The sequence below is a fragment of the Schistocerca cancellata genome, chromosome 2, assembly GCF_023864275.1.
Source record: "Schistocerca cancellata isolate TAMUIC-IGC-003103 chromosome 2, iqSchCanc2.1, whole genome shotgun sequence".
NCBI lineage: Eukaryota > Metazoa > Arthropoda > Insecta > Orthoptera > Acrididae > Schistocerca > Schistocerca cancellata.
In genome coordinates, this window is record NC_064627.1 from 309,751,152 (window position 1) to 309,823,240 (window position 72,089).

Here is a 72,089-nt window from a genome sequence, read left to right on the forward strand (position 1 = left end):
TGCGTACCGAGCAAAAAACTTCTAGGAATGAATAGCGATTTTCAACAGAAATGGCGCGAACACACAGTGATAGAAACCTATTCAGCTCGCCGCTCTTTTCATAAATCCCAATTCAACTGTGAGCACTCGATATATTCCAAAACGATTGCTTCACATGAAAATTGATTTTTATAGCTTAACCCAAAAATCTACGTAATACATATCGATTCCGATGTAACGTAAGACACGTTCGACCAACACATAAAACTGCTTCAAATTATTCGTTCTCTTCCATATCTCTTCACTTGTTTTTCACACTGTCAGTTTTCTTCGTGTGTTTCAGCTTTGCGTATTTGGTTTATCTTTTAGAAACTATCCTTAGCTTTAATAAAACGTACTGGTAGTGGGAACCGCACCCTCACTGCAGTGACAGAAAAGAATTTGTGGCGGACAGCTCCCTTTAAGTTACGGCACAAAATGGGTCTCTTCGGATGTACACAGATAGTCCTCGATCATTCCGGTGAATGTGTAGATGCTGTGTCGCCGGCCGCGGTGGCCGAGTGGTTCTAGGCGCTCCAGTCCGGAATCGCGCGACTGCTACGGTCACAGGTTCGAATCCTGCCTCGAGCATGGAAGTGTGTGATGTCCTTATTTTAGTTAGGTTTAAGTAGTTCTAAGTTCTAGGGGACTGATGACCTCATATGTTAAGTCCCATAGTGCTCAGAGCCATTTGAACCATACTGTATCACAGTCATTATATTTGCACCACATTAAGCCAGAAGAAAACCAGAGTACCGTTAATACAATTGAACGTTGCTTAAATCAAAATTATATCTGCTTTCAAGGGAGCTATAATTATAAGCTAGCCGTTGATCTGGAAATTTCCTCACATTATCCACTTTGCTTTAAAAAATGTCCACAGATGAGTGAGACATTGATTTTGTTAAGACTGGACCACTGGGAACATATGTTTTGTATTGGTACAGACATGGCGATGATATTCTCTGTATTGGGAAAGATTGTACTGACAAAGAGTTCAGTACGAAGTTAGGAGACTGCACCATTAATTTCCTAGACATCAATTTATAGATAGAAAATACGCTGACGGAAAACATTGCAACACCAAGAAGGAGTTGTGCAACATAAACGAAAGTTGTGAGGAATGTTTCTACATCTGAAACATGTGGACTATTCATATTTATCGACAGTCGAATAAGGCTTTTAAATACACGCTGCAACGGTCGTGAGTGTTAGTTACCTTAGAGATTGGACGTGGTCGGTTGACACTAGTCAAGAATGCCTTTAAGGCGACCAAGAACCCGTTATAGACACCTCACTGACTTTGAACGAGGTAGTGTAATAGGGCTACGAGAAGATACTGCTATACTGCAGAAAGACTTGGCGGGAATGCAGCCACTGTACATGATTGCTAGCATCGGTGGTCACGAGAATGTGTTGTCGGGAGGAGACAGGGCTCCAGACGGCAACTCGGCGCTACCGAGATGGAAGACCATCGTGTTAGGCGTATGGCTCTGGCGCATAACAACTGCATCTGCAGCAGCAACACGGGCAGCAGTTGGCACGACAGTGACACAAAGAACTTTTTAAAATCGATTACTTCAAGGACAGCTCCGAGATAGACGCCCTGTAGCGTGCATTCTCCTGACCCCAAACCATCACCATTTGCAGTTGCAGTGGTGTCGAGCGAGAGATCATTGGAGGGCATGGTGGAAGTCTGTTGTGTTTTCTGATGAAAGTTGGTTCTGCCTCGGTGCCACTGATGGCCGTGTGTTGGGTAGAAGGAGGCCAGTTGAGAGCCCGCAGCCAATCTACACTCCTGGAAATGGAAAAAAGAACACATTGACACCGGTGTGTCAGACCCACCATACTTGCTCCGGACACTGCGAGAGGGCTGTACAAGCAATGATCACACGCACGGCACAGCGGACACACCAGGAACCGCGGTGTTGGCCGTCGAATGGCGCTAGCTGCGCAGCATTTGTGCACAGCCGCCGTCAGTGTCAGCCAGTTTGCCGTGGCATACGGAGCTCCATCGCAGTCTTTAACACTGGTAGCATGCCGCGACAGCGTGGACGTGAACCGTATGTGCAGTTGACGGACTTTGAGCGAGGGCGTATAGAGGGCATGCGGGAGGCCGGGTGGACGTACCGCCGAATTGCTCAACACGTGGGGCGTGAGGTCTCCACAGTACATCGATGTTGTCGCCAGTAGTCGGCGGAAGGTGCACGTGCCCGTCGACCTGGGACCGGACCGCAGCGACGCACGGATGCACGCCAAGACCGTAGGATCCTACGCAGTGCCGTAGGGGACCGCACCGCCACTTCCCAGCAAATTAGGGACACTGTTGCTCCTGGGGTATCGGCGAGGACCATTCGCAACCGTCTCCATGAAGCTGGGCTACGGTCCCGCACACCGTTACGCCGTCTTCCGCTCACGCCCCAACATCGTGCAGCCCGCCTCCAGTGGTGTCGCGACAGGCGTGAATGGAGGGACGAATGGAGACGTGTCGTCTTCAACGATGAGAGTCGCTTCTGCCTTGGTGCCAATTATGGTCGTATGCGTGTTTGGCGCCGTGCAGGTGAGCGCCACAATCAGGACTGCATACGACAGAGGCACACAGGGCCAACACCCGGCATCATGGTGTGGGGAGCGATCTCCTACACTGGCCGTACACCACTGGTGATCGTCGAGGGGACACTGAATAGTGCACGGTACATCCAAACCGTCATCGAACCCATCGTTCTACCATTCCTAGACCGGCAAGGGAACTTGCTGTTCCAACAGGACAATGCACGTCCGCATGTATCCCGTGCCACCCAACGTGCTCTAGAAGGTGTAAGTCAACTACCCTGGCCAGCAAGATCTCCGGATCTGTCCCCCATTGAGCATGTTTGGGACTGGATGAAGCGTCGTCTCACGCGGTCTGCACGTCCAGCACGAACGCCTGTCCAACTGAGGCGCCAGGTGGAAATGGCATGGCAAGCCGTTCCACAGGACTACATCCAGCATCTCTACGATCGTCTCCATGGGAGAATAGCAGCCTGCATTGCTGCGAAAGGTGGATATACACTGTACTAGTGCCGACATTGTGCATGCTCTGTTGCCTGTGTCTATGTGCCTGTGGTTCTGTCAGTGTGATCATGTGATGTATCTGACCCCAGGAATGCGTCAATAAAGTTTCCCCTTCCTGGGACAATGAATTCACGGTGTTCTTATTTCAATTTCCAGGAGTGTATTTGTGTGCTAGACACTCTGGCCCCACACGTGGAGTTATGGTCTAGGAAGCGATTTCGTATGACAGCAAGAACACTCTCGTGGTTATCTGATGAACCTTGACTGCAAATATGTATGTCAGTCTGATTATTCGACCCGTTGTGCTGCCATTCATGCACAGCATTCCGGGGGGTGCTTTCCAACACGATGACGGTCACCCACGTATCGTTGTAGTAGTCCAACGTGCTCTACAGAGTGTCGACGTGTCACCTCGACCGGCTAAATTACCAGATCTGTCTCCAATCGAGCACATCATCGGACGACAGCTCCAGCGTCATCCACAAGCAGAATTAACCGTCGCTGTATTGGGCGACCAAGTGCAACAGAACAGGCATGGAACTCCATCTCACTAATTGACATCCGGCACCTGTACGACACAGTGCATGCACGTTTGCGTGCCTGCATTCAGCGTTCTGGCAGTTACACTGCTTATTACTGTAGCAGCATTGCACATTTCCAGTGGCTTATCTTACGCTTGCAGTGTTAGTCACTTAAATATGTTACCCATGCAAATCTATTTCCGAAACGTCAATACTATACACAAACTTATTTTTGGTGCTCCGAATTTCTTCCGTCAGTGTAGCAACCATAATCTTAGAATCTATGGGAAAGAACCGTTTAGTGACACATTCATCCCAGCTTCCTCTAAGCATCAAACAGTTTACAAAACATGCAGCATTCCATATCTCCCTCTCCTTTCTAGTCCCACACCACAAAAACTCTGTGACAAGGAAATAACTTTAATAAAAATAGTTGTTACAATCCCCCTCCTCCCTCAGGCGCTTCTTATGAGTCGTCCCGCCTTCTGGGCGCTGCGTCCTAGGTCTTCTCGTTCAGGAGGGTCTGCCGGTACCGCTCTCATTATTCTTCCCTGCTCCCGCGAAGTCGGTACACTCTGGGAAAGCCGGCCGGAGTGGCCGTGCGGTTCTAGGCGCTACAGTCTGGATCCGAGCGACCGCTTCGGTCGCAGGTTCGAGTCCTGCCTCGGGCATGGATGCGTGTGATGTCCTTAGGTTAGTTACGTTTACTTAGTTCTAAGTTCTAGGTGACTGATGACCTCAGAAATTAAGTCGCATAGTGCTCAGAGCCATTTGAACCATTTGAACCACTCTCGGAAATATCCTTTTTCCTCTTAATCTGGGTGATCGCGCGATAATTTTATATGTTATGTATCATAGACTATACATAATATTACTTCTAATTTCTATTATCTCTTTTAGCAGAAAAAAATGTGTTGTATGCTAAAGAGTATTAGTGAATCTTTCAGCGACCTTTTTAGAGCATCAAATACATGACATAATGGTAACCGTAATCAGAATGTCAAATGATCCCAGCATCTAAACAGACTTGTTTTATGTAAGGAAATAAGTAAGATTGGGGTTTCCAACATTATTATAAACGTGGCATCAGCGTGATTTGTGGGCGGAAACAGGCGATGTTCTTTAAAAGAAGTTGTGGCATTTTTCTTGTATGATCACATAGATTAACACAGTATTTTGTGAAGAAACCGAGAGTACTATTGAGTGGAAGAGTGTGAGACAGAGTTCTCTGACCTGAGGTGACCAAAAAAGTAAGAGGAGAGACAAAATGAAAAGAAAGAAAGAAGTGTTTCTCTTCACTTATATGTCGATTATCGCCAATCCAGAGAGTAACATGGTGCGGCTACGTTACCAGGAGGCGCAGTGGCCGAGGGATGAGATAGGCTGGAAGGCCAGTGATGGGCACGAAGCAGCGGCTATCAAAAATAACATATTATTTTCATCTTATGCATCGTTTCTATGGCTTGTGGAGGTGTTCACGCTGCTGCCTCACAGGCGTGGGCCGCTAGTCGGTCAGCCGGCTGCTAGTGCCCATCTAGCCGGCGCGCTGCTTTGCCGACTCCTAAGCTTGGCGCCGGGTCCGCGGTTTGTCGCGTGAGCCACAGCACCTAGGTCAGCGACGCGTACTGAAATCTTGCCGAGGGAGACGCTCTTCGATAAATGACGACATTCGGATGGCTAAGGCGAGCAGAACGCGATGCGCACACTGCGTTGTCGGAAGGTGGCTGCTGTGTCCCTGAACCTGGTAGCGGTGCTACACCGTGTATAAGCGTTACATTATACACTACTGGCCATTAAAATAGCTACACCAAGAAGAAATGCAGATGATAAACGGGTATTCGTTGGACAAATATATTATACTAGAACTGACATATGATTACATTTTCACGCAAATTAGGTGCATAAATTCTGAGAAATCAGTACCCAGAACAACCACCTCTGGCCGTAATAACGGCCTTGATAGGCCTGGGCATTGAGTCAAACAGAGGTTGGATGGCGTGTACAGGTACAGCTGCCCATGCAGCTTCAACACGATACCACAGTTCATCAAGAGTGACTGGCGTATTGTGACGAGCCAGTTGCTCGGCCACCATTGACCAGACGTTTTCAATTGGTGAGAGATCTGGAGAATGTGCTGGTCATGGCAGCAGTCTAACATTTTCTGTATCCAGAAAGGCCCATACAGGACCTGCAACATGCGGTCGTGCATTATCCTACTCAAATGTAGAGTTTCGCAGGGATGAAGGGTAGAGCCACGGCTCGTAACACATCTGAAATGTAACGTCCACTGTTCAATGTGCTGTCAATGCGAACAAGAGGTGACCGAGACGTGTGACCAATGGCACCCCATACCATCACGCCGGGTGATAGGCCAATATGGTGATGACGAATACACGCTTTCAACGTGCGTTCACCGCGATGTCGCCAAACATGAATTCGTCCAACATGATGCTGTAAACAGAACCTGGATTCATCCGAAAAAATGACGTTTTACCATTCGTGCATTCAGGTTCGTCGTTAAGTACACCATCGCAGCCGCTCCTGTTGTGATGCAGCGTCAAGTGTAACCGCAGCCATGGTGTCCGAGCTGATAGTCCTTGCTGCTGCAAACGTCGTCGAACCGTTCGTGCAGATGGTTGTTGTCTTGCGAACATCCCCATCTGTTGACTCAGGGATCGAGACGTGGCTGCACGATCCGTTACAGTCATGCGGATAAGATGCCTGTCATCTCGACTGCTAGTGATACGAGGCCGTTGGGATCAAGCACGGCGTTCCGTATTACCCTCCTGAACCCACCGATTCCATATTGTGCTAACAGTCATTGGATCTCGACCAACGCGAGCAGCATTGTCGCGATACGATAAACCGCAAACGCGATAGGCTACAATCCGATATTTATCAGTCGGAAACGTGATGCTACGCATTTCTCCTCCTTACACGAGGCATCACAACAACGTTTCACCAGGCAACTCCGGTCAGCTGCTGTTTGTATATGAGAAATCGGTTGGAAACTTTCCTCATATCAGCACGTTGTAGGTGTCGCCACCGGCGCCAACCTTGTGTGAATGCTCTGAAAAGCTAATATTTTGCATATCACTGCGTCTTCTTCCTGTTGGTTAAATTTCACGTCTGTATCACGTCTTCTTAGTGGTGTAGCAATTTTAATGGCCAGTAGTGTAGTTAGCCACTGTTTAGAACACGAGATTAGTAGTTTTTAAGATACCTTGCAGAAAGGGTTCTCAGATTATTTATTTTCCTTTAATTATTGTTTTATCCCGTTGACGTACTCGTTTATGAAGTATCAACAATATTTTTTTTTAATTCCCAGAAATTTTTAAAGAAAAGTGAGAAGTATAGTACAGTTTGTATTTTTATTCCAGTACACGTTAAATGTTACCACTGCCTTAATTTTCAAAACTTAGTAATGATCAATGAAAAGGAAAGGTATAGTTCATGGTTTTCTTGCAAGAACTCTCAGGGTACTTGCCTGGAATGATTTGTGAACAGTTGTGGAAATAAAGAAAAAAAAAAGATGGTATCATCTTCCCATCAGTGTGATCATGGACTGGTGTCTTGTAGATAATGCTACTTAACTCAGAAGTCTGGTATCTTTCCACCAGATCTTTATGTTTTGTACCTCTAATCATTTATTTTGACCTAATGACGAACGCATTGCCATTTTAGTGAGATTTACTCTCTAGGATGTCACTGATCTTTATTACATATTGATACTTATGGAACATTTGTTGCAGATTGTCTGGCAGTTACCATTTTTCGGACATCTTAAGCCGACATATTCCATACAGGTACGTATGAAAGTACTAACAATTTCCGTATGGCAACAGTTATTTCTTTAACTGCGAGATTCTATTTATCGTCCCGAAAATTAGTAACTGCAGTAACTTACTTTGTACGAGCAACCTCGACTGACTCATCACGCCTGGTGAGCCTGAAGTTTCGTCACTTGCGTGTTTGGTTTTCTTGGCCCCCACGAATGCTGATGGCTGTGATGATCCCAGGCGTTAATCTTGGCTCCCAGTAAATACTGCGTCCTTGGGGTAAGTAAAACTCGCTTTCAGCGCCGCATTTCTCTCTTGATATGTGGAAAAACTGACAATGCAGAAAGGAGGGAAGCTTTGCCGACTCTTTGGCTTCTTGAGCAGCGTTAATTTTAGGAACGTTCTATTTTTAAATGAAATGGAATATCATCCTATTACACAGTCCTCAGATAGCATTAAGCATAGTAAAATGAGACTAGAAGTTGCTACCTTTGAAACATAATTGGGGAAATTAAAGGATTGAGGGTAATAATTCCATATGTAACCTGACTCTAAGGATACGTTGCTTGCAAGTTTACGAATTTAGGGTGTTCCATTGATCGAAAAATTATCATCACTTCATGGATTCTGAGAATCCATTCATCGTCATAGTCCGTGTGTGGGTGTTCTCCTGGAGACAAACTGCACCTAATCAATCGTGCTCAACTTACTTCAAAGATAATCCGATGATATTAATCAGAGTGGCTTTTAAAATCGATTCGAACTTCAAGAAATATTACAAAACATCTGACTAGATGACCGAAGTTGAGAACTTCTTTTACATTTTATAGTCTTTTGGTAGCTCATAACATAGTGTTGTGTCTGTAATTTACAAACGGTTCTCTCAAATGTATTCTATTAAAGAATCATAAAACTGTATTGCAGTCTCAATATCGGCATTAACACTTTGCAATAATTTATTTGTAGCATTAAATCTCTTCAATATCACTGCCCAAAAAGTTCAAAAAGTTGTCATTACCACAGACTCTTCAGACCGCTCAGCATTCCAGTCATCTGGGACAATTCATTGTGCTGAAGGCAATCTTATTCATGCCAGGTGTTCCGCCTTTACATTTGATCCCCTTGTGGGCTCTGCTGTGTAACTGAGTCAAATTGATCCATAGTATGACGACTGAAAGCATCGCATTCTATAATCTGCTGACATTTCAGGGCTCCGTTATAGAATGACTGCAATCCATCTAACAGATCGCCAGTCACAAATTTACATATTTCGTGATCACTGTAACGAATTGTAGGCGCTGCACATTGCTGCTTGACAGACGTTTTAACCACGACTGGGTCCTGAGATTGTGCCACATATCGAGAAAAGGGTGCAGTATTGCTGCACTGGTTTGTTAGGGCGAACAGTGATACATTAATAACCCGTCAACAAATGACTACAACAATGCCAGAGCCACCATTTCATTAAATTATTTCAGCATTGAAGTTCATTTAGATTCCGATAAATGTGATACCCTCTAATGCAGGCTAACAACAACAGGTCAAAGGGAAAAATCAGTTTAGCAGAAGCATAGGCCAAGTACTCAAGTGGAAGGCTTACTAATTAAAGTGTTTGCTGTTAGGGTGTAAACTCATAGTCGCCAGTAACCTTTCAAATCACCCTGCAAGTCCAGTGCACTCTTGCGAAATAACACAGTAAACTTGTTGCAAATAATTTTTAAGTACACTGACCTGGGTTTCGACACCTCTAAGGATGTCCTAATCGGAATTAAATTTTAAAGGCTTTTAAAATTTCGTTCTGATAAAGGCACCCTTAGAGGAGTCGAAACCTAGGTCAGTGTACTAAACAAATTTATGTTCAACCAGTTAGCTGTGTCATTTCTCCGTTGATGGAAAAATATTTAGTTTCCTTCAGTTCATCTACAATACACTTCATCATCCTTTCTGCTTGAATTGATATAAACTCTTCAAACACTTGAAAAGAAAGATATGATATGCCCACTTTTCCCTTGTTTCTATAAAGTTCTATATATTTAGCTAGGAAACGATCGAATTCTCTTATTGGCTGTAGCTCTGTCTTGAAACTTCCGCAATGTGTTGACCTAAATCCGTACTTGTGGCCCCTGAAAGTTTTTTTTCACGGCAACAACCCGTTCTAACTCGTCCCTCTAAACTTTACTTCTCTCTTTAGCTGTGATGTTAGTTTCTTATCTATTCTCTCTGTGATTTGTCGTCTAACTTTTAAAGTTAAATCACTTTTCATATGTTCGGCTGAATTTTTAACTGACACTGACAGTATTTCGAGTTATTAAATTCCTCATTACATTTTGCAAAAAAATTTATATTCCATTGAACAACAAATATGGGACACAAAATACACTACATTTGCTTTGAGAGTTTACTAAAAATAGTCTTTGTTTTTCTCGTCGTTGCTCATGTTTATATAAAACAAACCTCTATTTAAGTATCTCAGAAAGTCAGTATATTGACTCCAGGAATTACTGAAATCACACTCCATATTCTGTGGTATGATTATGAAGAAATTCATTTATTATCTTGTTCGCAGATCATCATAAATTGAATCACCATCATCATTTGTTTTGTGTGCGTCATTTGGGTTGGATGAAATGACTGTTTCCACGTGACTCAGATAAAACACACACACTGCTATTTTCGATATTGTTCACCACATTATTATACTCCTCATTATTACATTTTTTTCTTTCTAGATACGACCTTAAAATGGAGCAAGCTGACTTGTCTCCTTTTTAAATAGCATATCGGATTTTGCACTCTTTCTCAGAAATTCCTCTTTCTTTATTGCCTTAACTTCCATGAGTTTCAATTACCGAGAACAACTTATTCTTCTCTGACTGTGACTCGTTTTAATTAATACTAAAACATAAACTACCAGCCAAGGAACAAAAGAATTATTGGTGGTATGTCCTTTGAATTTGAAGTTTGAGTGAGTATTGTTCAGTGCAGACACTGGCTACTCCTATGCAGTGTCAGCACTATCTCCCATTGCGAAGCTTAGCCCTTGTAATACCAAGAAGGGTTGGGCGCAGTTGTCCTTTATGCCCACATTTCAAAAATATTGTAATTTAGTCTGTTATTTTAAATTTCAAAAATTTTGAAAAACAATTGTTTTATTGAATTATTGTATCAGATTCCATATATGTTAAAATCAACCAAAAGTATTGGTAGTGATGTCACTTTCCACAAGGGATGTCAAAGTTAATATTTTGAGGTTCAGGACCCTACTTACACATAAATTTCTCTTTAAAAAGTATTTTGTAAGTAAAAATCAACAACAATTAAGGAAATTTGCATTTTCTAATTTTTTTGTGGTGATCATAAATGCCCCCATGTTGGTATTACACGTTATCGAAAATGTATAAATATTGCTAAGAGAATCTCTGAAAGATATTTCCAGGTTCTGGATCCCACTTAAATATCAGTACCTCTTTAAAAAGTACGTTGTTAATATAAATCATCAACAGTTAACGAATTTTGTTTCTTTAAACTCATTTTTAACCCCCACCTCTTGGTAATGTGCTTATAACTTACTTCCATGTTCCATAGATCATTTGAACGACTGTATTACTGAAACGATGTTAAACAAGTCAGTTTATAGGACATGTATACATGATTAGTCTTAACATCAATCATCACATTATGTTTTTATTCCTACTCATGTATCTACACTTAAAAACAAGATTTAAAAAAAAAGTAGATTTAAACCTTGCTTCGTTATCTGTCAGACTTTTTATGCTGTTGGGAAAACAATCAAAATTTTTCATTGGTGCTTATGAAATTCCTCTGCGACACTACCAGCTTTAACAATGGGTAATAAATGTCATTTTTCACTTTAGTGTTATAGGTATGTAGATCACTGTTCTTCTCAAACTGTGATGGATTATTTATGACGAATTTCATAAGCGAAAATGTGTATTGTGATGTCGCAGTTAAAATGCCTAATTCCTTGGAGAGGCGCTACATGCCTTCTATGGGTGAACACCACATATTATTCTTACTGCTCTGATTTGTAAAATCAGTACTTTCTTTCTAAGTGATGACTTACCCTAGAAAATTATTCTGTCCGATGTTATTGAGTGGAAATATGCAAAAGGTGTCAGGAGTTTGATAGTTTGTTTTCAAGATTAGCAATATGCTTCTTCCACTTCAAATTTTCATCAGTATGTACACCCGAAAATTGGGGTATGCTACCCTACTTACTGACTCCCGTTCATGTGCTACAACTGTTGGTGTGACTATATGTTTTGAAGAACCAGTGTATTGTGTTTTTTTTTTTTTAATTTAGGGAGAGTCCATTTGTAGAGAACTACTCAATAATTATTTGAAAAATTTCATTTACTAACTCTTCTTTTGCTTTCATTCTAATGGGATTTATTATAACACTAGTATCATCAGCACAATGTGTCAGTTTTGCTTGTTCAGTGTCAAGTGCAAGGTCATTCACGTACAGGATAAGGAATAGTAATGGACCCAAAATTGAACCCTGTAGGACTCTCTCTGTGATTTTTACCCCAGTGACTAAAATTTCTTACCTTTTTGAGGTTGTCTGAATTATTCAGCAGAACCTTTTGCATTATGTTTTTTTTTTTCAGTATGATTCACCAGCTGTCTGCTGTGTGTAAAGCCATCAACTCCTTGAAACCGGAGTTTCTCTACGAGAGTATCATGTTCTACACAATCGAAGGCCTTGGAGAGCTGACAAAAATTCCAGCAGGTGGGAATTATTGTTTAAGGCTTGTACTATTTGATGAGGGAATGTATGAGCGTTGTCAGCCGAGCAACGTTTCTGGACTCTAAACTGTGATATGCGAAGTAAATTGTCTCCACATCAGTTTATCGGTTACTCTTGAGTACATTACTTTTTCTAATATTTTGGAAATGGGTGCTAGTATCTAAACTGGACGAGAAAAATGAGTTGATACTGCTACCGTTCATTGCAAACAGTGAGGTTTGGCTTCCGAAAATATATCACATGAGAAGGCAAGACACTGAACAAAATGAATAATGGTCACGTTGTCTCGACATAACGCATGTCAGTATTGAAACAAAACGTGTCCTTTTTTCCTTTGCCTGACGAGATCCACAACGAAATTTGAGTTGAGCGTTGTCAATGTTAGTCGTATCCATTTCAGTATGAGTTAAGTTCGCATTCTCTTTTCAAAAGTTGTGAATGAAATGCTTTACTTTCGAAAACCTTTATCTTCCTCTCTGCGTACTTATCTCTTCTCCATATTTCTGTCCCAAATAGTAATAATGGTCTGATTATAGTTTTATACATCTTTGTTATGGTTCCTCTTGATTTCATTGGACGGAATTCAGAAGGTCCACAGCAATTAGAAAACGAGAATCCATTGCTGGCAGAAACAACAATACTTGTGGAAGGCGAGCATGAAGGGACTTAATTTTAGAGCTCCAGAGAGCTATAACGTCACCTTCGTTTGCGCTTCCAGCAGACAACGCTTTAGCTGATGGTCGTTTTTGAGACTGTGTCAGAGCAGATCACAGATGACACAGTTGTGTTTCAGAATGATGATAAGCGTGTGCAGCATTTGCACACGAGAGTGATTTGATTCGAGTTAGCGTTTTGCTTTTCTGAATTAATTCATGCACTCAAAATCCACTTAGGCAAGGGAACTGGTGCTCATATGTACTTTTATGGGTCTGTCTTATAATCTGTCAGCTGCCTCAGCACTCACCGGTGGGCGTACGTAGATGCAGCTAATTGTATATTATTATCATGTTTTTCTTTTAAATTCCACCAGCCTGTGCCAAGGTATCATCGCATATGCTTGATAATCCGTTTGAAGCACTGTGCAGTAGCTACTTGTATTATCTATTTAATACGTTAAGTCAAGTCCATGAATCTTAGCAATCAATAACACTTTGTTGGTTTCAAACCATAACTAGGTGAAACCCTACTCATTGCACCTTTCTGTGGTGCGGTACCCATATTTCGTATATTATTGGCCCACTTTTGTTTAAATTCTGATGTTTCATATAGTTATTCATTGTGCAATTTATGTTTAGTTGTTTCCATATCTTATGGGGAGCTGTCTGTTCATTGAAAAGTTTACTAAGGTCAGGTTTTCGTAACATACAGGGTAAGCTTAAAGCTCACTCATAGTCTTACAAGTACATTGATCCTCTTTCCTGCTGCTAAATTCATTCAAGATAGCGAAGAAGAAGAACATTGATGTAGTTTTATGATGTCTGTTCCTTTCTATTTCTTCTTACGGTGTATCTGTGATAGCAGTGCTAAAGAAAGGCGACAACCTTTTTCGTCCAAACAAGTTTGTTTTATGACTGCTACTTTGAGTGTTGAAGTACGTCTGATTGATTATTGAAACACTGATAGTGACACAAGAGCATGAGTCTCGACTCACTTAGCGGTGTGTTAATATCGTTTAGTGTATGCACTGAATACTAGATCTACATCTACATCCATACTCCGCAAGCCACCTGACGGTGTGTGGCGGAGGGTACTGCACACCGCCACACACCGTCAGGTGGCTAGCGGAGTACGGATGTAGATGTAGATGTAGAGTACCTCTATCGGTTCTCCCTTCTATTCCAGTCTCGTATTATTCGTGGAAAGAAAGATTGTCTGTGTGCCTCTGTGTGGGCTCTAATCTCTCTGATTTTATCCTCATGGTCTCTTCGCGAGATATATGTAGAAGGGAGCAATATACTGCTTGACTCCTAGGTGAAGGTATGTTCTCGAAGGTACTTTGAGTACCTCTATCGGTTCTCTCTTCTAGTCCAGTCTCGTATTGTTTGTGGAAAGAAAGATTGTCTGTATGCCTGTGTGTGGGCTATAATCTCTCTGATTTTATCCTCATGGTCTCTTCGCGAGATATACGTAGAAGGGAGCAATATACTGCTTGACTCCTCAATGTAGGTATGTTCTCGAACCTTCAACAAAAGCCCGTACCGAGCTACTGAGCGTCTCTTTTGCAGAGTCTTCCACTTGAGTTTATCTATCATCTCCGTAACGCTTTCGCGATTACTACGACCCTGTAACGAAGCGCGCTGCTGTCCGTTGATCTTCTCTATCTCTTCTATCAACCCTATCTGGTACGGATCCCACACTGGTGAGCAATATTCAAGCAGTGGGCGAACGAGTTTACTGTAACCTACTTCCTTTGTTTTCGGATTGCAGAGAAAAGGTTAAATTTTGTTTATTCTTGTAGATGTTACATGTCGCAATTCTGTGGTACTCCTACACTGCACTTACGTTTGAGAGATGGTCCTCACAGAACTGGTCAATTCATAACACGAAATGCGTAGTGATTTAGAAATACCACAGCCGGCTTGGTAATGGTTCAAGAACGCTCCTTTTTTTTCTTTTATTTTATTATTATTATTTTTTTTTGGTCATCAGTCTACTGACTGGTTTGATGCTGCCCGCCACTAATTCTTTTCCTGTGCTAACCTCTTCATCTCAGAGTAGCACTTGCAACCTACGTCCTCAATTATTTGCTTGACGTATTCCAATCTCTGTCTTCCTCTACAGTTTTTGCCCTCTACAGCTCCCTTTAGTACCATGGAAGGACATCTTAGCAGATGTCCTATCATCCTGTCCCTTCTCCTTATCAGTGTTTTCCACATATACCTTTCCTCTCCGATTCTGCGTAGAACCTCCTCATTCCTTACCTTATCAGTCCACCTAATTTTCAACATTCGTCTATAGCACCACATCTCAAATGCTTCGATTCTCTTCTGTTCCGGTTTTCCCACAGTCCGTGTTTCACTACCATACAATGCTGTACTCCAGACGTACATCCTCAGAAATTTCTTCCTCAAATTAAGGCCGGTATTTGATATTAGTAGACTTCTCTTGGCCAGAAATGCCTTTTTTGCCATAGCGAGTCTGCTTTTGATGTCCTCCTTGTTCCGTCCGTCATTGGTTATTTTACTGCCTAGGTAGCAGAATTCCTTAACTTCATTGACTTCGTGACCATCAATCTTGATGTTAAGTTTCTCGCTGTTCTCATTTCTACTACTTCTCATTACCTTCGTCTTTCTCCGATTTAATCTCAAACCATACTGTGTACTCATTAGACCGTTAATTCCGTTCAGCAGATTATTTAATTCTTCTTCACTTTCACTCAGGATAGCAATGTCATCAGCGAATCGTATCATTAATATCCTTTCACCTTGTATTTTAATTCCACTCCTGAACCTTTCTTTTATTTCCATCATTGCTTCCTCGATGTACAGATTGAAGAGTAGGGGCGAAAGGCTACAGCCTTGTCTTACACCCTTCTTAATACGAGCACCTCGTTCTTGATCGTCCACTCTTATTATTCCCTCTTGCTCCTAGAAAAGGCGCTAATTTAGAAGACTGTCGTAGACGTGCTAGTATCCTTAGCACGCTTTACGTAACGCAAGCGACGGAGGCAGGAAACAGCACAGCAAAGGGCGCCTGGTGTTTCCCTCGCGCAGTTTGTTAGGTGGGGTCGCGGCCCTAATTGGGGTTAGTGTGGCGGCATTAGGGGACAGCTAATGAGGGCGCGCCGGGCCGCGTGATGGATGGCAATGTGATCGCCGCGGACAAGCCCTGTCCCGTCTGTCTCGTCTCTCCCGCTGGCCTCTCCACGCTCCAGCTGCGCCGTCGGGTTCGACAACGACAACTTTCCAACACGCACCCAATTCTGTCCACTGCAGGTGTGAATACCGTAGATCAAGACGGCTTCTTTGTTTTGTCAAAAGAGTTCCCTGAGATTTTTAGTCTGAGATTCAAAATTTTTCTGACTCAGAGACAAATTCATGACATACTAACGACGAAAAATGGAACCATAATTTTGAAAAGTTTTACACATGGATGTGACGACCTTTCAAAACAATTCATGTTTGATAGGTACGTTGCTATTTGCTGTTTATTGATACCACGGAAGATATATCGCAAAGAGCATTACGTATCTTACAGCTGTGGTCATCGCAATATAATCCAAACGTTTCTATAAACAAAAACAAAGGTGATGCCACTCTTATGCAGGTATACCCTAACATCCAAAACAATGATCAATAACAAACTAATTTAACAAGACTCTAATTTTGGCTACGTAGATACAAAATATGTTTTAACTATGACAGAGACACAGACATTAAATTAAATATGTTCCAAATGATAAACGAGATCACAAGGGGAATATTAAAAAACAAAACGCGGAAGGGCACTCAGCCTAGTTTCTATAATGTAATGACTACCCCTAACCTATTTTACGGAAGTGAGTCATGGATAATGAGAAAAAGAGATAACAGCAGCGTAGAAACAGCGGAAATGAAGTTCTGTAAAGGATGTTGTTAACGATATCGATTTAGAAATGAAGAAATTAGAGAAGAGTTGCAAATATATAACCTAAACGATAAATATATTTACAGAACAAAAAATGGAAAGTCCATCTAGAACGTATTAGGGAAAGAAGACTGCAAGTAAACACAATACAGTCGGAAGCAGGAGTGATGGAAGACGAAAGAAAAGAAGGGAATGACCCCTGTGAAGCTGGAACACATCACTAAAGCCTAATCATTGTTGGGAAGAAGAAGAAGTACGTCTTCTTGTTCGTGAGTGTGAGTACATTCCAGCGTTTGAGACTGTGCCAAGGTAGGGGGACCTCTGGGGCAAAAAGAATGCGGACAGTTTCTATGACCAAGCGAGCGACCACCAGCTGCTTGCCCTACCACACTGTTGGCACCGGCGCTACTTTCTGAAGTCGTAAGCATACTGTAGAGTGGCGCCAGTCAGTCTTCAAAAGCTCTGGCCGTCTCCACGTCTGTCGTATTCTGTCAGATCTTCCGGAACCGACCAGTAGCTCGTCACCATTCGCGACAGCGCTTCTTTGGTACAGGTATCCGTCACCACGCAGCAGTGCGAGTATAGTTACCTGCTCATTACTATGAACAGAGCTTAGCAATGTTGCTCGATTTCGATCGCCGTTTCTTCGCTTGGTAATCGTAAGTACTTCGCGATATTTGATATGACGGCAGAGCAGCGGTGCCAGCCATGTTGTAAAATTCATTCAAGTGTCTCCCCCCCACCCTCTCTATCACCTAGATCTGCTCCTCATGGTTCAGCATTATCTCTCAGAGTTGTTATTAGTTGCGGGCATATAGCTATAGTGAAAATATTGGTTCTTTGTGTTTTGTGTTTGCTAGTGATGGCTGCCCTCTTCTTAATATCCGTAGTATCCTGACCTCAAGAGGTACCTGTGTTTTTATTACTTATATTTTTTTTCAAATTAGTGTTGCAAATTTCTACCACCTTTCCTTAGTATCCAAACAAATCAATGGTCCACTGCCAGTAGGAACATAGTTGATGCCTTACATGGTCGGATACTGGACCAGAAATCAGCCTGAAACCCTGGCCGTTCTGTCAACATGCTGGCTTGCCCGAAAACTGGGGCAAGTTTCCTTTCATTTACGTCTCTTCGGCTTTCGAGAGCCGTGCCAGACGGTAAAGATGACACACAAGGGAAAGAAGGCAGAGCTATCACCTTAAGCAGACACTGATTTACGGTTTTTAAATATTTGGGCGAAACGTACTTTAGCACAACATGTATAGCGCCTCTTTGTTAAAAGTACCAGCTTCGGGCAAGCAACAAACCAACCTCAGGAAGAAAAAAAAAAAAAACACATTAATTATGGCACATGCATCCGATCATGTTTTTTATCTTGATCAAAGTTAATGTTCCTCTACATACACATGACCATGACTAGACGAATGGTTTGTAATTAAAGTCGTTTTTTCTTACCTGAGAATGGTCTGCTATTTGCCCAAAACTGGAACTTTATAAAGGTACGCCACAACTATAGCGCCAAAACACAAGTTTTCAAAAATTAAAATTACACAGATTAGTCACAAACTTTGCGAGTAATTAATTGCTTTTCAGAATAACCTTATATAATAACTCTTCACGATGTTTGAGAGAACACATCATTTCAGGAGCGTTAAAAACGACTTTCACAGTTCCTCAGCTCTTGCAGAACCTAATTTTTCATTCTCCACGCCTTTTATGGACGACGAAAATTGTCTGTCTGTAACGCCCTCAACAGTTGGTAATCTGATAGCGTAAAGTCAAGGCTAAATAGCGCATAAGCCAGAACTTCCTAACGAGTTCTTCAATTTCAGCAGTCGCTTTTTCACTCGTGCAGGCTTCGGTATTGCCTCACAAAAGAAACAGAGCTTAGTGGGGCAAACGTGCTATGAAATTATTTCTTGGTGCTGATGTAGGGCACAAGTCGGTTGCTTTGGTTCAAATGGCTCTGACCACTATGGGTCTTAACTTCTAAGGTCATCAGTCTCCTAGAACTTAGAACTAATTAAACCTAACTAACCTAAGGACATTGCACACATCCATGCCCGAGGCGGGATTCGAACCTGTGACCGTAGCGGTCGGGCGGTTCCAGACTGTAGCGCTTAGAACCGCTCGGCCACCCAGGCCGGCAAAGGCCCATGTCATCAACGTAGATATGCAGCAGCATTTTTGAACATATATTGTGATCGAACATTATAAATTACCTCGAAGAGAACGGTCCATTGACACACAGTCAACACGAATTTAGAAAACATTGTAGTCATGAAGCACAACTAGCTCTTTACTCGCATGAAGTGTTGAGTGCTATTGTCAAAGGATTTCAAATTGATTCCATATTTCTGAATTTCCAGAAGGCTTTTGACATTGTGCCACACAAACGGCTTGTAGTGAAATTGCATGCTTATGAAATATCGTCTCAGTTATGTGACTGGATTCGCGATTTCGTGTCAGAGAGGCCTCAGTTTGTAGTAATTGACGGAAAGTCATTTAGTAAAACAGGAATGATTTATGGAGTTCTCCATGGTAATGTCATTGGCTCTTTGCTGTTCCTTTATCTATATAAACGATTTAGGAGACAATCCGAGCAACCGTTTTAGGTTCTTTGCAGGTGATCCTGTTTTTTATCGACTAGTAAAGTCATCAGAAGATGAAAACAAATTGCAAAACGATTTAGAAAAGGTATCTGTGTGATGCAAAACTGGGAATTGACCCTAAGGAACGAAAAGTGTGAGATCATCCGAATGTGTGGTAAACGCAATCCGTTAAAATTCTGTTGCACGATAAATCAGTCAAATCTCTTTCGCTTTCGCCATAGTCCCGCAGCGATCGTAGCGTCGGCGTGGTTACAACAGATTTTGCAATGTTAGTGTAGGGATGGCCGGATGCCCTTCCTGCCGCCACCCTGTGCCCCCAAGGACGGAATCAGTATACCCCAACTGTCTGTATCGAGTGTAAATCGTGAAATAGTGCGGACGCGTTTCAAATGTCTACGACACGTGTAACTGAGGCGGAACGTGGGGGCCAGCCCGGTATTCACGTGGCGGGATGTGGAAAACCGCCTAAAAGCCACATCCAGGCTGGCCGGGACACCGGCCCTCGTCGTTAATCCGCCGGGCGGATTCGATCCGGGGCCGGCGCGCCTACCCGAGTCCACCAGGATGCAGCGCGATAGCGCTCTCGGCTACCCTGGCGGGAGATAAATCAGTCAAATCTAAAAACAGTAAATTCAACTAAATACCTAGTAATTACAATTACGAACAACTTAAATTGGAATGAACACTTAGAGAATGTTGGGAGAAGCAAACCAAAGACTACGTTTTATTGGCATGACACTTAGAAAATGTAACAGATCTATTAAAGAGACTGCCTACGCTACTTTTGTCCGTCCTCTTTTAGAATACTGGTGCGCAGTGTGAGATCCTTACCAGATAGGATTGACGGAGTACATCGAAAAAGTTCAATTAAGGGCAGCACGTTTTGTATTATCGTGAAATATGGGAGAGAGTGTCACTGAAATAATACGGGATTTGGGATGGACATCATTAAAACAAAGGCGTTTTTCGTTCCGAACCGATCTTCTCACGAAATTCCAATCAGCAACTTTCTCCGCCGAATGCGAAAATATTTGTTGACGCCGACCTGTATAGGGAGAAACGATCACCACGATAAAACAAGAGAAATCTGGAATCGTACGGAAAGATATAGGTGTTCATTCTTTCCGCGCTATTGGAGATTGGAATAATCAACAATTGTGAATGTGGTTCGATGGAACCTCTGCCAGGCACTTAAATGTGATTTTCAGAATGTCCATGTATATGTAGATGTAGAATTCACACTGACCAGCCAAAAGATTGTCACGACCCACTTAAGAGCGTGTTGGTTGGCAATACTGCAGAGATTCTGCGTGGCATCGATTCGACACTACCTTGGAAGTTTTCCAGAAATACGTGCCACCAGGTGCCTACAAGGTTCCCGTAAATTATGAGCCACTTGCTTTTGTGCGCTGACGACCGACAGCTTCCCAGACATCTTGAATCTAGTTTAGATCAGGGGAATTTGCTGGCCATGACAGCAGCGTGAGTTCAGTGTCATACTCATCAAACTACTGCAGCACGTTTCTGGTCTTGTGACACGACAATTATCATGCTGGGCGATGCCATCCAGCAACAATGTGGTGCGATGGGATAGTTGCGTGAGCCCTCAGTTCCCTCAAAACCACGACGACATCTAATCGCTGCTGTATTAGACAGTATTTCAAAAGGCCCTCTGAAGTAAAACGGCTTACTAGCTTAAGAGGAACTGTTACATTGTATTGCCTATGACTTCCAATTGACTTTCTGGAAACGGACAAACATGTGATTCCGTAGACTTTGGAAACATTTTTTACCTTTGCTGCGGTAACATTAAACTTATTATAGTGACACATTAATTCCTCTTTCGCGAGCACGGTATTTTCTCTGAAGCAAAGAAAATTTCAAAAAAAATAGCCTATTCATCATCAGAACATTTAGAAAGAGCATTGATAATCCGGTTCCCAACGTAGCGTCTGAATCAATCTCTACTTTTTCTCCTTCTCTTAAATTATTGTCAACATGGTATTATACCACAACAAGCTTAGCTGCTATGTTTCGCTCTTTGTAAGTCGATACAGTTACATTACTGACCCCTATTACCAGCTGTTTCCAGTAAACTGTTTGGTTTGTAATGTACTAACAGTTAAGCTATTTGCGGCACGTTTTACGAGCACTCCCGTGTGGCCTGTTTCGTATAACGTGATTCATGACGATAGAGTAATGTTGTGTGTTAGCATGCCAATTAAGCCCGCACCACATAATCCATTCTCTCGAATGCTAGTTATCTGTAACCACGTGTACTACGGTTGAATATCACGTTTTCTCCCGCTTTTGCGTAATGACGCTGAATGAAGAATTTCTAACTATCAGTCCACTTTCTGGCATATTCTTTGTAGGATATCAATAAATTATCGACATATGACTATATGATTCCTACGAGCTCCGCAGAATTAAGTACTTACTGGTGTTACATGTCATGCGAGCGATTATTAGTAGCAACAGCGGAAATGAAATATAGCATAATTAGAATGTATCTCTGTCAAAATAAAATTGGAGCTAAAACATCCATAGTCCGACGATTCTAGATAAATACAGTATTGGTGCGATGAGGACCACAAGAAGGATGTTAAACGGTTTTGCAACCTGCACAGGTTGCACCCTTTCTGGTCGGCTTTCTGGACAATTTGAAGGGTCAGCCTGGAGTGGAATCCATGCTCCATTCCACTTCATTCCACAATTATGCTACTTGTTGCCTAATAATTTGATTGCTTATGCAGATTAAAAGCATTCAGGGAGATGTAATAGTGTACATTTATTGGAGAATTCTGTGTGTCTAAGTACCTTTATGAGCTACTGTGAGCTCGACTTAGCCGGCCACTGTGGCAGAGCGGTTCTAGACGCTTCAGTCCGGAACCGCGCTGCTGATACGGTCGCAGGTTCGAATCCTGCCTCCGGCATGGATGTGTGTAATGTTCTTGGGTTAGTTAGGTTTAAGAAGTTATAAATCTAGGGGACTGATGACCTCAGATGTTAAGTCCCATAGTGCGTAGAGCCATTTGAACCATTTTGAGCTTGACTTGGGCACAGAAAAGTATGGAGGAACCGAAATATTGGGAGTCACTATGGCTAGCTTTACGGTACTTCCCGCTAAAGAGACGTTCTCGAGCAGTCGTGTATTGATTCTTCCTCTGAGTTCTCAGGTTAGGCACAGTTTCTCTGCGACGACTAGTCTGCGCTACAAGAATCAGACCGTACATTCACGTGGCCAGGGAAAAGACACTACATAATGCATAAGGTTTTTATATCTTCTGAGCGCTCTATTGAAGAACAGGGGAAATGGGAAGATTTTTGAGTGAACTTTATTAAGTTTCAAGGGTGTTTTGTGAACCAAGCATTCACCATAATGGTGGCTTATGATTTATTTTATTTGCTGAAGGCGATTTGAGAAAAAACTCGACAGAAGTCTCTGCGTTGGAGTGGTCGGCAAGAAAACGATGTGGCTGATATTCAAGCATATTCTAGGGTTTATGCTACAAAGACCTCCAGAGCAAAAATATGCGGTTATGTATCTTCCTCACTCGCCCACCTCCCTTCACCCTACAGTGAACGGACGTAGCAGTGCATGCTATCACGAGAACAGATAGAGAGGTTGAAGCGGCTCTGTAGCAATAAGCAAGCTGCAGGTAGCCGAGATTGCTATGAGCTGATGATGTGGTTGCCTTAATCCCATATGTAGCCAGGTAGAGAAGTAGACTTTCGTAATTAGTACGTAGCCGTCAAGGGGAGCAGAATTCGTCCTGTACAGCTCTGAGTCATGACACTGTACCTCGGTTTCTTGCCATAAATTCAGAATCTCTTTGCAGATGAAAGAGGTCATTCGATAGTTATGACGTTCTTTCATCCGTCGTTTACAGACAGCAAGCACAGCTGTTCGGTTGGTATTTTAGAGAAGCAATACGCATTCTGGCGTTTACAAGTAACATCACTTTTCTATTATGCCATAGGCACCAACACCAACATGGTATCGAGCTCTTCAAGCACAACAAAGGGCGTCTTGGCAGTCTACGTGCTAATTTCATGACAGAATTAACGGGGAAACAAATTAATTGACTATTGCAGGAAGTGTTAGATTGTAATGGTTGTCGGCTCGTCTCGACGAATCCAGCGGAGGCTCCCATCCGTGACGTAGTGCTGCTGAAGTTTTACCCGGTGGCATCTGCAACCAGTTAGAGTTTCTTGTTTCTCCTACTACGCTGTTCACTACGAGGTGGATGGCTTAGCTCCGCAAACTAAATCAGCTCGACAGCAAGTCATCAATGGCCTCTAGAACATCGAAAGTGTGTATTCTACCTCACTTTTGATTATTTTTATATTTTGACGGCCTGCTAGCTAATGGGACCTCATCGAATTAATTCTATAGACCTGACGAGCATGTTCAGTTTTATCCACCACAGATTTATTTGATTTCGTTTGTCTAGCAAGCACTACGTGGCTGTCGTGCACTTCGATTCGTGTGTTAACAGCTGATTCGTCTCTACAATGAACATTAGTTTACACTCGCAGTCAAGTTGGTGGACTACTACCGTGTGAAGAACATTCGGAATCCTTTACGGAACTATATAAATGTTTTTTTTGTTACAGTTGCTTCATGGCCCCAAGGTGTCGAATCAACCACAGTGTATAACGACCTCCATGTAGACGAGACGTTCACCTCTTGTTCCTTCTTCTGGAATCAACAACTTTAATCATGACAGCTACTATATCCGAAGTGGTGCATGGAAACCGACTCCCGATTCTGAGAGGCTACAGAGAGTTACCTGCCGTCTAATGGAATTTCCATTGCTACCAGCGTTCCTCCATCACAGACGTCATCTTTGGTAGCATGTGGGAGCTCCGACTCTTCGTGACGTCTCCATGTCGTAAGTCTACATACACACATCCTATTAGTACGATGCTTGATTCCTGATAATGACTACAGACGAAGTACAGAACATCAAACGCCTACACAGAAAAAGCTATTACATTTCAGAATTGTCATATTTTCGGTAGTCCGGATTAACGAGATTCTTGTGTGCTATATCTTAAGGAAATAGTTATCCTTGCTATTATAATATTTTATTTTTACATCAAAACATTTTCCGTGTTTAATGTTATTATTGGTAAAATGAAAGACATCTATGGTATGTTAGTAGTCGGGCGAGCTACACTGAAGCGCCAAAGAAACTGGTATAGGCATGCGTATTCAAATACAGAGGCAAAAAACAGGCAGAATATGGCGCCGCGGTCGGCAAAGCCTATATAAGAAAAGTGTCTGAAGCAGCTGTAGATCGGTAATTGCTGCTACAAAGGCAGGTTATTAAGACTTACATGAGTTTAAACGTACTGTTATAGTCGACGCACGGGCGATGGAACACAGTATCTCCGAAGTAGCGATGAAGTGGGAATTTTCCGTACGACCAACTCACGCTTGTACCGTGAATATCAGCAATCCGCTAAAACATTAAATCTCCGATATCCTGCAAGAACGGGCCCAACGATGACTGAAGAGAATCGTTCAACGTGACATAAGTGCAACCTTTCTGCAAATTACTCCAGATTTCAATGCTGTGCCATCAACAAATGTCAGCGTGCAAACCGTTGAACAAATGGGCTTTCGAAAGCGGAGACCCACTCGTGTACCCCTGATGATACAAAGCTTTACGCCTCGCCTGAGCCCTTCAACACTGACATTGGCCTGTAGATGATTGGAAACACGTTGTCTGGTCGGACGAATCTAGTTTCAAATTATATCGAGAAGATTGATGTGTGCGGGTACGGAGATAACCTCATGAATCCATGGACCCTGTATGTCAGCAGGGGCTGTTCAAGCTGATGGAGGCTCTGCAGTGGTGTGGGGCGTGTGCAGCTGGAGCGATATGGGAACCCTGATACGACTGGATACGACTCTGACAGGTGACATGTTCGTAAGCATCCTGACTGATCACCTGCATCCATTCATGTCCATTGTGAATTCCGACGGACTTGGGAAATTCCAGCAAGACACTGCGACACCCCAAACGTCTCGAATTGCTACAGAGTGGTCCAGGAACATTATTCTGAGTTTAAACACTTCGGCTGCCCACCAAACTCTCCAGACATGAAAATTATTGAGCATATGTGGGGTGCCTAGCAACGTAATGTTCAGAAGAAATCTCCACCACGTCGTATTCTTACGTATTTATGGGCAACTCTGCAGGGTTCATGGTGTCAGTTTGTAAGTAGGCCGTTTAGGTTTTATTGTTGGTAACGCCACGTAGCGCTCTATATGAAAATCACTGACTGAGCTGTGTGAAGTCTGTGGCTGGTTTGCATTGTTCGAATATTTGCTATTGTAGTGTTGGACAGTTGGATGTGAACAGAGCGTAGCGTTGCGCTGTTGGAGGTGAGCCGCCAGCAGTGGTGGATGTGGGGAGAGAGATGGCAAAATTTTGAGAGCGGACGATCTGGACGTGTGTCCATCAGAAAGAGTAAATTTGTAATATTGGATATCATGAACTTATATATATATATATATATATATATATATATATATATATATATATATATATATATTATTAAGGTAAATACATTGTCTGTTCTCTATCAAAATCTTTGATTTGCTAACTATGCCTATCAGTAGTTAGTGCGTTTAGTAGTTAGAATCTTTTATTTAGCTGGCAGTTTTGGCGCTCGTTGTATTGTAGTAGTTCGAGTAACGAAGATTTTTGTGAGGTAAGTGATTCATGAAAGGTGTAGGTTATTGTTAGTCAGGGCCATTCTTTTGTAGGGATTGTTCAAAGTCAGATTGCGTTGCGCTAAAAATATTGTGTGTCAGATTAGTTTTGATCAGAATAAGTAAAGACAGAAATGTCTGAGTACGTTCAGTTCTGCTCAGCTGTTTGAAAATGAAATAACGTAAGAGGTTTATCAGCACAGTAATTCATTAGTTTTTCTAAGGGAACGTTTCAAGTTCTCTCCAGCACTAGTTTAGGTATTAGTCGTGTCTATGCCATGTCGTGTTGGGCCGGCCGGAGTGGCCGAGCGGTTAAAGGCGCTACAGTCTGGAACCGCACGACCGCTACGGTCGCAGGTTCGAATCCTGCCTCGGGCATGGAGGTGTGTGATGTCCTTAGGTTAGTTAGGTTTAAGTAGTTCTAAGTTTTAGGGGACTTATGACCACAGCAGTTGAGTCCCATAGTGCTCAGAGCCATTTGACCCATTTTTTTGTCGTGTTGGGTCACTTCTGCGTGCTCGCTGGGGCCCTACACGATATTAGGCAGATGTACCAGTTTCTTAGGCTCTTCGGTGTATATTTGCTGAGGGGTAGGGGAGTTGCAGACTGTTAACGTAAACTTAGGTCTCCTGCCGGTTACAACAGCCATAGTGAATTTTAAGTGTGCCCCTCTGAATTGAATAAGTTGCGGCTACTGCTTCTGTAAAGCGGAAGACCTTGATGACGACCAAAGACCAAATCTCGTGCTTCTTTTACATTGTCGAACTTTTCCGTGATCTGCTACAGAGTGACTTCTTCCCCTGGGCTCGCGCAGCTGGCGGGGCGCGGTTCGCCGAAGCAGGTAGGCGGCCAACTTCCCGCCACGCCGCGGCGCGCCGCCAGCCGCGCAGTCTTTTGTCACGGGCAGCGGGCGGGGCACGCGTCACTCACAGTGGCTGCGCCGTTATCGTTCTCCGGCGGAGCCGCCTCTCGGGCACAGCGTATCGACATCATGGACCCACAAGTCGATAAAGAGCGCTGATACGGCGCGCTATTGACGTCGCGGCCGGCCCTTTCTGCGGCCGCCCTCGGGCGACTTGTTCCAGGAGCCATCCTGCTCGCTGCCTGCCGAGGAACACGTGTGCCCACACCGAGGACTTCGTTCTTGTCAGCGGCGGCTTCGCACGGCCAGCAGTCCACTTCAGGCTAGTCGTTTTTTAATTTTCGTTTTATCTACCTGCTAGGGTATACGCTATTGACCGTTAAAATTGCAGTAGTATGAAGGCACCGTGCGTGCTGACATGGAGTGAACTACGCGCTTGGATAGGCCACCGATTACCATTCCAACACATCAGCACCAACGATACATGAGTAACACCATACACGGTTTCTAGGCAAGTGTAGATTACACAGAAAGTCTCATATTCAACTGTTCCAACTGAATGTCGGTTGCTTGTGAGAAGATTGTGTTATACCTCGAATAAGAAGGAGAAATGCTTGCCAGCACCGACAGTGGCAGGAGCGTCGTTTATAGAAATTGCAGTTTATCGTTCCACGATACTGTTGCATTACTTGGGATGAAGCAATTGTTACGAGAATACGAAATTGACAGGTTCGAGAGTGCCATGGTCAACGCCTTGCAGAATCTCAATGGCCCCAAGAGACTAGCGCCAGCGAGGAAGAAGGAGAATGTCTACCAGCACCGGCAATGGCAGGACCTTGATCTATAGAAACTGTAGTTTGTCATTTCACCATACTGTTGCATTAGTCGGGATGAAACGATTGTTATGAGAATATGGAATTGACTGGTTCAGGAAGACCATTGTCAACATCATGTATAATGTCAATGGCATCACGACACAAGCGCCAGAGAATAAGAAGGAGAAATATCTACCAGCAACAACAGCGGAGGGATCATGACCTACAGAGACTACATTTTATTGTGCCACAATTTTACTGCGTTAGTCAGGATGATAGGATTATTACGAGAACACGGAATTGATGAGTTCAGAGTGCTTTTCTTTACGCCATGCAGAACCTCAACAGTCTCACGAGACTAGCAGCAGAGAGTAAGCGAAGGCCGTTCTTAACGCCCAGTAGACACAGCGGCTCGGCGAGACAAGTGCCAGAGAAATGTCTACCAGCGCTGACAGTGGTATGATCTTGATCTACTGAGACTACGGTTTACCGTTCCACGGTATTGTTGCGTTAGTCCGGGCAAAGCGATTGTTATGAGAATTCGGAAGTGTCTGGTTCATGAAGGCCTTTCCAAACCCTATGGAGAATCTCAGTGGCCCCTCAGCGTCACCTGAAAGGATGGGGAAACTGTTTGCTTGGACATAAAGATCTGTATAGCTACATTACTTACCTTAGGTCAAGAAATGGTTTTGTCTGATGAAGGACAAGTATCCACATATTCAGTGCGACGATGTCTCAGTCATCTCGCACACAGCACGAATGCCATTAGTGTGGCTTCACTTTCACGGCAGTAGAGGGAAGCACATTGGCAGTGGAGTACCCAACGACCCGCAGGATGCGAGAGTTGCAGCCCGTCGTCTTTTCAGGTCTGAAAAGACAAGACCTGATTTTCCGTATAGCCTCATCGTGGACATATACGAGAAACTATACGTGTAGACAGCATTTGTCGTTGTCCTAAGAATAAAGAAAGTGTATTGATAACACAGGTCCCTCTGGGTACATACCACGATTACCTCTATTTCACGTAGCCACTAATTTGGACAGAAAGCGTTAAGTGTCATCTCCGCCAAATGTGCCACATCTTTGAGGTATTCATTATCGTTCAGTAAGATAACTCTCCACCGCCCACTGCCCACGCTATCTTTACCTGTCTGACAGCAAGGGCGTTAGACCGTTCCCATAACCAGAAGGTTCACCACATCTCTCATAAACTGAAAACATCTGTTCGTGGGTTTCTGACAAACTGTCATTGATTAAATTGGGCAAATCTGAAGCGTCACGAATGACGTGCTCGTTTCAGCCGTCCAAGTTGGTTTCGGTTTGATGTGTTAGAGGTATTGTTGCTGTCAGAGGTGATGTAGGGGTGTGTACAAAATTTCTCTACCTGAACAGAGAAAATTACCTGAAAATAAACCATGAAAAATGTAAAGTCGTATGGCATCATTGGCTGGGAGACCACCGAGGGTCAGGTTAACCGCCTGAATTTGACAAGTATTTTTATTCTTTGCACCCATAGGCGCCTTTCCTTCGCGAAGTGTGAGTGTTGTATGCTGGTTAAGTGTAACTGTCAGGTGTGGGTGACTGTAATGGGTATGTGTTGAGTGTGCTGTCATGTGTTGGATGATGATGAGAGAAGGGCTGAAATCTGGGTGCCGGCACATGGCTTACTTCTCTCGAATAGCGCCAAGGGTCCCTCTGAGCTTAATGTCTCCATCCAACTGACAGCTCACTATCAACAATATCGCATGCCCATACTTCGTGGAATATTGTGGAAAGCATTGAAACTGAATCTTGGACATTCAGGCAAAGACTGCTGATCAGGAATTTTGCCCCCTCTGCAGTAAAGGCAACAGGAAAATAGTTAACAGTTCGTGGCTTACCCGGACAGTCCCCCATCCAGGTCTTGCCCGACGGTGCTTAACTTCAGTGATCTGACAAACCTCAATGGAGATATCTTGGACAGTAACACTATTAGTTATTAAATCTTGTGTACAGCAGTTACTAGTACAATGGCTACACCACACAGATGAAGAATCACCCGATATCATTCCAGTAGCATCAACACAGTGAAGGGGTAGGACAATGCAAATTACAGAGAATGCACTTGTTCTCGAATCTGACTACCTTAGTCACAGTTATAGTGTTGATGCGACTGCATTTAAAAAAAAAAATGTTTGTAGAGTTTCATATCCTATTCCGCTCTAGAGCATGACATTTGTAACAATACCCGGTAAGGGACAGTAGCTGGTGCTGGCCCAGTAGTAAGCAGACGGATACAACCCTTCAGAACGCCAGTAAGCACAGCTGCTTATTACGTCCTCCAGATCCCGTTTTTGCCCTACCACATTCAAAATAATAGCGGCTCAAAGATCCATCCTGTTGTACTGTCTGATATTTTCGATGGTTTGTGTAATTAGTTTCCTCGAAAAAGTGTAAGTAGGCTGTTTATGTTTTCTTTATGTAGGTAGGCTGTTTAGATTTTTATATTGGTAATGCCACGTAGCGCTCTGTATGGGAGTCACTGGCTGTGCTGTGTGCGGTATGTGGCTGGTTTGCATTGTTGTCTGCCATTGTAGTGTTGGGCAGCGGCAGCTGGATGTGAACAGCGCGTAGCGTTGCGCAGTTGGAGGTGAACCGCCAGCAGTGGTGGATGTGGGGAGAGAGATGGCGGAGTTTTGATAATTTGTAATACTGGATGTCAATTATGAATATTAAGGTAAATACATTGTTTGTTCTCTATTAATATCTTTCATTTGCTAACTATCCCTATCAGTAGTTAGTGCCTTCAGTAGTTTGAATCTTTTATTTAGCTGGCAGTAGTGGCGCTCGCCGTATTGCAGTAGTTCGAGTAACGGAGATTTTTGTGAGGTAAGTGATTTGTGAAAGGTATAGTTTAATGTTACTCAGGGCCATTCTTTTGCAGGGATCTTTGATAGTCAGATTGCGTTGCGCTAAATAATATTGTGTATCAGTTTAAGCACAGTCGTGTATAATTGTTCTAAGGGGACGTTTCATAGCTTAAGAGGGGTAGACTATATAAGAAACTAACTATGATGACTTGGAAGAAATGTATTGAGAAGCTATATGAAAATGGTTTGGGCGAAAAAGAAGGATACTGTACAGTGGAGAAAAACTATTTTTGACAGAGGATGTGAACAGAATACAGAAAGCAGGCTTAGATAGGACTTTTGGGAATAATGATGAACGAAGGGAGATCTCCATGCAAAATACTGCAGTAAAACAAACCCTGTCCTTTCCTTTTGTGTCATCCCTCTATATGTTTGTGTACCCTTGTGTATTTGTGTTTTTCCTGTCTTCTTGTGTTTAGCTGATGAGAGCTATGTTGTAGACATTTTCTAATATTCTGTTATTTACTTTGTAAAGATGTTTAGACATTATTTATACTGTTTGGTTGCTCACATGTGAAGGTGATGTTTCAAACGTTCTTCTGATCTTTTATGTATGAACTTATGTCATAATTCCTGTAACACTGATGTATATGTTTATTTCTATTCTGTTGTAAAGCCTGTACTACAAATGTTATCTGTATTGTTATGTTTTTAATGATGTCCTTTGTATCTTTGTAATTGTATTCTTATGTTATATAGTTGTAATTGACACCAGTTCATCGTGTTATTAACTTGTAAGCATTCATTTCACTGCACACTTTTCTGTTGGTCATAGTATATGGACAATATGTGAGAAGTAGGGACTGTTAGTGTTTGCACGTGTGTTAATAATTCAGCAAGGGACTGGATAACAGCATTGCTGGTTCTAAGGACAATTCCAAAAACTTTGTGAGTGCACAAGTGGTGGTTATGGACTTGTTATATTAACTGCAAGACTCTTCACTGGTGATTGTGCACCCGCACAGTCACAACAGATGGCTGCTGACCGTCTCTACAAGGACTACAGTGGGTCTGCATCTTTGATGGCCAACCAATACCACAATCTCTACCAGGACTACAGTGGGCCTGTCCACAATGTCTACAAGGACTACAGTGGGTCTGCACCTCTGGTGGCCCACCAATACTCTCTACCAGGACTGCAGTGGGTCTGCTCTGTGATGACCTACCTACCAATATTCTTCAAAACGTCGAATGACTCTGCTGTGGGTTTGCTCTGTTGTGGCCCATTACCTGTCTGCATGTCAAGAGTCAGCACTGTCTTTCTGTTGGAAGGAGAACACCACTTCTTCAAGACTGCATGGAAATCCACTACTTCTGTGTGCAATTTTTTTACTAATGAGACTTTGTGAAAAAAAAAACTGTAATTACTATTATGATGAATGATCAGGACTATCTTTATGGACTGTGAGAAAATTTTAGCTTTTGACCAACATTGTATAAATAAGTGTGTGCATTTGATTTCTTTGTTATTGTAATTATGAAAAATTTTTCAAATCTGTATTGGCCACTGCCCAAAAAAATTTGTAAAATTTTTTGTGGGGAGCATGGGGGCTATGTAAGTAGGCTGTTTATGTTTTCTTTATGTAAGTAGGCTGTTTAGATTTTTATATTGGTAATGCCACGTAGCGCTCTGTATGGGAGTCACTGGCTGTGCTGTGTGCGGTGTGTGGCTGGTTAGCATTGTTGTCTGCCATTGTAGTGTTGGGCAGCGGCAGCTGGATGTGAACAGCGCGTAGCGTTGCACAGTTGGAGGTGAGCCGCCAGCATTGGTGGATGTGGGGAGAGAGATGGCGGAGTTTTGATAATTTGTAATACTGGATGTCAATTATGAATATTAAGGTAAATACATTGTTTGTTCTCTATTAATATCTTTCATTTGCTAACTATCCCTATCAGTAGTTAGTGCCTTCAGTAGTTTGAATCTTTTATTTAGCTGGCAGTAGTGGCGCTCGCTGTATTGCAGTAGTTCGAGTAACGAAGATTTTTGTGAGGTAAGTGATTTTGAAAGGTATAGTTTAATGTTACTCAGGGCCATTCTTTTGTAGGGATTTTTGAAAGTCAGATTGCGTTGCGCTAAATAATATTGTGTGTCAGGTTAAGCACAGTCTTGTATAAATTGTTCTAAGGGGACGTTACAAAAGTAACGGTCAATATCCATCTCCATTCTACCCCAACCCGAGCTAACGCTCTGTCTCCATCAATCTCACGGTCAACGCGGCTATAAACGCTAATCTTCCTTCCAATTTGTTTGTGAGGTTTCGTTCCACAACCGCCGATTTTTACAAATCTCTTTATTAAGTGTAGCGTACGTTTCTTTTCGGAATGCAACGCCTGTGAGGCAAAATACACTACTGGCCATTAAAATTGCTACACCAAGAATATGACGTGCTACAGACGCGAAATTTAACCGACAGGAAGAAGACGCTGTGATATGCAAACGAGTAGCTTTTCAGGGCATTCACACAAGCTTGGCGCCGGTGGCGACACCTACAACGTGATGACATGAGGAAAGTTTCCAACCGATTTCTCATACACAAGCAGCAGTTGACCGGCGTTGCCTGGTGAAACGTTGTTGTGATGTCTCGTGTAAGGAGGAGAAATACGTACCATCACGTTTCCGACTTCGATAAAGGTCGGACTGTAGCCTATCGCGATTGCGGTTTATCGTATCGCGACATTGCTGCTCGCGTTGGTCGAGATCCAATGACTGTTAGCAGAATATGGAATAGGGGGGGTCTGGAGGGTAATACGGAACGCCGTTCTGGATCCCAACGGCCTCGTACCACTAGCAGTCAAGATGACAGGCATCTTATCCGCATGGTTGCAACGGATCGCGCAGCCACGTCTCGATCCATTAGTCAACAGATGGGGACGTTTGCAGGACAACAACTATCTGCACGAACAGTTCGACGACGTTTGCAGCAGCATGCACTATCAGCTCGGAGACCTTGACTGCGGTTACCCTTGACGCTGCACCACAGGCAGGAGCGCCTGCGTTGGTGTACTCAACGACGAACCTGGGTGCGCGAATGGCAAAACGTCTGTTTACGGCATCATGATGGTCCCATCCGTGTTTGGCGACATCGCGGTGAACGAACATTGGAAGCGTGTATTCGTCATCGCCATACTGGCGTATCACCCGGCGTGATGGTCTGGGTGATATTGGTTACACGTCTCGGTCACCTCTTGTTCACATTGACTGCACTTTGAACAGTGGACGTTACATCTTAGATGTGTTACGACCCGTGGCTCTACCCCTCATTCGATCCCTGCGAAACCCTACATTTCAACAGGATAATGCACGACCGCATGTTGCAGGTCGTGTACGGGCCTTTCTGGATACAGAAAATGTTCGACTGCTGCACTGGCCAGCACATTCTCCAGATCTTTCACCAACTGAAAACGTCTGCTCATTGATGGCCGAGCACCTGGCTCATCACAATACGCCAGTCACTACTCTTGAACTGTGGTATCGTGTTGAAGTTACATGGGGAGCTGTACCTGTACGCGCCATCCAAGCTCTGTTCGATTCAGTTTCCAGGCGTATCGAGGCCGTTATTACGGCCAGAGGTGGTTGTTCTGGGTACTGATTTCTCGGGATCTGTGCACCCAAACTGCGTGAAAATGTAATCGCATGTTAGTTCTAGTATATTTGTCCAATGAATACCCGTTTATCATCTGTATTTCTTCTTGGTGTAGCAATTTTAATGGCCAATAGTGTACTATGACTCTGTTGGAGCACATTTGGAAAGCAACACGAAAGTGGTTTTACGTGGCTTCAATGCGATTCGTCCTTATTAGCTTTCTGGAGTTATACGGCACAAGATGTCTGCTCACACCTTACGCAGTTGCCGTAAAGCAGAGGTCGCTGGCTCATGAAAGCGGAACTGGTGCTCGATTTCACCGCAGACGTTTTCCGTGGCCTTCAGGTCAGGTGAATTTGGTGTTAAAGACGTAAACGTGACTTCACTATCATGCTCCTAAAACAGCTGAAGCACGACTCTGGCCTTGCGACGCGTGACAGTTATCCCGTTGGAAGATGCGGTCGCCTCTGGGGAAGACATGCATGCGTATTATCCGCACTAACGTTCATAGAGTCCACAGCTGTCGTGCGACCTTCGGTTATTATCACTGCTCCAGTGAAGCCCAGGTGAATGTCAGCAGTAGCATGGTACTGTTCCCATGGCCTGTGTCTGTAGCGCAGAATATGTTTGAGCAGCCGTTTTCTTGGATGACTGCTTATCAAAAATGGCTCTGAGCACTATGGGACTTAACTGCTACGGTCATCAGTCCCCTAGAACTTAGAACTACTTAAACCGAACTAACCTAAGGACAGCACACAACAACCAGCCATCACGAGGCAGAGAAAATCCCTGACCCCGCCGGGAATCGAACCCGGGAAACCGGGCGTGGGAAGCGAGAACGCTACCGCACGACCACGAGATGCGGGCTGACTGCTTATCCCGGCATGATTATCACCCAGCTGTGATAAGAAACTTAACACGTTTTCATTGATCCACGGTTCATTCTACTGCAGTCGTAATTGGCGGTGTTACCGGGTCAACATGGGAACCTGTAGGGGACGTATGTTGCGGAGCCGCATGTTCAGACGTGTGCACCGAACGATGTGCTCCTAAACACTTGTGTCTGCACGAGCAGTGTACTCTGTTGTCAGATTTTCCCCAGACCGCTGCCAATTCTGCTTCAGACAGCGGACAATCCTGCGACTAGCACGTTCAGTGACGAGACGCAGAAGTCCAACACCTTGTCGCTAACTCGTGGATTCAACGTTTTTCAATCACTTTTCGTAGTTACGACACTAGCACGACAACAGCTGATCAGCTTCGCCGTTTTCGATACGTTCGTTACTAGGCGCCGGGCAGGAACAACTCGCCCTTTTGTCAGTTGCTTGCGACAGCGTTTTTTCCCATTTGCGGCTCGTATCGTCTCTAGAATGATTACGAAGACTTCCCTTGCCGCGTTATGTTTACTCTGCGCCACCAGACGGCATTCAGTCTCGCGGTGGAAGGTGACAATAACGTTTTGGCTCATCAGCGTATGTTCGTACTAACCAATATAGCTGCTACTACACTGAAGAATACTGTTATAAATTCCATGAAATCTGATAGCACTTTTTTTTCTTTTTTTTTTTTTTTGCAGATGTTAACATCTCAGTTCCTAGAATGACAGAAAGATAGGTTGGATGTCTTTCCCATTCAGGGTCCTGCATGCTTTACACAAACTAACACTGCAGACTGGAAGAAGCGATATAAACCATGTTTACAAAGTAACGTATTAAACATTGCGTACTGAACACATAGACAGCCAAAGATATCTACAAGTAGTAACAAATATTAGTATTGCATCGATTTCTGAGTTAGCAAAAATCGTAAAATATGTGAATGTATAACTATTAGTATAATAACAAGTATCGTTTCTGGAATTACGTTCATTTATAAGACTATCTCGTAGTAGTTCTCTACAACTCGTAGCAGAGAGTCTTATTGCAAAATTCCTTTATTTATTTCAGAAGCTCAGATGACGCAAACGATTTAGACTTTTTGGCAATTCATCATGAGGCTATCTGTTTAAAAAGAAAGATAAAGGAAAGTAATAAGTATGTCCGTAAATGACACAACTACGCGACCGTATTTCTGTATTGTAAGTATGAATTCTATCAATTATTTCTGTAAAAAGATATCAGCTGTTACCTCACATTCCTAATGGGTAATGTTAAACGTTTAGTTGTATTTAGAAGTGAGTTAATGTTATTTTCCATCTTGATCACTTTCTTGTTTTACAAACGGCACACGTTATCGCGTTTCAGTTTAAGCCTTCATCAAAATTACATTAAGGGAAAGTCGATACACAGCATCTCGTTAGATTCCCATGCACAACCATACCATGGACTGATACAAGGGAATCTGACAAGGTACTGTATACTAACGTTATTTTAATGCGTGTGTGTCGTTTTACACTGTCGGATAAAAAAAAAAAAATTAGTACACACTTTTAGAGGTTTCAAATTCACTCAAGATTTATTGTTGCAATTGTCATATTGAGTACATGAAATGATTACATTTACAGATTAATAGCACAAGCGCTTTGGAGGAACCAGGACACTACCCATGCTGAAACACCTGTATTTGTACGTGGTGTAGCCTCCGTGAGCGGAAATGCAGGCGCTCACTCTGGCTTCCAGTCCATCGTACAGATGGCGAATGCTGTCCTGTGATACGTTAAGCCACGCCTGCTCGACCTGTTCATGTAGTTTCGTAAGAGTTGTCGGCTGACGAGTCACAGAAGTCATTTCTCGTTCCAGCACGTCACACACACGCTCCATTGGAGACAAGTCCGTAGAACGAGTTGCCAGCGAAGTTACTGCGGATCTTGCAGAGCACGATGAGTTTAACAGGCAGTGTGTGGGCGAGTATTATCCTGTTGGAAGAACACATCACCTCCCTGTTGCAAGAACGGCAAAAGAGCTGGTCGAAAGACATTCTGCACAAACCGAGAGCGGGTTAGCGTCCGCTCCAGAAACACCAAAGGCTTACGAGCTTATCAAACCCCAGAGTCAGTCTGTCTTGGACGAATGCACTCTATCATCAGACAGTGCTTGCCAGGTCTACGTCAGACGCGCAAACGATCATCGCTAGCGTGCAGGCAGAATCAGCTTTCATTGCTGGAGGCCACGGTGTGGCATTTCATCTTCCAAGTGATCCTCTGCCGGTCCCAGGCGAGCAGTGCATGTCGATGCTGTGGCGTCAGTGGAAGGCAGGCTGGAGGTTGTGCGTCTCCTTAGTCCCACTACTAACAATCGGTTCCAAACAGTTCGCGTTGGCACGTCTGGGCTCACAATCCCTCTTATCCGTGCTGCGGTATCTGTACGATCTGCTACAGCTGGCCTTACAATACGACAATTCTGGAGGGCGTCTATTCCGTGTGGGCGTCTAGAACGTTGTGTACAAAGCTCGTATGACCACTGCTTTCAGCATCGTTCCACAACTGACGCAGCACGTCCATCATGGTTGGCAATTCTCCGGAATGACCATTCCGCCACTCGAAGGCCACAGTTTGACCCCCTTTCAAACTCACTCAGCTGGCTGTAAGAAGTATAAGTGCGTCTTTGTGACACGATTGCCTGCTTGCTTCAAACGACTGCACCACATTGAGCCTTCTAGCTGTGACCATTCCATATTGATGGACAGACACAGATGGCAGTCTGGTAGCTATGGCAATATGCTATCTGTTGGCGGACGATGATGAAACCATTAGCAGTACCTCTGCTAACCTCTATGTAGCATATGTCGTCATTGGATCAAAATCTACGTCGTCTTTCGAACTGCACTAATTCTTTTCCAGCTGTGTAAATATGTACAAAGGGCGTTCAATAATTAATGAAACAGATTTTTTCTCGGCCAATTTCGCTTCAAAAATGTGAAATTTGTTGTGAGATATAGTGGAATTTCAGCCTCTATAATTTCATGAAGTTCCGGTTGGTGGCGGCGCTACTTCTAATCTTCGAAATGATACCTATAACGGAGATACGTTTCAAGCAGAGAGCTGCCATTGAGTTTCTTTTGGCGGAAAACCAGAGCATCGCAGATATTGATACGCGCTTTCAGAGTTAGCTACGGAGACCTGGAAATGAACAAAAGCACGGTGAGTTTTTGGGCGTGGTGTCTGTCATCTTTGCAACAACGTCGTGCAAATCGGTCCTATCCCCCGCCCGCCGGGACAGTTGTGACGACTGCAACGTTGGAACGTGCGGGAAATCTCATTCGTGGTGATCGATGGATCATAATCGAACACCTCGCTTCTTAACTGGACATCACTGTTAGTAGTGATGACATTTTCGTCCACCAGTTGGGGTAATCAAATGTGTGTGTCCACTGGGTTCCTGCCACCTACCAGAACACCGTAAAGAGCAAGGAAGAACTGTCTCTGCTTGTGCTTCGCGAGGCTGATCGTGACAATTTGTCGAACACCGTCGCAGCCGATGAAACATGACTTCATCAGTTCGAACCGGAAACAAAACGGCAATTCATAGAGAAAAAGTTCAGATCCGCACCCTTGGTCGACAAATTTACGGCGACGATCGTCTGGGACTCTGAAGGGGTTATTCTGATCTCCTCTCTCATGGTGCAGCAATCATCTCTGTAGTGTATTCTGCTACCCTCAGGAAACTGAAGAAATTACTTCAGCGTGGTTGTCGCCACAAAATTGCAAAAAAACTTATCTTTCTTCATGACAACGGGAGACCTCACACAAGGCTCCACAACCGAGAAGAGCTCACAAAACTTCATTGGACTGTTCTTTCGCATCCATCCTACAATCCAGTTCTCGCACCTTTCAACTTCCTTTTGGTTGGCTCAAAGGAGGACGCACTCCGTGGCAAGCAGTACCTGGATGAGGTTATTGATGTAGCAAGGCGTTGTCTCCGACATGGATCAGTAGAGTGGTACCATACGGGCTTAAAGGCCCTCCCAGCAACATGGTGTAGGGCCGTCGTAGTGAAAGGACACTATTTTGAAAAATAGGGTTTTCTAGCCAAAAGAGAGGGCAATGATATGGTGTGTTGAAAACCTGAATAAAACGAACCTCCTTTGAGGAAAAAGTGTTGCCACCCTCACTGAACGTCCATCGTGTAAATATGTATATGTCTCCTGTGAACTCGATTCTCTCTAATCTCACCTTCATATTCTTTTCACGGGTATATGTAGCAGGAAGCACTGTTTTGGTTGACTCTTCTAGAAATGTGCGCTTGTGGAAGCTTTAAACCATACTTTGTTGCGGAATGCTTTTCTTGCAGCGTCTGCCACTGGAGCTGGCTCAGCATCTCTTTGACACTTTAGCGCTTATTAAACAGATCTATAACGAAACGTGCTGCTCCTGTTTGAATCGTCTCTAATTCCTCTAGGAATCCTATTTGGAACAGATCTCAGAGTGACCATCAGTACTCGAGTATTGGCCGATCAAAGGTTTTGTAAATAACTTCCTTTGTGGGCAGAATGCATTTCCTGAGTAATCTTCCAATGAAACTTAGTCTGGCATCTGCCGTACCTGCAGTTAGTTCTATTTTGTGAACCCATCTTAAATATCCCCATACGCATTATCCTGGATATTTTTTTGGATGTGACTGCTTCAAGTGATAGTTCTTCTTGCAGAATCATTCAGCCCATTTGTATGCGGTGCGCTGCGTTTGTTTACGCTGAAGGTCAATTGTCACTCCCTGCGCCAAGCGTCAATCCTATGCAAGTCTTGTTACTGTAATCTGATTTCGCAGGACAGGGCGGGTCAGGTTATGATTTTGGAAAGGGGCCAGAATCAGTTATTGTCAGTTGGACAAAACACACAAACTTTATTTTCCTAAAAACACTTAATCATACATGCCCTTAATTCAAAAGAGTACGGCTGAAAGCCCAAACACAAGTTCACAAGTTATTACAACTACTTTAAGGAATACACGTGGCTGAACACTGCTACTACTGCTACTAGTACTAAAAAAAAAAAAAAAAAAAAGCCGCAAATTCTCGGCTGAAGGCCACACAGTGGACACAGAAGAACTAAGGGCTTAAGGCCTGGATAAGAAGAATTTCGGATAGAGAAGAAAATTTTTAAAAAGTTTTTAAACAAGTGAATATTAAATTTTAAATTAAGACAGCTGAAGGCCTTATCCTAAAATGTTTCACATGAAGGTTCGGTTGAAGGCCACATACTGTACATGGAACAACTCAAGGCTTAAGGCCTGGATAACAGGAATTTCAGATAGACAAGAAAACTTTAAGAAGTTTCAAACAAGTGAATTTTCAATTTTAATTTAAGCCGGCTAAAGGCCTCATTTTAAAATTGAAACAAACTAAACTAATAGCCGACTGAAGGCCTCGCACAGTACTTCAGACTAAAAGAAAATCACAACATAACAAGATGCTCAGAAGTGCTCCAAGGGTCGGCCTGAGAAGGTAGTTCTAACGTAAGGTGAGGTGAGACAGGCAGCCAAGAACTGAAGTTAAATAATCGCATGGCAACCAAAACTAGGGACGGCCCAAGCACCGACCAACAATTTAACTAATTCCCTTCCGTCCGATCAACGGCACAACGAAGGAAAATGTCGGCCGAGGACGAGGATACGAACTGCACTATGTCTTAAGAAACTGGCGTCTAAAAACAGCCCAGGGAGCAGCAACCCGCAAATGAACGAAGAGATGTCACAGTAGTTGAGGTTTCATAGTAGATCACTCAACTTCAACTTCCAGGTTCGGTGGGCAACGAGCTTTGTCACTCTCGCAGCTAGCGCCTTACGATCCGACAGCGCGTGCACGCCGCCAGCGGTCCAGGCCTGGGCTTGCGCACGGAGACTTCCTCACTACTCCGTCCCAACCGACTGACCGCCTGCAGCATGCAGACAGCATTAAAATACACTCCTGGAAATTGAAATAAGAACACCGTGAATTCATTGTCCCAGGAAGAGGAAACTTTATTGACACATTCCTGGGGTCAGATACATCACATGATCACACTGACAGAACCACAGGCACATAGACACAAGCAACAGAGCATGCACAATGTCGGCACTAGTACAGTGTATATCCACCTTTCGCAGCAATGCAGGCTGCTATTCTCCCATGGAGACGATCGTAGAGATGCTGGATGTAGTCCTGTGGAACGGCTTGCCATGCCATTTCCACCTGGCGCCTCAGTTGGACCAGCGTTCGTGCTGGACGTTCAGACCGCGTGAGACGACGCTTCATCCGGTCCCAAACATGCTCAATGGGGGACAGATCCGGAGATCTTGCTGGCCAGGGTAGTTGACTTACACCTTCTAGAGCACGTTGGGTGGCACGGGATACATGCGGACGTGCATTGTCCTGTTGGAACAGCAAGTTCCCTTGCCGGTCTAGGAATGGTAGAACGATGGGTTCGATGACGGTTTGGATGTACCGTGCACTATTCAGTGTCCCCTCGACGATCACCAGTGGTGTACGGCCAGTGTAGGAGATCGCTCCCCACACCATGACGCCGGGCGTTGGCCCTGTGTGCCTCGGTCGTATGCAGTCCTGATTGTGGCGCTCACCTGCACGGCGCCAAACACGCATACGACCATCATTGGCACCAAGGCAGAAGCGACTCTCATCGCTGAAGACGACACGTCTCCATTCGTCCCTCCATTCACGCCTGTCGCGACACCACTGGAGGCGGGCTGCACGATGTTGGGGCGTGAGCGGAAGACGGCCTAACGGTGTGCGGGACCGTAGGCCAGCTTCATGGAGACGGTTGCGAATGGTCCTCGCCGATACCCCAGGAGCAACAGTGTCCCTAATTTGCTGGGAAGTGGCGGTGCGGTCCCCTACGGCACTGCGTAGGATCCTACGGTCTTGGCGTGCATCCGTGCGTCGCTGCGGTCCGGTCCCAGGTCGACGGGCACGTGCACCTTCCGCCGACCACTGGCGACAACATCGATGTACTGTGGAGACCTCACGCCCCACGTGTTGAGCAATTCGGCGGTACGTCCACCCGGCCTCCCGCATGCCCACTATACGCCCTCGCTCAAAGTCCGTCAACTGCACATACGGTTCACGTCCACGCTGTCGCGGCATGCTACCAGTGTTAAAGACTGCGATGGAGCTCCGTATGCCACGGCAAACTGGCTGACACTGACGGCGGCGGTGCACAAATGCTGCGCAGCTAGCGCCATTCGACGGCCAACACCGCGGTTCCTGGTGTGTCCGCTGTGCCGTGCGTGTGGTCATTGCTTGTACAGCCCTCTCGCAGTGTCCGGAGCAAGTATGGTGGGTCTGACACACCGGTGTCAATGTGTTCTTTTTTCCATTTCCAGGAGTGTAGCTGCTCAGTCAAACCACACAAGCTACACACGGTTCCACGAGACAATCCACAAACAACTCGGACAATACTAAAACCAGTGACTGTGGAACAACAAGCACAAAACACACGTCGACAGACACGGAGAACAAAAACGGTCGGCGAGCAAATACACGTCATCCGACGAGACGACCGACCGAATGACCAACCAAGGCCGTGCCCTCTCAAGTCAAGTGTGTCGGCAACTCTCTGGAGAGTCATGGCTGTCCGAACCTCACTGCTGCTCCGTCCCGACTCCCTTGATGACCGACTGAACGACCACTCAACGGTAGTTGCCGCTAACGTCTCCTTCCGACGGATAGTGCATGTGCGTCGCTAGCGGTCGGCGAGTACTGGCTGTGCAGACCTTACTGGAGCTCCATCCCGACTGAACTCCCGACACATGACAACCCGGAAATACTAGCGGTCGCTCCAAAGATAGTACGACAGTGTTCTTATCGATAAGCGCTGCTTCTGCCGCTCACGGTCAGGCAAGCCAGAAACTTAGTGACGCCAGTGTATCAAATAAGAAATGTGACGGCAGTACCGCAAAGACAAGATGTCAAGTAATAAACGGCACGAACATTAGCCACGCACGGCTCAGATATATTTCGCTACAATTGTCTAGTGCAGCTATTTGTATGAATACAACAACATCATCCTTGAAAATCCTCGTAGAACGTTCGACGTTATCGACTTGGTCATTCATACACACAAGGTAAAGTGTAAATGTCGTGTGACTAGGGCCTCCCGTCGGGTAGACCGTTCGCTGGGTGCAAGTCTTTCGATTTGACGCCACTTCGACGACTTGCGCGTCTACGGGGATGAAATGCAGATGATTAGGACAACACAGCACCCAGTCCCTGAGCGGAGAAAATATCCGACCCAGCCGGGAATCGAACCCGAGTCCTCAGGATTGACATTCTGTTGCGCTGACCACTTTTATTTTTTAATCTCATTTTGCTCGCTTTCGTTCGTTGCAACTGCTCGGAGTGAACGTCGTAAGACATCCGTTCAAGTTCACCGTTGATCGGTTAACTCAGTTTTTTTATTACAGAGGGCAGCTAACCCTCTGACCGAACACGCTGAGCTACCGTGCCGGCACCACTCAGCTACCGGGGGCGGACTACACACAGTTTTCTTACAAACGATTGAAGCGATTTCACAGATTTGCATTATTTGACATTCTCTTGACACACATAGAAAAATTCAAAAAGCTGTTTTTGACGTACTGCAAGCGCTGCATATCTGCCCCCCTACTGATTCTGCAGATATCACAACAATAATCAAGTTGTTCTCATGTTCGTCGCATCAATCTGTTCAAAAGTACTGTTAATGTGAGCTCGTAGTTCTAGAAGGTTTGTTGATGGAGGAGGCATGAACAGTGAATGTTTCACAGAATCTCGCCACAAAAATGCGCACGGGAGTAGGTCAGAAGAGCGCGGAGGCCATGACATGAACTGCTGATCATTCACCCCAACACGACCGATCCATCTTTTACTTAATTTCCTGTTCAAGAATTCATGAACATCATGACGGAATTGAGGTAAAGCACCACCCTATTTGTACATGATGTCCATACTGACGGTCTCTAGTTGTGTCATGGGCATGTTATTGCATTACAAGGACAACATACGTTTTCTCGGCGATCGTCGCTATCTTGCTTAAGCCTTCATTGCCGCGCTCTCGCGCCAGAAATCTGTAGTGCGGTTGTAATAACACAAAACTTTCTATATGAATGTTGAGTTTTGTGACAATATGTCAATAATGTAGTGACAGTGAATTTCTGAAATAGGTTCAATCATGTATAGTAACCTTGAGAAAATTAGTGTCCTTACAATACACATTCTGGGTGCGCTTGAAGTAAATTTTACGTCTGAAGATTTCTCTACATAGAGAATGACGCGCTGTGTTCTGTTTGGTAGAGACTCTCCAGTCCGATCACGCAACTGGTCTGATATTCCATACGCTCGTGTTTTGTTCATTAGGCAAGGAACGGGGCATCTAACTGGGCTCCTGTATCTACTAGTTTCTGGATCTCGTAGATGAACAATGCGAGACAGATCACACACAATCGATGTTTCCGCAACCCATGTTAATTTGTATAGAGGAGATTTTTGGTCTCCAGAAATGTGATACTACGCTAGCTTAAAACATGTTCCAAAATTCTACAACAGACCGATGTCAAGAGATATGAGTATATTCGATGATCCTTCTGAACTGTGCTTTTTTCCAATCGTTAGGAACACTTCGCTCTTCCAGCGACCTACGGTGCACTGCTGGTAGATGGTGAGCAAGTTCTTTTGCATACTCTGTGTAGAATATACAGGCCTTTCCTCTGTTGAGCCATTTCATTTGCTATTCTACCCCATTCTATTGGATGACTTTCGTTTTGATGTTCGTGAGTCGATTAAAGGAGGAATTTCAGTGCGACCTTCCTCAGTCAGGCTCTTTTGGAAAAATACGTTCGGTATTTCGGCCCTCTCTGTGCCATCCTCCTCGACGTCATTATGGTCATTCTTATGGAACACCATCTGTCGGGATATCTTTGTGTATATAACTCAGTTATTGTCTTCACTTTCCTTCCGTGTTCTCTGTGTGAAGAAGCAGCATATCTGTTTTCTCTTGAACTATGAAAGACATTTATTTTTTCGAAGTAGGCAGTACTGTACTCGATAAACGTAAACGACAAAGAAGGTTCAAAATGGTTCAAATGGCTCTGAGCACTATGGGACTTAACATCTATGGTCATCACTCCCTTAGAACTTAGAACTACTTAAACCTAACTAACCTAAGGACATCACACAACACCCAGTCATCACGAGGCAGAGCAAATCCCTGACCCCGCCGGGAATCGAACACGGGAACCCGGGCATGGGAAGCGAGAACGCTACCGCACGACCACGAGCTGCGGACAACAATGAAGGAATGAAAGCTGCGTTTCTCCTGTGTCCCTTACATACTGGTAGCGCAGCCATGCAAGACTCTTTCCTCCTCTTCCGAAATGCCGCATTTTCTTATTTGGGTATAAAACCAAGAACCCCCAAGTGAGATAGCAATCGCTTTCATGCTCAAAACAGAGAGGTCCTAGTTCTTAGTATTCAAATTACCCCGGAACTAGTTTGGAAGAGTGAAACGCCGTCGAAGTCGTCTCTTTTAGGACTATGATACTGGCAGCAGAAATTAGTATGTTTCCATGCTAAAGGAAGTAAACAAGGAAGATGCATTAGTGTTTAACGTCCCGTTGACAGCACCGTCGTTAGAGACGGAGTGCAAGATCGTGTAGGGGAAGGAGGGGGAGTGAAATCGGTGGCACCCTTTCAAAGAAATCAACATTTGCCTTAAACTATTTAAGGAAATCACGGAAAACCTAAATCCAGATGTCCGGACGGGGATATCAACCATTGTCCTCCAGAATACGAACCCAGTGTGCTGACCCAATGTACTGACCATTACGCCATATGGCTGGAAAGTTCCATTCGAAAACGCAAAGTTGATACCAGTATATTTGTATTTAATAAAGGTTTGAAAAGAGACTATATGTTGTCTAATGAAGTCTTTCTCACTCAGCTAATTGAATATTGCTATGAAATCGAAACTCGATTTGCATGACCAGAGGTGGGTTCTCTTACCTTGGAATCAAAACAGCAAAAGGAGGACATAGCATTAAGGGCACAAGCAGCAGAGTTGAATATGCAAAGAGCGTGTTTATCGCTACAATACGTCTACTGGTATTGAACATAGCCTTGAATTGAAAGAGAAATTTTGTACACCTGTAGCGCAGGAAAAGACGAGAATCGAAGGGTTGATTTTATGGGCTGTGAAAATCATTGCATGGTGCAAGAGAGAACTGCAGAGGATACTAATTGTACGGAAAGAAATAGTATAAATTTTTCTTCTTCTTCTGCTTCTCCTCCTCCTCCTCCTCCTCCTCCTCCTTCTTCTTCTTCGGCGTTTCCACCTAGGAGTTATCGATCCTCGACAGTCTTCCTGTCCTAGATTTCTGTTTTCCGTTGCTCGCTGTGTCTATTTGTTTCACAGATTTCTGTCATCCTTTGATTGCTGCATGAATTTTTCTCATCTTAGCGTAGGCCTTCTTCTCCTTTTTCTTGCAGGTGGCTTTCTGTTTAAAGTCGTCTTTGGCCCCCTATGGCTGGGCGTTTGTAGGTGTCCGTGTAAGCGCTTTGTTATCTGAAGTTTTTGTTACGCAGCATGGTACCTCCATTTTCCTCCGTACCTCCTCATTTCGTATCCTGTCTTGCCTCGTTAAGTACAGACCAGACTCCTTCTCATACATCCCATTTCCAGTGCTCTAATTGGTCGCCACATCTCAGCTCCATATAGGACTATATTCTCCAACATTCTGTGAAATATTGGTTTCATAGTGAGCCGGTGAATAATAATAATCTCTATTATGCCATGCGAGGCTTTAACGGCTCTTTAGAGAATATAATGTACACAAAAAATACTTGAAGAGTCCGAGCGTTGAAGTGAAGTTAGCATGACACAGGAAATCGGACTGCTCTAACGAAACTGGTCAGTATACTGATGAAGCAAACTGGTCGTTTCTTGAGCTATAAACCAACAATTTCTACATGTCCCGAGCACGGTATCGGTATGTTAGGGGAAAGTCGAACCCGTGAACTAGGATACAGAAGAAGCAATTTCTATTACTGCTATATACTTGAAGCGTCGTCGTTTCCCTGACAAATTTAAGTCTCGTGTTACTAGAGCCTCCCATCGGGTAGACCGTTCGCCGGGTGCAAGTATTTCGATTTGACGCCACTTCGGCGACTTGCGCGTCGATGGGGATTAAGGGATGATGATTAGGACAACACAACACCCAGTCCCTGAGCGGAGAAAATCTCTGACCCAGCCGGGAATCGTACACGGACCCTTAGGATTAACACTCTTTCGCGCTGACCACTCAGCTAGCGGGGGTGAACGTTTCCTTCGTGATATTGTATGGTATGCCTCAAGTACAGACAAAATTTTTTAACTAATGAGATAAATAGACAGAGGCTGAAAGTAAACGTGGGAACTATTGTAAGTCTAAAATAATGTGTAATGAATGGACCGAAGGAAACGCACAAATTAAAAACAAAGTCTTACTGCAGTTTGAATAGTCTTTGTATTAGAGGACAGTAAAATTTTGCAAGGATTGCGTTTGAAAACGAAGACTACAGCGTGTTTGCAATGGAAAGTTTACTGACAGTGTTTATCTACCCATTTTCATTTATGGCAGTTAGACATTGAATTTTAATGCGAAAATCATTCAAAAAGTTGTTGTTGCTCAGAAATCTATGGACAACAGCATAGTGAGAATTGCTAAGACTTACAGGGAGATAAACTAATGAAACAGCGTACGGACAGTACTGGAAAATTTAGTTATGACTGTAAGGAAAATTAAGGTGGCGCAACATGTAATCACGTGAATGAGAGACAGATGGACCCAAAAAATTTGTGGATGAATTCTGAGAGAGAAAACTATATCAGAAAGACGACATAGAGGAAGATGCATAGCTTGCATTAGAAAACAGATAGGAGTAACATGGATGAACGTAGTTGCAGACAGTAATGCATTGAACTCTGAAGGAAGCGTTTATCACACAGTATATGAGTGACTGATGATGACAATTGATTACGGACAAAACGTGATACATTGTAAAAAATTATAATATTCGACAGGAATTTCTATGAAACACTACGTACATTTTGGCAAAATCAGTTCAGACTGCGAGGCGTAATGAAGTGATAACTTGCTAGAAAATAAATGTTAACTAATAGCACAATGAAATATTGGTACGCCAGTTTGCAGTAGTGTACTTGAAAAAAGTAGAAACGCAATCTTTTATGTAATCTGGGGGATTAACTTCCAGTTAGTTATATTTGGAGTTTGTGGAATTGATGTCATTATAATTTCTACAGCGGGAAGATTCATTTAATATAGCCAATGAAACAGGTGATCGACTGCATGCTGGGGATTGGCGAGGATGGGTATTAATGCGACCTATGATCAGTTATAACCAGGAATTCAGACCATATTCTCAAGATGACGAGAGGAGAAGGTTCATGTTGTTGCCACGTAGCATCTACTAGTGCATGAAACATTTTGCTGCAGCAGTATAATGAAGACTGATTGTTTAAGACAGACAGAACGTAATACTTCTTTCAAGTAAATGTCGATAGACTCAAACGTCGTGAAGTGTCGATATCCGATAAGCGAAGTACCTTTCTGGAAGACTGTATTAGGAATTACTGTGACAGATTTATGTCTACGCGTAAAATCTTTGGTCGTTTGGAGGTGACTGCAGTGTCACAAAAGATGAAATACGACTAAGAGATAATCGTAAAAAAGGATATCTAAAGAAAATATAGTTCACCTCCCCGCATTCTGTGCTTGAGGATGTACGGCGTAGGGTCTAGCTGCTAAATTGAGATTTAAAGAATAATTTACAAGCACATAACGTCCAAGTACGATGGTTTCTTGCTGTCGTCGCACTTAAGAGTGGACACGCTTCTTATGGTCGGTCGGGTTCGTAAACTTTTCAACCGGTTCGAGTGACTGTCTGATGAATAAATCAGACAAGTCATCAAGTCCACTGGTGAGAAGTGCAGCAGCAATAATCAACTGATCATTCTTGATTACAGAAACGCAGCGGAGGAGACAGACGGACAGAGTTAAAATAGATCGACTTAAAAAGCCAATTAATTTTTTAAAAAGAAAGAAGCCTTTGTTCAACAGACTACTGATTTTACAGTGCCTATTTTCGTAAACACCCAGTAACTTGAAAGTCGATTATTCAAAGTCGACTTCAGCGATATTATTGCTACAGGACGGTAAAGTATTAGTATTCGTAAATATTTTGTCACAACTTGGAGAATAATCTTCCGTAGAAATGTTGCATTGCGCTTTGTATTTATTCTTCTCGTTTGCACATTTCGTGACTCAAACTACGGACCCAACAATATTCTTGTTCCGAGTTAGATAAATGTGTCACATGATAAAACAAGATCTTACATGTAATATTAATGAATTACTCGTTGTAATATATAAAGAACGAACAGCAAGTGGCCACTTTTAGACATTTTAAGTTCTTGAATATGCCTGAGATTACAGCGGACGCCTATGATATCTCTTGACAGGGAATGATAGGACAGAACTTTGACATTCTTTATGAAGTATCCAATTTCATTGAGAGACGCAGTAATTTATAGATAAACATGCTCGGATAAAAACTGTAAGAATCAGGATAAAACCTACAACATGGCTCACCCAGAAATGCAAACGCTTTATGAGTATCAGAGAAGCAGCACACGGGAAATACACACAGCAAAAAAAGTTTTGCAACATCTTGATTCCAAGTTTTCCGTATCCCGTACAGAAAATTGAAATAGTGATCAACAAAAACATCATTTCAGTCCTTCTTATTGCTCATGAAAACCAGACATTGCATGTTGTACCACCATACAGCGAGATCTTCAGAGGAGGTGGTCCACATTGCTGTGCACACTAGTACGTCTAATACCCAGCAGCACGTCCTCTTGCATAAATGCATGCCTTTATTCGTCGTGGCATATTATGCACAAGTTCAACAAGATTGTCCCACTCCTCAACGGCGATTCGGCGTAGATCCCTCAGAGTAGCTGGTGGGTCACGTCGTCCATAAACAGACCTTTTCAATCTATCCCAGGCATGTTCGATAGGGTTCATGTCTGGAGAACATGCTGCCCATTCTAGTCGAGCAATGTCGTTATCCTGAAGGAAGTCATTCACACGACGTGCGCGATGGGGGTGGGACTTGTCGTCGATGAAGGCGAATGCCTCGCCAATATGCTGCTGATATGGTTGCACTATCGGTCAGAGGATGGCATTCACTATTGTACAGCTGTTATGGCGCCTTCCATGACCACCAACAGCGTACGTCGGCCCCAAATGATGCCAGCCCACAACAGCAGGGACCCCCACATTGCTGCACTCGCTGGACATTATGTCTAAGGCATTCACCCCGACCGGGCTGCCTCCAAACACGTCCCCGACGATTGTCTGGTTGAAGGCATATGCGACACTCATCGGTGAAGAGAACGTGATGCCAATCTTGAGCGGTCCATTCGGCATGTTGTTGGGGCCCATATGTACCGCGCAGCATGGTATCGTGGTTGCAAAGATGGACCTTGCCGTGGACGTCGGGAATGAAGTCGCGCTTCATGCTGCCTACTGCGCACAGTTTGAGTCGTAACATGACGTCTTGTGGCTGCACGAAAGGCATTATTCAACATGGTGGCGTTTGCTGTCAGGGGTCCTCCGAGCCATAATCCGTAGGTAGCGGTCATCCACTGCAGTACTAACCCTTGGGCGGTCTGAGCGAGGCATGTCATCGACAGTTCCTGTCCGAACAACATCGCTTTCGTTTACTCCGAGATGTCTGGACACTTCCCTTGTTGAGAGCTCTCCCTGGCACAAAGTAACATTGCGGTTGCGATCGAACGGCGGTATTGACCGTCTAGACATGGTTGAACTACAAACACAAGCCATGTACCTCCTTCCTGGAAGAATGATTGGAACTGATGGGCTGTCGGACCCCATCCGTCTAATAGGCGCTGCTCATGCATGGTTGTTTACATCTTTTGGTAGGTTTAGTGACATCTCTGAACAGTCAAAGGACTGTGTCTGTGATAAAATATCCACAGTCGACGTCTATCTTCAGAAGTTCTGGGAACCGGGGTGGTGTAAAACTTTTTTTGGTGTTTATATAAACGGCACTCGACCTTCGAGATTCGTCTCGCCTACAAGCGTCTACGCAACCAAGTTAGCCTGTCAGTGGCTCTGAGCACTATGGGACTCAACTGCTGTGGTCATAAGTCCCCTAGAACTTAGAACTACTTAAACCTAACTAACCTAAGGACAGCACACAACACCCAGCCATCACGAGGCAGAGAAAATCCCTGACCCCGCCGGGAATCGAACCCGGGAACCCGGGCGTGGGAAGCGAGAACGCTACCGCACGACCACGAGATGCGGGCGCCTGTCAGTGAGAAATGCAAAAATTAAGGTACGCCCATTTGCTAACTGATTATTTTCAAAGGCCTTCCGTCTTGTGGAAAAATCTACAGGGGCTAGGAACAGGCACCCCTCAATCTGCCGCTGAACCCTTCGTTCTTATCAAGGATCCAAATGAGTATTTCTCGACACCTACATCTCTGATCGACCAATTTACAAGGACGCAAACCATCGAATCCCTTGAATTATCTGCCGTCGGTACAAACAAAATATTTTTTCCACAGCCGGTAAGCCGTAACACAGTCAGGGAGTCAGTTGCGAGAATTCGTTCTGCAGCAGCAGGACAGACAATATCACGATACAAATAATCAGTTTCCTGGTCGATGCATTACTATCGATAATAACGTACATTTTTAACGATTTACTGCCCTCCAGCTACTACCCACTTTTACCTGGAAAAAATGACTCATTAAACCTCTACCCAAAAAAGTAATCTTCAAAAGAACCTTCTGACATCAGGCCTATTTGCACTTTACCAGCATTATCTCAAACTTTAGAATACTTAGTTCACGATCATGTTAACTGTCACTTAACCTCAAATAACCTTCTGGAGAAATAGCAATCTGGCTTCCAGCAAAATCGCAGCATAGCAACTGCTCTTATATAAATGACTCTGATATTCCACTTGCTAAACTCAGAAGCCCAAACTTTTCTTTAGGTGGTACAATAGTTCCTATGGTATCTTATATACCGCCAAAAGTGTGTACTGATCGGAACAAAGAAGTAACAATGGAAGAATGTAACATCAGGGGTCGCCCAAGGTTCACTATTGGACCCATTATTTCTCTCATTATATGTTAATGATGTGTCGCTTATTATTTCCCACTGCAAATATCATGTATACGCTAATTATCTTCAGTTATACCTAAGAACAAGCCCGACAAATCTGCGCACAACTATCCAGAACGTAAATGCTGATTTACTTGCGTTATCAGACTGGGCGCAAAAAATTGAAATTTAACCCATATAAAACGCAAGCAATCTTCGTTGCCCACAAAATATTTATTACTCCTCATTTCTGAAAATCACTTCCACCCTTAATCCTAAGCAGCACAAAAATCGCCCTTTATTCTTCTGCAAAGAATTCGAGGATAATTCTGGACCCTTACTCAGATTGGAGTAAACGCACAACTGCTGTCTGTAAAATGGTGTCAGCATCACTTCATTCATTACAGAAACATAATAAAGTATTTCCTCTCGAACTTAAAAAGAAACTCCTAAGATCACTAATACTTCCCATCCCTGATTATGGTGATCCTATTGTCGAAGGACTTTCGTAAGCCCACATTGGCTGAAACTGGCCACGAATGCTTGTGTGTGATAAATTTGTGATATTCGCTATTTCGAACATATCACTCATTCCCAGGAATCATTATCGTGGCTACGTGCCGATTAACGTAAAAATTGTCATACTCTGTATTTGCTGTATCGTCTTCTCAGTCATTGTACGTCTTCCTATTTACCTTCAGCGCTTGCACTATTATCTGAACAACCTAGTAGAAATACTCGATCCCAACAAGGTAAAATCCTCTCCGTACCACTACTCAACACTCCCATGTTCTCTGAACAATTTTATGTATCAGGAACCCAATTTTGGAACACATTTCCACATGATATTAGAGAAATTCAAATGCTTTCAAACTTGAAAAGAGCGCTGATAACCCACCTTCTATGACAACAGCTATCTCTTCTTGCAGCTCACTCTCATCAATCCTCCCTCCCCCACCACTTTTCCCTCCAATTGCCTACAGTTTCTCTACTGAAATTCTGTTCTTTCCTAGCTACCATTGTCACTTTCAGACCTCTCCTCTTTTATTACCCCTTCCAGTTCTTCTACACTGCAGAGCCAAAGAAACAGTTGCACCTGCCTAATGTCGTGTAGGGTTCCCGCGGTACGCAGAAGTGCCGCAGTACGAAGTCGCATGGACTCTACTAATGTCTGGAGTAGTGCTGGAGGGAACTGGCGCAATGAATACTGCAGCGCTGTCCATAAAGAGAGATGGAACAAATGCTACATGATCTAAACACAAAATTAGAAGAATATGGAATCAAGATTAACAAGAAGAAAACGAAAAGGATGGTAATTGGAGGAAAGGGGAGAAAATTACTTGGGAAGTGTAATAATGGATTATATGTATTGCTCATCAGAAATTAGGAAACGAATTGCAATGACAAAAGAAGGATTCGAGAAGAAACAGAAATTACTTTGTGGACCACTAAACAAATATCTGAGGAAAAGACTTGCCAAATGTTACATCTGGAGCGCTGCACTATATGGTGCGGAGACCCGAACAATTAGGAAGGAAGATGAAAGAAGATTGGAGGCACTAGAGATGTAGATATGGAGAAGACTGGAAAACGTGAAATGGGAAGGCCGGGTAAGGAATGAAAAGAAGAGTTGGAGAATGAGAAAACGGAACTGGATTGGACATTATTTGAGGCGGGACTGTTTATTGAAGGAAGGAATATAAGGAATGGTGGAGGGAAAAAGGGGAAGAGGAAAAAGAAGATATCTAATGCTGGACAATATAAAAGGAGACAAATATTCAGAAATGAAAAGACTGGCTGCTGTAAAGCGTGTTGGTTAAGTCAAGGGGCAAGCATGCAGCGAGTTTTCGAGTTAAAACTCGTTATTGTTGAATTTATGAAGGGAAAAGGAGAGTAAGAACGGAAAACAGAACATCCGGAGTAGATTGCAGACATCGCATTCTTCATGGAGTTGATTGTACACTGCATACAGTCAGACACTGCAAGGTAAGGAACAACTTCTTTATGATTTGATGGGGATGAATTTGAAAAGAAAATCGCTTTGTGGAAAGGACACATTTTGACAAACACAGTCCTAAGCTCACTGCCGTTAAAGATAACGCGAGGATTGAAGAATTTATTGTGGCCTCGAAAGAATTATGAAGATAGTTTCCCAGACGTTTTGAGGACACTGTCAAGCTGGCCGAAGTGGCCGAGCGGTTCTAGGCGCTTCAGTCTGGAACCGCGCGTCCGCTACGGTCGCAGATTCGAATCCTGCCTCGAGCATTGATGTGTGTGATGTCCTCAGGTTAGTTAGTTTTAAGTAGTTCTAAGTTCTAGGGGCTGATGACCACAGCAGTTAAGTCCCATAGTGCTCAGTGCCATTGGAACCATTTGACACAGTCAATCTTACAATTGTTTTCGAGCTGTTTTCGTTATCGTGTGCCGTTTCAGTTGAAAGCAACCCTGTGCTGATGCAGATGTAACTGATTTACTTGTAACGGAATTGCCGTTTTAGTGGCAAATCCTTTTGTGTTAAAACTTGCGTTTCTCAGGTAGAATTTCCACGTCTCCATAATAAGGTTGCAAAAGTGCTACAATATCTCGATCGATATTTGCGTGAAAGTCTTTTTTTTTAGATTATGAAGCTAAATAAGTCATAATTACGCGGAAACCTGAGTGCGAAAATCTATGAAATTGTCTGCGTCTGTCCCGTATGCCGATAGTTTGTAGCAGATGAAAGTTGTTTCTTCAGTACGGCAAAAATAACCAAGTAATACTGAAAGTCTGTTTTGTTTGTGATCGATGGCTGTGGTAGTGATACAAGTATTCTTACGAAAACCCAAGGGAAGTTACCGGAAGGCTAGGACCTGAGGGATCGGAGGGCTTCGTTCACGCTTTACGATTTGTATAAGCCCTTTTATTTAGATGGATTTGAACAATAATACATTGACGACAATATGAATTTAGGAATACTCAGTAAATTTTTCTATCATATTCAGGGTGAGTCACCTAACATTACCGCTGGATATATTTCGTAAACCACATCAAATACTGACGAATCGAATCCACAGACCGAACGTGAGGAGAGGGGCTAGTGTAATTGGTTAATACAAACCATAAAAAAATGCATCGTATTATGTTTTTTAACACAAACCTACGTTTTTTAAATGGAACCCCGTTAGTTTTGTTAGCACATCTGAACATATAAACAAATCGTAATCAGTGCCGTTTGTTGCATTGTAAAATGTTAATTACATCCGGAGACATTGTAACCTAAATTTGACGCTTGAGTACCACTCCTCCGCTGTTCGATCGTGTATATCGGAAAGCACCGAATTACGTAGGGATCCAAAGGGAACGGTGATGGACCTTAGGTACAGAAGAGACTGGAACAGCACATTACGTCCACATGCTAACACATTTTTATTGGTCTTTTTCACTGACGCACATGTACATTACCATGAGGGGTGAGGTACACGTACACACGTGGTTTCCGTTTTCAATTACGGAGTGGAATAGAGTGTGTCCCGACATGTCAGGTCAATAGATGTTCAATGTGGTGGCCATCATTTGCTGCAAACAATTGCAATCTCTGGTGTAATGAATGTCGTACACGCCGCAGTACATCTGGTGTAACGTCGCCGCAGGCTGCCACAATACGTTGTTTCATATCCTCTGGGGTTGTGGGCACATCACGGTACACATTCTCCTTTAACGTACCCTACAGAAAGAAGTCCATAGGTGTAAGATCAGGAGAACCGGCTGGCCCTGAGGATGCTGCTCGCCGACCGTGGCCCGTGTTTGTTACAACACGCAACTGGACGTCGGAGGTTTCAAGCGTCAATTTTAGGTTACAATATCTCCGGATGTAATTAACATTTTACAATGCAACAAACGGCACTGATTACGTATTTGTTTATATGTTCAGATGTGCTAACAAAACTAACGTGGTTCCATTTTAAAAAACGTAGGTTTGTGTTAAAAAACATACTTCCGTGCATTTTTGTATGGTTTGTATTAAACAATTACACTAGCCCCTCTCCTCAAGTTCGGTCTGTGGAATCGGTTTGTCAGTATTTGATGTGGTTTACGAAATATATCCAGCGGTAACGTTAGGTGACTCACCCTGTATAACCTGGTGGCATAACTAAGGCCAGAACACAACGGCTGCAAGGAGATTCAGTATTAACCAGCAGCTATGCTTCGCCCGAACAGGCCATGAATGCCCAACGGCACCGAACCGGCCGCCGTGTCATCGTCATCCGACAGGCGTCACTGGATGCGGATATGGAGGGGCACGTGGTCAGCACACCGCTCTCCCTGCCGTAATTCAGTTTACGAGACCGGGGCCGCTACTTCTCAGTCAAGTAGCTCCTTAGTTTACCTCACAAGGGCTGAGTGCAACCCGCTTGACAACAGCTCTCGGCAGACCGGATGGCACCCACCCAAGTGCTAGCCCTGCCCGACAGCCCTTAACTTCGGTGATTTGACAGGAACCGGTATTACCACTGCGGCAAGACCGTTGGCAACCAGAAGTTAAAAAATTCTTATACCCACACTTGATATCTACTGTACATAAAATTTACAATTAAGTCCGAGCACCATGGCTCGAAGAAAAATGCAATTTAAGGAGGAGTTAAATGACCTGCTTAAATAATCCTAAAGTCCCTTACATTTATAAAAAGGCTTGACATCTCCTGTACCTTAAAACCCGAATATAGCGGCTCCAGCAAGAAACAATTAAAAACAGCTGTTAGAAGATCAGAACAAATAAACTCCAGGTCCTTAAATTTATAGCAAGACTCGACATCTACTGTAACTAAATTTACCATAAGGTCGATCACAACGGCTCCGAGAAAAACATAATTACCAGTAGAGAACAAGTAATGGATCCTAGGTTACATTTGCTGGCTCACTAAAATTGCATGAGAACTTGTCATGGGTGAGAAGGACGCAAGAAAGTCAAATGAAGCTGTCTTAAATAGCGAATACAGCAAGTAGCGTCCGACGGAGCGATGTTTGAGAGAGAGAGAGACAGAGAGAGAGAGAGAGAGAGAGAGAGAGAGAGAGAGAGGGAGAGAGGGAGAGGGAGAGGGAGAGGGAGAGGGAGAGGGAGGGGGGTGGGGTGAAGGGACTGCGTAGCCTAGTTTTGAACGCCGCATGCACTAGGCTTCAAAATAGGCGAGCCGCTAAACAGCTGCCCGCGACGACAGAGGAGGCCAGCTCCCATGCTGAGCTAATTCCAACCGATGGGATAGGTCTGCTCCGACCGACTCGCAACCAATTCACACAAGTTTAATGACAGTATTCGCAGCTCACAAAATTTTCATTGAAGATTCACCGAGGTTAAACGTAGTACCCCGGAAAAAAAAGTTGAAATGTGTGTCAAATCTTATGGGACTTAACTGCTAAGGTCATCAGTCCCTTAGCTTACACACTACTTAACCTAAAGCCGCACAGTCCATGACTGCAGCGCCTGAGACCGCTCGGCTAATCCCGCGCGGCTTCCCCGGTTCAGTATTACCGATCTCTTAACAATAAGTAAGTAAACGATATTCTAAACGATATTACTGACTCCACCGGGTAGAGTGATGTAACTAGTCACAAGTGTTGGATGCTACAGACTACTGAAGCTCCAAACTTCAGGCTAATACAACAAGAACGATAAATCACAATGATGTCAATTATTAATTATAACCTTTTAGTACAATGAAATGCCAAAGCCTCAAAAAAATCTGTTTTAAGTTACACAGATACAGTGAATAACAATAAATATTTACAATTTCTGGCAGGCAGTTCTCGTCTGAAGTGAAGCATATTCGATACTGTCGGCCAAGCTAGATAAGAGCCGGCCTCGCCAATACCCCTTGGTTCTATCAATACAGAGTGCGTTCTGAAAAAAACCCTAAATGATATTTTAGGACTTGAGATACCACAAGGCAATACAACACAATAACTTACGACAGTGTGGGACACCCCAAATTAGCCTGCAAACAATTAATAAACGTGAAATAATAATAAAACGGTCTGCTTTCAACCTTGGAGTCGTAAAACGTTATCAGCAGCTGGGGCATATCAAATAACCATTTTCTCACCAGTCTTTCCTCCCTAGGGAAATAAGTAATTACAAAAGGTATGTGCCAGCAGCAGACAGCTATGTTAGCTTGAATTACCGGGCTTAAAATTATGTAAAACCTTTACACCAAACTCATTTCAGTCCCCACAATTTCCCCTTACTCTTGCTATAATAAGGTAATAAGTAAGACCCCAGAATGGTTCTTATATGTGCATCAACAACTAATAAATAATTTCAGGTACCACCTTCACAAAATATCAACTGTCATAATTCATCTAGCGGAAGAAATTTAAGAAAGGGCACAGTACAAACGGGGTACATAGTTGTTACCAGATTGGGTGCGAGCACTGTTTATTCTCAACTGTGTTCATAAGGGCTCCACTGCAGATATAAATTGCCATGGATAGGAGAACGTGTCCACGCAACCCAAGGAACAAACTTCACCTTAAATTCTCGCACAGCACACTCCTGACACGCTCAGCCTTCAAAACATGAAGTTCATCCATCGCGCCAAAACAGGCAACACGTCCCAGAAAAAGCATTCGCGAGAACCCCCACACGGCTCCGCGCAGGAAGACGTCGTGTTCTGGCCAGGCTCTTCTCTTTATTCATCGGCCAGCCGGGGTGTCCAAGCGGTTCTAGGCGCTACAGTCTGGAACCGCGCGACCGCTACGGTCGCAGGTTCGAATCCTGCCTCGGGCATGGTTGTATGTGATGTCCTTAGGTTAGTTAGGTTTAAGTAGTTCTAAGTTCTATGGGACTGATGACTTTAGAAGTTGAGTGCCATAGTGCTCAGAGCCATTTGAACCATTTTTTTATTCATCGGCCGGCCCAAACGAACTCACTTCCACCGCGCTCGACAGCTCCGTTACCGACAACAGAGGACACCACCATCACTTCGAATCAAAGATAAGCAACTGGAAATACTATCGAGGCTGAGCGCTATACCACTTATGTCAAGGCATGATCAGCAAACCGAAATTTTGGCCGCCACTGGTTAAAATATTACACCTACCTATCAGTTAATGAGGTCGTTCCCTGCATACCAGTGCTACGAAACATTATGTAACTTGACACAATAACAACTGGTTCTATACTTACTACTAAACTATGGACCTTACAGAGGTGGGCTGCCATATATGTCTCAACGATACAGCTAACATTGTCTTAAGGGCAACGACAGAGCAGGCGTATCTGTGGAGAGGATAGACTAAGCCGTGGTTCTTGAAGGACGGGAGCAACCTCTTCAGTAGTTGCAGGGGAACACTCCGCTTTGTTGACTGATCTGGCCCTGTAACATTGGCCTACATGGCCTTGCTCTATTGGTACCGAGAACGGCTGAAAGTAAGGGGAAACTTCAGACATTTTTTTTGACGGCATGCAGTTCTTCTGTAGGACTGAATGATGACTGTATCCTCATGGGAAAACATTCAGAAGGAAAAATAGTCCCCAGTGGAATCGCCAGATGGGGGCAACTCATGAAAAACAAAGTCAGCGTACTACGGGTAGAAATGTTGGATGTGAGATCCCGTAATCTGGTAGGTATGCTAGGCAGTTTAAAAAGGGAAATGTATAGATTGAAAATAGATACATTGGGAATTAGTGAAGATCGATGGGACGACTAAAAAGACCTCTGGTCAGGTGAGTACAGGATTACAAATAGAAAATCAAACGTGTCTTATGGAGAATAAGAAAACAGAAATGCTGTAGCTACTACTAAAAGGATATTAAACGCCTTATCGTAGCCAAAATAGACACGAAGCCAGCGCCCACCAAAATATGCATGTCCGCCATGTTCCTACATGCATTAGTACTACCACCTTTCACCATATCAGGGTACATCGAACATTGCCGAACATGATCGGTTTGGTGGTCCAATTGTTATCGTGTGGAGAGGTATAATATTATATGGGCGTACACTCACCGGTGAATGTTGTTGAGACAATGAACTCCTTTCCTATGTGCGTCGTCTCATAGGTGCACCTGGCCCTGACTCCATTTTTATGGACGATATTGCTTGACTGCATCGGACAGCGCAGCTGGAGGAGCGCTTGGAACGAGAGGATATCCGGCGGATGGATTGGCCTACCCATTCGACCGCCTCAAACCCAATTGGGCGCATGTGGGATGCCTTGGCGAGACGTATTGCAGCACGTGCACACGCACCAATGACCATACAACAGTGGCCAACCGCGCTGGTGTGGGCACGAAACGTCCTACCACAAGAAATGAACAACCTTCTGTCCAGCATGGGAACACGTTAAAGAGAATGTACTGTCGTCTGCGGTCAACACACATCCTATTAGGAACCATGTCCTGCCGTTTGTAACGTCTAGGGAAACATCATGAATCGCGATGATTTCAGTGTAATTACTGTGTTGAATGAAAGGGTCATCTCTGTTGGTCTCCTTGGACACTTCTTTAAGTTGCCTTGTCCCCTACATGGCAGCGTTCTTTCCAAGTACTCTCCATATACACATGGACATATATGCGTAAATTACTGAAATGCCTGGACTAGCAGGACAGAGCGGATTAGGTTGTGGAAAGGGGCCAAAATAAATTGCTGTCAGTTGCACTCGACACACAAACTTTATTTATCAACACACAATATTACAACAAGGATGCAAAACACTCAAAACTTTAATCGACCTCCTTTGATTAACTTTAGATCGGCTGTAGGCCACACTCAAAATCCAAGACACGAGGCCTAAGCAAGAAATTGAAACACAAGGTTCTTCTGGAGGCTTCACCCAAAAATACTTTCTAAATCTTCAATCTAAACAGGCTGAAAGCCTTAGAAACTTAATTTTAATGGAATGTGGCTGGAGGCCGCATATTAAGCAATAAGAAGAGTTTCAATCAAAAGGCAGAAGGCCTTATCTTAAAACATTTCATGTAACTGCCTTACAGGCAAGAAAAGAACATTAATTTAAGAGATATTAATACTCGGCTGAAGGTCGCACATCAGCAAATAATTTAACAGCTTAAGCCCTAGATAGAAGAGGTTCCATTTTAAAAGGCAGAAGGCCGTATCTTAAAACATTTCCTACAAAATTCGGCTGAAGGCCCCTATAAAGAATAACAATGTCATGCCTTAAGGGCAAGACAAGAACATTAATTTAAGAGGTATTAATACTCGGCTGAAGGCCACATATCAACAAAATATGTTAAACGGCGTAAGGCCTAGAAAAAGAGTTTCAATTTAAAAGGCAGAAGGCCTTATCTTAAAACTTCTCATGTAAACTTCGCCTGAAGGCCCCGTATAAAAGAATAACAATCTCATGCCCTAAGGGCAAGACAAGAATATTAATATAAAGATATTGATACTCGGCTGAAGGCCACACATCAACGAAATAAGTAAAACCCAGACAGGTAAATTACTATGTAACACACAAGGAACGGCGCTCAGAAGTTTCCAAGGGTCGGCCTGGGATTGTAAGACTAACGCCCGTTTAGGTGAGACAGGCAGCCTGTCCAACGACTTCTTAATCTGAAGGCAATCCAACCGACAGACAGCCGACCGACCAATAACAAAATCAGTTCCGCTCCATGCAATCAGCAAAACGACCACGAGATTCCAATACAAATACACACAGAATATTGGCGCCCACAACGACCAACAACACCTCCTCAACTGTCGAACTACACTCTGCGCTCGACAACAACAACACGACGAGGAAAATACACTGCCGAAAATTACGTCAACGACCAGGGAAGGTAACCGGAACGTGAACTGCCGGAAGGTAGAAGATACCGCTGGTCAACTTTAATAGCAGGGAATAAAATGGGTTAAATGGCTCTGAGCACTATGGGACTTAACAGCTGAGGTCATCAGTCCCCTAGAACTTAGAACTACTTTAACATAACCAACCTAAGGACATCACACACATCCATGCCCGAGGCAGGATTCGAACCTGCGACCGTAGTGGTCGCGCGGTTCCAGACTGTAGCGCCTAGAACCGCTCGGCCACTGCGGCCGGCAACAGGGAATAAATTAAGTTTAACTCTACTGGAAGACGGCTGGAATCTTAGCCGACTAGAATACACACACGTTGTTGCTCGCGGGAATGTCCCCAATGTTACAACCATTATCGCCGGCCGTGGTGGACGAGCGGTTCTAGGCGCTACAGTCTTGAACCGCGCGACCGCTACGGTCGCAGGTTCGAATCCTACCTCGGGCATGGATGTGTGTGAAGTCCTTAGGTTAGTTAAGTTTAAGTAGTTTTAAGTACTAGGGGACTGGTGACCTCAGAAGTTAAGTCCCATAGTGCTCAGAGCTATTTGAACAACTATTATCAAACGTAGAAATGCAAACAGTTGAGGCTCGATGGTAGGTTATGTGAGGACTCAACTTTCATGTCCAACATCGGTGCGCGACAAACTTCGCAGTACTCGCAAGCAGCACCTCACAATCCAACCGCGCGTGCACGCTGCCAGCGGTCCCAGCAAGAGGACGCGCGACGGAGACTTCCTTGCTGCTCCAGCCAACTCAGCCGGAAACGACACTCCTGGAAATTGAAATAAGAACACCGTGAATTCATTGTCCCAGGAAGGGGAAACTTTATTGACACATTCCTGGGGTCAGATACATCACATGATCACACTGACAGAACCACAGGCACATAGACACAGGCAACAGAGCATGCACAATGTCGGCACTAGTACAGTGTATATCCACCTTTCGCAGCAATGCAGGCTGCTATTCTCCCATGGAGACGATCATAGAGATGCTGGATGTAGTCCTGTGGAACGGCTTGCCATGCCATTTCCACCTGGCGCCTCAGTTGGACCAGCGTTCGTGCTGGACGTGCAGACCGCGTGAGACGACGCTTCATCCAGTCCCAAACATGCTCAATGGGGGACAGATCCGGAGATCTTGCTGGCCAGGGTAGTTGACTTACACCTTCTAGAGCACGTTGGGTGGCACGGGATACATGCGGACGTGCATTGTCCTGTTGGAACAGCAAGTTCCCTTGCCGGTCTAGGAATGGTAGAACGATGGGTTCGATGACGGTTTGGATGTACCGTGCACTATTCAGTGTCCCCTCGACGATCACCAGTGGTGTACGGCCAGTGTAGGAGATCGCTCCCCACACCATGATGCCGGGTGTTGGCCCTGTGTGCCTCGGTCGTATGCAGTCCTGATTGTGGCGCTCACCTGCACGGCGCCAAACACGCATACGACCATCACTGGCACCAAGGCAGAAGCGACTCTCATCGCTGAAGACGACACGTCTCCATTCGTCCCTCCATTCACGCCTGTCGCGACACCACTGGAGGCGGGCTGCACGATGTTGGGGCGTGAGCGGAAGACGGCCTAACGGTGTGCGGGACCGTAGCCCAGCTTCATGGAGACGGTTGCGAATGGTCCTCGCCGATACCCCAGGAGCAACAGTGTCCCTAATTTGCTGGGAAGTGGCGGTGCGGTCCCCTACGGCACTGCGTGCATCCGTGCGTCGCTGCGGTCCGGTCCCTGGTCGACGGGCACGTGCACCTTCCGCCGACCACTGGCGACAACATCGATGTACTGTGGAGACCTCACGCCCCACGTGTTGAGCAATTCGGCGGTACGTCCACCCGGCCTCCCGCATGCCCACTATACGCCCTCGCTCAAAGTCCGTCAACTGCACATACGGTTCACGTCCACGCTGTCGCGGCATGCTACCAGTGTTAAAGACTGCGATGGAGCTCCACATGCCACGGCAAACTGGCTGACACTGACGGCGGCGGTGCACAAATGCTGCGCAGCTAGCGCCATTCGACGGCCAACACCGCGGTTCCTGGTGTGTCCGCTGTGCCGTGCGTGTGATCATTGCTTGTACAGCCCTCTCGCAGTGTCCGGAGCAAGTATGGTGGGTCTGACACACCGGTGTCAATGTGTTCTTTTTTCCATTTCCAGGAGTGTATATCCGCCGCACCAAAGAAAGTACAACAGTATTAGTACCGATACACGCTGCTGCTGCCACTCGTGGAGAGGACAGCAACATTTCGCGATAACCACAGGAGAAATAAAACCACAGGACAGCAACCGAGGTTTAACCCAAGACTAACATGACTCGAGCCAGCCACGGCTCACTTACTTCCTTCCTTAAGTGGCGCGCACCATTGTATATTTATTTCGCGAATCACTTAATGCTGAAGTATTGCAAAGCATCGACTGCGAACTTTTGGTTAGCTTGTGTAGTATTCGAAGTTTACGGGAACGCATGTGTTCCGGATGCCAATTATATCTCTCCCCTCCGAGCGAGCATCTCTGCGTTAACGTGTGAATAAGGCTGCCGTGTGCCGGTCGTCCTGGAGTTGAGATGTGCTGCGGTGGATGCAGCGGGTCTGTGTGTTTGCTGCTTGATGAGGGAGTTTGCCTCATTGGAGTCACTCGTAGGCGTTGCCTATCTGAAAATTAATTTCATTCAACATTAGTGGAGTTCTTGCATTCATGGTGAAATTTTCTCTGATTCACAAGCGAAGCTGTTACGAATACCGCAAACGGAATTATGTTCCGCATGACAGGTCAGTAGCCACAAGGCTTATTAAAGAATCCGAATTTAGATATTAAATCTGAGGAATAGCATAGTCAACCAAATCTTATATTTACATTGGCTTCTGAGATACTTTGAGTCGTTTGTAGAACTTAGTTCCTGTGAACGCCGTGTATCTGGCTTACTCACCGAGTATCTTTGTACTGCTAAAAGGTCTTGTGTTACCCTGTTCACTTCATTTATGACTGATATATCCGTCGAACTTAAATATTCTTCTCATTTCAATTTCTCAATCATTCACTTGACATTTAATTACAAATTGGCTTAATATGTAGTCTCCTGCCATTACAAGACCGCGTTTGCGAAATGCAAAGTCTGTGTTACCGGTCGCATTTCAGAATTTTTGCCTAGTATTTAACATCAGAAACTGCAATAGCTACTGAAAATATTACATGTTCACGTTCTCTGCATACTATGACGGCACGTAAGGTCGTCAAGCTGCTGCATCTCGGAGAGGTGCTGATAGATGATTCTCCAGAAGAGAGCATGTCCACTGTTTCATGTCTGACTAGTGGGGTTTACATCACTGTAACACTGTAGCTGCCTACAAGTAGAGTTGTTAAACACATTCACTATTGCTAGAAACTGAATGTACTTCTTCATGTTCTCTTGTGTCCCATTTGCTAGTGCTACGCCAGCAGTTTTACCGTTACAATGTTAACATACGGGGGTTGAACACAAAAATGTAAACTGTGCGAGCAATAGATGCTTAAACATAAATGGAGTTACTAGTGTAACCTGCATGTTGTGCTGATGTATTTTACAACTACCAGCATCTCTGCAATGTCGTCACTAAGCTGGAAGTGTCAGTCGTGTCCAGAACAGAGTTCTGTGTAGTTGTGGATGCATTATGTTGGAGCTAAGTGAATTCGACCGGGCAAATAGACGGTGCTCTTATGGTGGGTGCATCTGTAACCTAGGTAGCTGAAGTGTTTGGTGTTTTAAGAGGCACCGCATCGAATATTTACACCGCATACTGAGAAAGAAAAGATTAATCATCGGCTAAGTCATAACGTGGCCGAAAGTGTGTGTTGAGTGATCTTGACAGATGGTCGCTGGAGAGGAGTGTGACAAAAAAATGAGTACCACAACTGCGAAAGACAAAGCAGAGCTGAACGCCCGTGTCAGTAAAACATGGTATAGAAACCATAAAACCTGGGCTGTGGAACGATGGAAGAAAGTCACTTGGCCGGATGAGTTTTGTTTCACACTGATTCTCACTTTTAGCCGAATTTACGCTCCAGGAGTAAAACATGACGAGGATTCGGTGACGATTTGGGCAGCCATATCGTGGTATTCTATGGGCCACACGGTTAGTCTGCAGGGTCGGGTTACTGCCAAGGGTTATGTGACCATTTTGGCTTATCAGGTACACCTAATGGTGGAGTTTTTGTTCCACAATGTTGATGCTGTGTTCCACGGCGACGGGGCCCCCTGTTCGCACACTTCGCATCGTTCGGTTTGGTTTTGTGAGCACGAGGTCGACGTATCTCCTCTGGCCCCCACTGTCAAGAGATCTCAATATTAGAGAGCTTTTGTTGACTACTTTGGAAAGAAGGGTGTGAGGCCGCTATCCACCTCTATCATCTACCTGCAGTTGGTAATACACTGAAACGTCCGGGTCGCCACATGAAACGTCCCCTTTCAACAATTATACACGACTGGGCTTAAACTGACACACAATATTTTTAGCGCAACGCAATCTGACTATCAAAGATCCCTAAAAAACAATGGCCCTGACTAACATTAAACTATACCTTTCAGAAATCACTTACCTCACAAAAATCTTCATTACTCGAACTACTGCAATACAGCGAGCGCCACTACTGCCAGCTAAATAAAAGATTCAAACTACGGAAGGCACTAACTACTGATAGGGATAGTTAGCAAATGAAAGATATTAATTGAGAACAAACACTGTATTTACCTTAATATCATCATATATATAGCAGTTCATGACAAATTACAAAACTCCGCCATCTCTCTCCCCACATCCACCACTGCTGGCGGCTCACCTCCCACTGCGCAACGCTACGCGCTGTTCACATCCAGCTGCCGCTGCCCAACACTACAATGGCAGACAACAATGCAAACTAGCCACAGACTGCACACAGCACAGCCAGTGATTTTCATATAGAGCGCTACGTAACGTTGCCAATAAGAAAACATAAACAGCCTACTTACATAAAGAAAACATAAACAGCCTACTTACAACACTACTGGCCATTAAAATTGCTACACTAAGGAGAAATGCAGATGATAAACGGGTACTCATTGGACAAATATATTGTACGACAACTGACATGTGATTACATTTTCACTGGCCAGGGCAGCAGTCGAACATTATCTGTATCCAGGAAGGCCCGTACAGGACCTGCAACATGCGGTCGTGCATTATCCTGCTGAAATGTAGGATTTCGCAGGGATCGAATGAAGGGTAGAGCCACGGGTCAGAGCACATCTGAAATGTAACGTCCACTGTTCAAAGTGCCGTCAATGCGAACAAGAGGTGACCGAGACGTATAACCAATGGACACCCATTCCATCACGCCGGGTGATACGCCAGTATGGCGATGACGAATACACGCTTCCAATGTTTGTTCACCTCGATGTCGTGAAACACGGATGCGACCATCATGATGCTGTAAACAGAACCTGGATTCATCCGAAAAGATGACGTTTTGCCATTCGTGCACCCAGGTTAGTCTTTGAGTACACCATCGCAGGTGCTCCTGTCTGTGATGCAGCGTCAAGGGTAACCGCAGCCATAGTCTCCGAGGTGATGGTGCATGCTGCTGCGAACGTCGTCGAACTGTTCTTGCAGATGGTTGTTGTCTTGCAAACGTCCCCATCTGTTGACTCCGGGATCGAGACGTGGCTTTACAATCCGTTACAGACATGCGGATAAGATGCCTGTCATCTCGACTGCCAGTGACACGAGGCCGTTGGGATCCAGCACGGCGTTCCGTATTACCCTCCTGAACCCACCGATTCCATATTCTGCTAACAGTCATTGGATCTCGACCAACGCGAGCTACAATGTCGCGATACGATAAACCGCAATCGCGGTAGGCTACAGTCCGGCCTTTATCGAAGTCGAAAACGTGATGGTACGCATTTCTCCTCCTTACACGAGGCATCACAACAACGTTTCACCAGGCAACGCCGGTCAACTGCTGTTTGTGTATGAGAAATCGGTTGGAAACTTTCCTCGTGTCAGCACGTTGTAGGTGTCGCCACCGGCGCCAACCTTGTGTGAGTGCTCTGAAAAGCTAATCTTTTGCATACCACAGCATCTTCTTCCAGTCGGTTAAATTTCGCGTCTGTAGCACGTCATCTTCATGGTGTAGCAATTTTAATAGCCAGTAGTGTATTTTGCAAGAAGAATGGCATAAAATTCCCTAGAAATCTCATAGGACCTGTATTTATACATTCCGAGAGGGTTGGAAGCTGTTTTGAATGCCAACACAGCTTTTACACCGTATTAAACATAATAACGTCTTGTGTTTTTGGTGCTTCCATATTTTTGTCCACGATCTGTATGTTTTGCTCAGTTAACTTTCTTGAGTCATGTTACTGTCAGACTGCGTTAGCTAATTCATCACTTGGGTCATTACTTTATCCATTATAGAGCATAGTTTGTACAAACCCGGGCATGCTGGGCTGTACTTGCTCTAGTAAGCCGAATTTAAAACAGAGTAGACACCTTACATAGCGGATGTAGTGCAAATACGGGTCGCAGCACATCTGAAATGTAACGTCCACTGTTCAAAGTGCCGTCAATGCGAACAAGAGGTGACCGAGACGTATAACCAATGGACACCCATTCCATCACGCCGGGTGATACGCCAGTATGGCGATGACGAATACACGCTTCCAATGTTTGTTCACCGCGATGTCGTGAAACACGGATGCGACCATCATGATGCTGTAAACAGAACCTGGATTCATCCGAAAAGATGACGTTTTGCCATTCGTGCACCCAGGTTAGTCTTTGAGTACACCATCGCAGGTGCTCCTGTCTGTGATGCAGCGTCAAGGGTAACCGCAGCCATAGTCTCCGAGGTGATGGTGCATGCTGCTGCGAACGTCGTCGAACTGTTCTTGCAGATGGTTGTTGTCTTGCAAACGTCCCCATCTGTTGACTCCGGGATCGAGACGTGGCTTTACAATCCGTTACAGACATGCGGATAAGATGCCTGTCATCTCGACTGCCAGTGACACGAGGCCGTTGGGATCCAGCACGGCGTTCCGTATTACCCTCCTGAACCCACCGATTCCATATTCTGCTAACAGTCATTGGATCTCGACCAACGCGAGCTACAATGTCGCGATACGATAAACCGCAATCGCGGTAGGCTACAGTCCGGCCTTTATCGAAGTCGAAAACGTGATGGTACGCATTTCTCCTCCTTACACGAGGCATCACAACAGCGTTTCACCAGGCAACGCCGGTCAACTGCTGTTTGTGTATGAGAAATCGGTTGGAAACTTTCCTCGTGTCAGCACGTTGTAGGTGTCGCCACCGGCGCCAACCTTGTGTGAGTGCTCTGAAAAGCTAATCTTTTGCATACCACAGCATCTTCTTCCAGTCGGTTAAATTTCGCGTCTGTAGCACGTCATCTTCGTGGTGTAGCAATTTTAATAGCCAGTAGTGTATTTTGCAAGAAGAATGGCATAAAATTCCCTAGAAATCTCATAGGACCTGTATTTATACATTCCGAGAGGGTTGGAAGCTGTTTTGAATGCCAACACGGCTTTTACACCGTATTAAACATAATAACGTCTTGTGTTTTTGGTGCTTCCATATTTTTGTCCACGATCTGTATGTTTTGCTCAGTTAACTTTCTTGAGTCATGTTACTGTCAGACTGCGTTAGCTAATTCATCACTTGGGTCATTACTTTATCCATTATAGAGCATAGTTTGTACAAACCCGGGCATGCTGGGCTGTACTTGCTCTAGTAAGCCGAATTTAAAGCAGAGTAGACACCTTACATAGCGGATGTAGTGCAAATTATGTGCAATGCCTCGTTAGATGTAAGGGATTTCTTTTATCTTCCAAGGTTAAATAAATAAATGAAGCGCCTTTTTTGCTGTGTCGTCTACATCTCGTCTCGTCGCACACTGAATGATGAATGACCGAACGAGTAGATTAGCTGCAACCAGGTAAACGCAAAACGGCAACTTCATGAAACGGTGACGCACAGCTGGAGCAAACTTTCAGTTTCGTTGCGTAAGTCAAAATCTACCCGAAGTTTGTAACTTCATTAATGTAGAAGAAAGTAGATGAATCTCTTAGGAACACGCTGCACTTCAGTGAGAGAAAATTAAGGAATAGAAGAAACGGGTTAACAAATATCTCTTTTATTTCGACGTTCACTTTTTTTTATCAGGTATATAACTAAAAATTAGATCTGTGCCAGTAAAAGTGCTTTCTGCGAAAGTCTTCATTGCCCATAGCAGAGTTACAACACTGATAAAATATGACCTATCCTGTGTGATATTCAGTTATCTCTACTCACGAGATCTGAATCAGAAATTTCTGACTTCTTTACACCTAAGCTGACTGCGGCAGCTATGTACACCTATAAATCAGAAACTTCATAGAATTATACTGGCAAAGTGCCCTACACCAATTATCACAACACGGGGTACGTGGACCGTAACGAAACGATCGCTTAAAGGTAATTACGATTCATCTGTAACTTCGTCGCTGTGAAATTAGAACTTTTAATTGATTTTGTGCAGAACAGCTAGACAAATCAGAGAGTAGGTTCCTTCTCGAGATCTCTAAACGTGGTGGGAAGTTGGGACATATAGCAACGATGGAAAGAGTAGCTCAACAGGCTGAACCCATTCTTTGAGTTGGTAACCATAAAAAATACGGGAAGCATTAAAGAGACACATGAAATGAATGCGGATCGTATTAGAAATAAGCACTGTTAATGAAGAAGACTAACAACAACGTATATACGCAGCGTGAAGCAGAACTTCACCGACAGTTTTTTAGAGGTTGTTCAGGGATGCCTTCTAAGTATTTTGGTGTGAGCGACCCACGATCTTCACTGGCAGGTTATAAAGTAATACTGTGATTATGATCCACTCAGTTTCTTAACCCAGTCACGTTCGTTTCTATGCAAATACCATCACAACAATAAAAAAATACTGTGCGATCATAAATACTTGCGACACAAATGGTCCCTCCTAGAAGTATGTGTATAGTTGCAAAAGGACGTGACGTGGTTGTCGTCACTGAGGCGACAGTTCATCGTAGGCGTCGTTATGCTGCTTCTCCACTGCATTCCCTGAAACATTACACGAAGAGCATATCGGTGAGCTCTTCATTAGTAAATCTATCCATACTGCTTTGTATCACTGTTTACGTATTACTGACATTACCGCTCCTAGACATACAGTGCAGTACTGAATGAAAACTTGAAAACAAACAGTAAATTGGGTATTATCGTTGTTAACAAGTACTGTTTGTCAGTGGACCACGTTTGTTTCCAGACAAGAGACACAGTGCATATCGTCGACTTAGGCACTGTCGTGCGTGGTTTTCAGTGCAGTACAGAAACAGAGCCCGCATCTCGTGGTCGTGCGGTAGCGTTCTCGCTTCCCACGCCCGGGTTCCCGGGTTCGATTCCCGGCGGGGTCAGGGATTTTCTCTGCCTCGTGATGGCTGGGTGTTGTGTGCTGTCCTTAGGTTAGTTAGGTTTAAGTAGTTCTAAGTTCTAGGGGACTTATGACCACAGCAGTTGAGTCCCATAGTGCTCAGAGCCACAGAAACAGAGCTAAATGTGGCAAGAAAGCAAACGAAATGCAATAACTCTGTTACGAGCAGTTTGAAGATCCTGGGATTCTCATTCGAAAATACTCAGTAGGTGTCACTGAACAATTTCTGAAGACTTGTTGGTGGATTTCTGGTTCACCCCGTCAAAACATTATGAGCGCATGCTTAATAGCGTACTAGTCCATTTGAAACGTCCCCTTAGAACAATATATACACGACTGTGCTTAACCTGACATATAAGAAAACATAAACAGCCTACTTACACATTTAGCAACAATCCTGCGTAGCACTGATTCGACACGCACTTGGTAGGTTTACGCAGTTATGAGGTACCAGATTTCCAGTCTCAGGTCACGCATTTTTCATAAATT